The sequence below is a fragment of the Lactuca sativa genome, chromosome 4 (assembly GCF_002870075.4).
Source record: "Lactuca sativa cultivar Salinas chromosome 4, Lsat_Salinas_v11, whole genome shotgun sequence".
Taxonomy (NCBI): domain Eukaryota; kingdom Viridiplantae; phylum Streptophyta; class Magnoliopsida; order Asterales; family Asteraceae; genus Lactuca; species Lactuca sativa.
In genome coordinates, this window is record NC_056626.2 from 277,277,634 (window position 1) to 277,349,722 (window position 72,089).

At 37.8% G+C, this 72,089-nt stretch overlaps 1 protein-coding gene across 1 annotated transcript; it reads left to right on the forward strand.

Annotated features, from left to right (window-relative positions):
• Positions 1 to 37,608: 37,608 nt before the first annotated feature.
• Positions 37,609 to 39,195, forward strand: LOC128133630 (uncharacterized). The gene has a single exon (XM_052771142.1). The coding sequence runs from the start codon at positions 37,609 to 37,611 to the stop codon at positions 39,193 to 39,195; it is 1,587 nt and encodes a 528-aa protein (XP_052627102.1).
• The last annotated feature ends 32,894 nt before the right edge of the window (positions 39,196 to 72,089 follow it).

Sequence of the window (72,089 nt, forward strand, 5' to 3'; positions counted from 1 at the left end):
TGTTCCATTAAGGAGAAAAAAGAAGCAATAAAGTGTAACCCAAATCCACTAAAGAGTATCAATAAGGGATACAAGGCTTGATGAAGAAAAAAGTAACGTTTTTGAGCACTTATGAAGCCTTTAAAATGTTGCCCTAGCGTTCACGCGACCTTAATTCAATACGTAGGTTACCATGCACAACCCAACCATTAAGTACAAACCACCTTCTAGCCTACTGGTAATCACTAATCCATCACCTTTTTCGGCTTTTCATGATCCATCCATGGATCCTCCCCCCCCCCCCCCCTTTGAAAGGAAATGACCTTAAATCATCAAGTCCATACTCAACAAGATACGGTGAAAGGTCTCCCACATTAAAGGTAGCATGCACTCCATGGTCTCCTCCCAGATCCACCTTATAAGCATTATCATTGACATGTGTCACCACTTTGTGAGGACCTTCAGCTCTTGGCATCAACTTTTGTTCTTCCTTTTGTTAGGAAAACGTTCTTTCCTCATATGCACCTAAACCAGGTCGCTATCTTGAAAGACATGTGGTGTCCTATGCATGTTGGAATTCTGTTAGTACACGTCATTCACGGCTCCAATCTTCACAAACTTGTTGGCGTAGTTTCACCATTGCCTTCAACTTGTCATTAGCATCCTTGTGAACCAATTTATTGTTTTGAAATGGAATCAAATACAAAGGCTTGTAAGGATTCACACCATACACCACTTACAAAGGCTTGTAAGGACCTTCAGCTCTTGGCATCAACTTTTGTTCTTCCTTTTGTTAGGAAAACGTTATTTCCTCATGTGCACCTAAACCAAGTCACCATTTTGAAAGACACGTGGCTTCCTATGTATGTTGGAATTCTATTTGTACACGTCATTCACGGCTTCAATCTTCAGACGAACTTGTTGGTGTAGTTTCAACATGGCCTTCAATTTGTCATTAGCATCCTTGTGAACCAATTCATCGTTTGGAAATGGAATCAAATACAATGGATTGTAAGGATTCACACCATACACCACTTATAAAGGAGTGACCTATAGCATAAGTAGGAGAATGATTACTCGTAAACTCAGCATGTGTAAGTTTGATGTCCAATTGTTTTTGAGTTTTGCTAACCAACCCCCTCAACAACGTACCCAAAGTTCTATTAGTCACCTTCGTTTGCCCATCAGTTTGTGGTTGATGGGACGTACTAAAAAGTAACTTAGTACCAACTTTCCTCCACAAAGTGTTCCAAATTTAACTCAAAAACAAGGAATCCCTATCAGAAACAATAGTTTTAGGAATAATATGCAAGCGAACCACTTCTTTAAAGTACAAATCAGACACATTAGATAAATCATTGGTTTTATGACATGGCATAAAGTGAGCCATTTTTAAAAACCTATCCACCACCACTATAATGGATTCCTTTCCCCCTTTGAATTCTAGGCAAAGCCATACTGAATTCCATTGACACATCATGCCAAGGACGAATAGGAACCGACAAAGGAGTGTAAACACCATGCATGATGGTTTTTTTCGTCATCCGACATGTAACACATTGCCCACTATGTTGGTTACATCCCTAACATCTTTAGGCCAGAAGAAATGTTCTTAAAGCACCTTCAAAGTTTTGGTAATGGAAAAATGACCCGACAAACCACCACCATGAGCTTCACGAATCAGCAACTCCCGTATTGCATGTTTAGGGACAGAAATGTGATTGCCTTTTGATGCCTTTATGGGCTTGATTAAGTGAGTATGGCCGTGTTTAGGTAAATTAAGCTACAATAACAACCACAAATGATAGGTGTATGGGAAGAAATGGATCGATTAGTAACAAATCAAGACCTACTATGTTGTATACTTGTGAAAACTATCCAAGACATAATATTTCTCTGAATGTGTATCAAGTCAAGAACATGTCTCGACTATGACAAATAATGAACTATAACTATAATTCAAACTGAACAAAGGTTCTTTTGATTAAAATTTCGTCTATCTCTTTTTTCCATGCATAATTTGGCTTATATGAAGCCTTTATTACAAAGTTGGTGGTTACAAGCCACCCAACCAACTACTCAGTTAAACTAATAATGAAAATTAAAGAAACTCATGAAACCACACAAAAAACGTCTGAAACACTAATGAATGAAAAAAGCATCCATGTTCCATTAAGGAGAAAAAAGAGGCAATAAAGTGTAACCCAAATCCACTAAAGAGTATCAATAAGGGATACAAGGCTTGATGAAGAAAAAAGTAACGGTTTTGAGCACTTATGAAGCCTTTAAAATGTTGCCCTAGCGTTCACGCGACCTTAATTCAATACGTAGGTTACCATGTACAACCCAACCATTAAGTACAAACCATCTTCTAGCCTACTAGTAATCACTAATCCATCACCTTTTTCGGCTTTTCATGATCCATCCATGGATCCTCCCCTCCCCCTTTGAAAGGAAATGACCTTAATTCATCAAGTCCATACTCAACAAGATACGGTGAAAGGTCTCCCACATTAAAGGTAGCATGCACTCCATGGTCTCCTCCTAGATCCACCTTATAAGCATTATCATTGACATGTGTCACCACTTTTTAAGTACCTTCAGCTCTTGGCATCACCTTTTGTTCTTCCTTTTGTTAGGAAAACGTTCTTTCCTCATATGCACCTAAACCAGGTCACTATCTTGAAAGACATGTGGTGTCCTATGCATGTTGGAATTCTGTTAGTACACGTCATTCACGGCTTCAATCTTCACAAACTTGTTGGCGTAGTTTCACCATTGCCTTCAACTTGTCATTAGCATCCTTGTGAACCAATTTATTGTTTTGAAATGGAATCAAATACAAAGGCTTGTAAGGATTCACACCATACACCACTTACAAAGGCTTGTAAGGACCTTCAGCTCTTGGCATCAACTTTTGTTCTTCCTTTTGTTAGGAAGACGTTATTTCCTCATGTGCACCTAAACCAAGTCACCATTTTGAAAGACACGTGGCTTCCTATGTATGTTGGAATTCTATTTGTACACGTCATTCACGGCTTCAATCTTCAGACGAACTTGTTGGTGTAGTTTCAACATGGCCTTCAACTTGTCATTAGCATCCTTGTGAACCAATTCATCGTTTGGAAATGGAATCAAATACAATGGATTGTAAGGATTCACACCATACACCACTTATAAAGGAGTGAACTATAGCATAAGTAGGAGAATGATTACTCGTAAACTCAGCATGTGTAAGTTTGATGTCCAACTGTTTTTGAGTTTTGCTAACCAACCCCCTCAACAACGTACCCAAAGTTCTATTAGTCACCTTCGTTTGCCCATCAGTTTGTGGTTGATGGGACGTACTAAAAAGTAACTTAGTACCAACTTTCCTCCACAAAGTGTTCCAAATTTAACTCAAAAACAAGGAATCCCTATCAGAAACAATAGTTTTAGGAATAATATGCAAGCGAACCACTTCTTTATAGTACAAATCAGACACATTAGATAAATCATTGGTTTTATGACATGGCATAAAGTGAGCCATTTTTAAAAACCTATCCACCACCACTATAATGGATTCCTTTCCCCCTTTGAATTCTAGGCAAAGCCATACTGAATTCCATTGACACATCATGCCAAGGACGAATAGGAACCGACAAAGGAGTGTAAACACCATGCATGATGGTTTTTTTCGTCATCCGACATGTAACACACTTGCCCACTATGTTGGTTACATCCCTAACATCTTTAGGCCAGAAGAAATGTTCTTAAAGCACCTTCAAAGTTTTGGTAATGGAAAAATGACCCGCCAAACCACCACCATGAGCTTCACGAATCAGCAACTCCCGTATTGCATGTTTAGGGACACAAATGTGATTGCCTTTTGATGCCTTTATGGGCTTGATTAAGTGAGTAGGGCCGTGTTTAGGTAAATTAAGCTACAATAACAACCACAAATGATAGGTGTATGGGAAGAAATGGATCGATTAGTAACAAATCAAGACCTACTATGTTGTATACTTGTGAAAACTATCCAAGACATAATATTTCTCTGAATGCGTATCAAGTCAAGAACATGTCTCGACTATGACAAATAATGAACTATAACTATAATTCAAACTGAACAAAGGTTCTTTTGATTAAAATTTCGTCTATCTCTTTTTTCCATGCATAATTTGGCTTATATGAAGCCTTTATTACAAAGTTGGTGGTTACAAGCCACCCAACCAACTACTCAGTTAAACTAATAATGAAAATTAAAGAAACTCATGAAACCACACAAAAAAACGTATGAAACACTAATGAATGAAAAAAGCATCCATGTTCCATTAAGGAGAAAAAAGAAGCAATAAAGTGTAACCCAAATCCACTAAAGAGTATCAATAAGGGATACAAGGCTTGATGAAGAAAAAAGTAACAGTTTTGAGCACTTATGAAGCCTTTAAAATGTTGCCCTAGCGTTCACGCGACCTTAATTCAATACGTAGGTTACCATGCACAACCCAACCATTAAGTACAAACCACCTTCTAGCCTACTGGTAATCACTAATCCATCACCTTTTTCGGCTTTTCATGATCCATCCATGGATCCTCCCCCCCCCCCCCCTTTGAAAGGAAATGACCTTAAATCATCAAGTCCATACTCAACAAGATACGGTGAAAGGTCTCCCACATTAAAGGTAGCATGCACTCCATGGTCTCCTCCCAGATCCACCTTATAAGCATTATCATTGACATGTGTCACCACTTTGTGAGGACCTTCAGCTCTTGGCATCAACTTTTGTTCTTCCTTTTGTTAGGAAAACGTTCTTTCCTCATATGCACCTAAACCAGGTCACTATCTTGAAAGACATGTGGTGTCCTATGCATGTTGGAATTCTGTTAGTACACGTCATTCACGGCTTCAATCTTCACAAACTTGTTGGCGTAGTTTCACCATTGCCTTCAACTTGTCATTAGCATCCTTGTGAACCAATTTTTCGTTTTGAAATGGAATCAAATACAAAGGCTTGTAAGGATTCACACCATACACCACTTACAAAGGCTTGTAAGGACCTTCAGCTCTTGGCATCAACTTTTGTTCTTCCTTTTGTTAGGAAAACGTTATTTCCTCATGTGCACCTAAACCAAGTCACCATTTTAAAAGACACGTGGTTTCCTATGTATGTTGGAATTCTATTTGTACACGTCATTCACGGCTTCAATCTTCAGACGAACTTGTTGGTGTAGTTTCAACATGGCCTTCAACTTGTCATTAGCATCCTTGTGAACCAAGTCATCGTTTGGAAATGGAATCAAATACAATGGATTGTAAGGATTCACACCATACACCACTTATAAAGGAGTGACCTATAGCATAAGTAGGAGAATGATTACTCGTAAACTCAGCATGTGTAAGTTTGATGTCCAATTGTTTTTGAGTTTTGCTAACCAACCCCCTCAACAACGTACCCAAAGTTCTGTTAGTCACCTTCGTTTGCCCATCAGTTTGTGGTTGATGGGACGTACTAAAAAGTAACTTAGTACCAACTTTCCTCCACAAAGTGTTCCAAATTTAACTCAAAAACAAGGAATCCCTATCAGAAACAATAGTTTTAGGAATAATATGCAAGCGAACCACTTCTTTAAAGTACAAATCAGACACATTAGATAAATCATTGGTTTTATGACATGGCATAAAGTGAGCCATTTTTAAAAACCTATCCACCACCACTATAATGGATTCCTTTCCCCCTTTGAATTCTAGGCAAAGCCATACTGAATTCCATTGACACATCATGCCAAGGACGAATAGGAACCGACAAAGGAGTGTAAACACCATGCATGATGGTTTTTTTCGTCATCCGACATGTAACACATTGCCCACTATGTTGGTTACATCCCTAACATCTTTAGGCCAGAAGAAATGTTCTTAAAGCACCTTCAAAGTTTTGGTTATGGAAAAATGACCCGACAAACCACCACCATGAGCTTCACGAATCAGCAACTCCCGTATTGCATGTTTAGGGACACAAATGTGATTGCCTTTTGATGCCTTTATGGGCTTGATTAAGTGAGTAGGGCTGTGTTTAGGTAAATTAAGCTACAATAACAACCACAAATGATAGGTGTATGGGAAGAAATGGATCGATTAGTAACAAATCAAGACCTACTATGTTGTATACTTGTGAAAACTATCCAAGACATAATATTTCTCTGAATGTGTATCAAGTCAAGAACATGTCTCGACTATGACAAATAATGAACTATAACTATAATTCAAACTGAACAAAGGTTCTTTTGATTAAAATTTCGTCTATCTCTTTTTTCCATGCATAATTTGGCTTATATGAAGCCTTTATTACAAAGTTGGTGGTTACAAGCCACCCAACCAACTACTCAGTTAAACTAATAATGAAAATTAAAGAAACTCATGAAACCACACAAAAAAACGTCTGAAACACTAATGAATGAAAAAAGCATCCATGTTCCATTAAGGAGAAAAAAGAGGCAATAAAGTGTAACCCAAATCCACTAAAGAGTATCAATAAGGGATACAAGGCTTGATGAAGAAAAAAGTAACGGTTTTGAGCACTTATGAAGCCTTTAAAATGTTGCCCTAGCGTTCACGCGACCTTAATTTAATATGTTGGTTACCATGCACAACCCAACCATTAAGTACAAACCATCTTCTAGCCTACTAGTAATCACTAATCCATCACCTTTTTCGGCTTTTCATGATCCATCCATGGATCCTCCCCTCCCCCTTTGAAAGGAAATGACCTTAATTCATCAAGTCCATACTCAACAAGATACGGTGAAAGGTCTCCCACATTAAAGGTAGCATGCACTCCATGGTCTCCTCCTAGATCCACCTTATAAGCATTATCATTGACATGTGTCACCACTTTTTAAGTACCTTCAGCTCTTGGCATCAACTTTTGTTCTTCCTTTTGTTAGGAAAACGTTCTTTCCTCATATGCACCTAAACCAGGTCACTATCTTGAAAGACATGTGGTGTCCTATGCATGTTGGAATTCTGTTAGTACACGTCATTCACGGCTTCAATCTTCACAAACTTGTTGGTGTAGTTTCACCATTGCCTTCAACTTGTCATTAGCATCCTTGTAAACCAATTTATTGTTTTGAAATGGAATCAAATACAAAGGCTTGTAAGGATTCACACCATACACCACTTACAAAGGCTTGTAAGGACCTTCAGCTCTTGGCATCAACTTTTGTTCTTCCTTTTGTTAGGAAAACGTTATTTCCTCATGTGCACCTAAACCAAGTCACCATTTTGAAAGACACGTGGTTTCCTATGTATGTTGGAATTCTATTTGTACACGTCATTCACGGCTTCAATCTTCAGACGAACTTGTTGGTGTAGTTTCAACATGGCCTTCAACTTGTCATTAGCATCCTTGTGAACCAAGTCATCGTTTGGAAATGGAATCAAATACAATGGATTGTAAGGATTCACACCATACACCACTTATAAAGGAGTGACCTATAGCATAAGTAGGAGAATGATTACTCGTAAACTCACCATGTGTAAGTTTGATGTCCAACTGTTTTTGAGATTTGCTAACCAACCCCCTCAACAACGTACCCAAAGTTCTATTAGTCACCTTCGTTTGCCCATCAGTTTGTGGTTGATGGGACGTACTAAAAAGTAACTTAGTACCAACTTTCCTCCACAAAGTGTTCCAAATTTAACTCAAAAACAAGGAATCCCTATCAGAAACAATAGTTTTAGGAATAATATGCAAGCGAACCACTTCTTTAAAGTACAAATCAGACACATTAGATAAATCATTGGTTTTATGACATGGCATAAAGTGAGCCATTTTAAAAAACCTATCCACCACCACTATAATGGATTCCTTTCCCCCTTTGAATTCTAGGCAAAGCCATACTGAATTCCATTGACACATCATGCCAAGGACGAATAGGAACCGACAAAGGAGTGTAAACACCATGCATGATGGTTTTTTTCGTCATCCGACATGTAACACACTTGCCCACTATGTTGGTTACATCCCTAACATCTTTAGGCCAGAAGAAATGTTCTTAAAGCACCTTCAAAGTTTTGGTAATGGAAAAATGACCCGCCAAACCACCACCATGAGCTTCACGAATCAGCAACTCCCGTATTGCATGTTTAGGGACGCAAATGTGATTGCCTTTTGATGCCTTTATGGGCTTGATTAAGTGAGTAGGGCCATGTTTAGGTAAATTAAGCTACAATAACAACCACAAATGATAGGTGTATGGGAAGAAATGGATCGATTAGTAACAAATCAAGACCTACTATGTTGTATACTTGTGAAAACTATCCAAGACATAATATTTCTCTGAATGCGTATCAAGTCAAGAACATGTCTCGACTATGACAAATAATGAACTATAACTATAATTCAAACTGAGCAAAGGTTCTTTTGATTAAAATTTCGTCTATCTCTTTTTTCCATGCATAATTTGGCTTATATGAAGCCTTTATTACAAAGTTGGTGGTTACAAGCCACCCAACCAACTACTCAGTTAAACTAATAATGAAAATTAAAGAAACTCATGAAACCACACAAAAAACGTCTGAAACACTAATTAATGAAAAAAGCATCCATGTTCCATTAAGGAGAAAAAAGAGGCAATAAAGTGTAACCCAAATCCACTAAAGAGTATCAATAAGGGATACAAGGCTTGATGAAGAAAAAAGTAACGGTTTTGAGCACTTATGAAGCCTTTAAAATGTTGCCCTAGCGTTCACGCGACCTTAATTCAATACGTAGGTTACCATGCACAACCCAACCATTAAGTACAAACCATCTTCTAGCCTACTAGTAATCACTAATCCATCACCTTTTTCGGCTTTTCATGATCCATCCATGGATCCTCCCCCCCCCCCCCCCCTTTGAAAGGAAATGACCTTAATTCATCAAGTCCATACTCAACAAGATACGGTGAAAGGTCTCCCACATTAAAGGTAGCATGCACTCCATGGTCTCCTCCCAGATCCACCTTATAAGCATTATCATTGACATGTGTCACCACTTTTTAAGGACCTTCAGCTCTTGGCATCAACTTTTGTTCTTCCTTTTGTTAGGAAAACGTTCTTTCCTCATATGCACCTAAACCAGGTCACTATCTTGAAAGACATGTGGTGTCCTATGCATGTTGGAATTCTGTTAGTACACGTCATTCACGGCTTCAATCTTCACAAACTTGTTGGCGTAGTTTCACCATTGCCTTCAACTTGTCATTAGCATCCTTGTGAACCAATTTATCGTTTTGAAATGGAATCAAATACAAAGGCTTGTAAGGATTCACACCATACACCACTTACAAAGGCTTGTAAGGACCTTCAGCTCTTGGCATCAACTTTTGTTCTTCCTTTTGTTAGGAAAACGTTATTTCCTCATGTGCACCTAAACCAAGTCACCATTTTGAAAGACACGTGGTTTCCTATGTATGCTGGAATTCTTTTTGTACACGTCATTCACAGCTTCAATCTTCAGACGAACTTGTTGGTGTAGTTTCAACATGGCCTTCAACTTGTCATTAGCATCCTTTTGAACCAATTCATCGTTTGGAAATGGAATCAAATACAATGGATTGTAAGGATTCACACCATACACCAACTATAAAGGAGTGACCTATAGCATAAGTAGGAGAATGATTACTCGTAAACTCAGCATGTGTAAGTTTGATGTCCAACTGTTTTTGAGTTTTGCTAACCAACCCCCTCAACAACGTACCCAAAGTTCTATTAGTCACCTTCGTTTGCCCATCAGTTTGTGGTTGATGGGACGTACTAAAAAGTAACTTAGTACCAACTTTCCTCCACAAAGTGTTCCAAATTTAACTCAAAAACAAGGAATCCCTATCAGAAACAATAGTTTTAGGAATAATATGCAAGCGAACCACTTCTTTAAAGTACAAATCAGACACATTAGATAAATCATTGGTTTTATGACATGGCATAAAGTGAGCCATTTTTAAAAACCTATCCACCACCACTATAATGGATTCCTTTCCCCCTTTGAATTCTAGGCAAAGCCATACTGAATTCCATTGACACATCATGCCAAGGACGAATAGGAACCGACAAAGGAGTGTAAACACCATGCATGATGGTTTTTTTCGTCATCCGACATGTAACACGCTTGCCCACTATGTTGGTTACATCCCTAACATCTTTAGGCCAGAAGAAATGTTCTTAAAGCACCTTCAAAGTTTTGGTAATGGAAAAATGACCCGCCAAACCACCACCATGAGCTTCACGAATCAGCAACTCCCGTATTGCATGTTTAGGGACACAAATGTGATTGCCTTTTGATGCCTTTATGGGCTTGATTAAGTGAGTAGGGCCGTGTTTAGGTAAATTAAGCTACAATAACAACCACAAATGATAGGTGTACGGGAAGAAATGGATCGATTAGTAACAAATCAAGACCTACTATGTTGTATACTTGTGAAAACTATCCAAGACATAATATTTCTCTGAATGCGTATCAAGTCAAGAACATGTCTCGACTATGACAAATAATGAACTATAACTACAATTCAAACTGAACAAAGGTTCTTTTGATTAAAATTTCGTCTATCTCTTTTTTCCATGCATAATTTGGCTTATATGAAGCCTTTATTACAAAGATGGTGGTTACAAGCCACCCAACCAACTACTCAGTTAAACTAATAATGAAAATTAAAGAAACTCATGAAACCACACAAAAAAACGTCTGAAACACTAATGAATGAAAAAAGCATCCATGTTCCATTAAGGAGAAAAAAGAGGCAATAAAGTGTAACCCAAATCCACTAAAGAGTATCAATAAGGGATACAAGGCTTGATGAAGAAAAAAGTAACGGTTTTGAGCACTTATGAAGCCTTTAAAATGTTGCCCTAGCGTTCACGCGACCTTAATTCAATACGTAGGTTACCATGCACAACCCAACCATTAAGTACAAACCACCTTCTAGCCTACTAGTAATCACTAATCCATCACCTTTTTCGGCTTTTCATGATCCATCCATGGATCCTCCCCTCCCCCTTTGAAAGGAAATGACCTTAATTCATCAAGTCCATACTCAACAAGATACGGTGAAAGGTCTCCCACATTAAAGGTAGCATGCACTCCATGGTCTCCTCCCAGATCCACCTTATAAGCATTATCATTGACATGTGTCACCACTTTGTAAGGACCTTCAGCTCTTGGCTTCAACTTTTGTTCTTCCTTTTGTTAGGAAAACGTTCTTTCCTCATATGCACCTAAACCAGGTCACTATCTTGAAAGACATGTGGTGTCCTATGCATGTTGGAATTCTGTTAGTACACGTCATTCACGGCTTCAATCTTCACAAACTTGTTGGCGTAGTTTCACCATTGCCTTCAACTTGTCATTAGCATCCTTGTGAACCAATTTATCGTTTTGAAATGGAATCAAATACAAAGGCTTGTAAGGATTCACACCATACACCACTTACAAAGGCTTGTAAGGACCTTCAGCTCTTGGCATCAACTTTTGTTCTTCCTTTTGTTAGGAAAACGTTATTTCCTCATGTGCACCTAAACCAAGTCACCATTTTGAAAGACACGTGGTTTCCTATGTATGCTGGAATTCTATTTGTACACGTCATTCACGGCTTCAATCTTCAGACGAACTTGTTGGTGTAGTTTCAACATGGCCTTCAATTTGTCATTAGCATCCTTGTGAACCAATTCATCGTTTGGAAATGGAATCAAATACAATGGATTGTAAGGATTCACACCATACACCACTTATAAAGGAGTGACCTATAGCATAAGTAGGAGAATGATTACTCATAAACTCAGCATGAGTAAGTTTGATGTCCAACTGTTTTTGAGTTTTGCTAACCAACCCCCTCAACAACGTACCCAAAGTTCTATTAGTCACCTTCGTTTGCCCATCAGTTTGTGGTTGATGGGACGTACTAAAAAGTAACTTAGTACCAACTTTCCTCCACAAAGTGTTCCAAATTTAACTCAAAAACAAGGAATCCCTATAAGAAACAATAGTTTTAGGAATAATATGCAAGCGAACCACTTCTTTAAAGTACAAATCAGACACATTAGATAAATCATTGGTTTTATGACATGGCATAAAGTGAGCCATTTTTAAAAACCTATCCACCACCACTATAATGGATTCCTTTCCCCCTTTGAATTCTAGGCAAAGCCATACTGAATTCCATTGACACATCATGCCAAGGACGAATAGGAACCGACAAAGGAGTGTAAACACCATGCATGATGGTTTTTTTCGTCATCCGACATGTAACACACTTGCCCACTGTGTTGGTTACATCCCTAACATCTTTAGGCCAGAAGAAATGTTCTTAAAGCACCTTCAAAGTTTTGGTAATGGAAAAATGACCCGCCAAACCACCACCATGAGCTTCACGAATCAGCAACTCCCGTATTGCATGTTTAGGGACACAAATGTGATTGCCTTTTGATGCCTTTATGGGCTTGATTAAGTGAGTAGGGCCGTGTTTAGGTAAATTAAGCTACAATAACAACCAAAAATGATAGGTGTATGGGAAGAAATGGATCGATTAGTAACAAATCAAGACCTACTATGTTGTATACTTGTGAAAACTATCCAAGACATAATATTTCTCTGAATGCGTATCAAGTCAAGAACATGTCTCGACTATGACAAATAATGAACTATAACTATAATTCAAACTGAACAAAGGTTCTTTTGATTAAAATTTTGTCTATCTCTTTTTTCCATGCATAATTTGGCTTATATGAAGCCTTTATTACAAAGTTGGTGGTTACAAGCCACCCAACCAACTACTCAGTTAAACTAATAATGAAAATTAAAGAAACTCATGAAACCACACAAAAAAACGTCTGAAACACTAATGAATGAAAAAAGCATCCATGTTCCATTAAGGAGAAAAAAGAAGCAATAAAGTGTAACCCAAATCCACTAAAGAGTATCAATAAGGGATACAAGGCTTGATGAAGAAAAAAGTAACGGTTTTGAGCACTTATGAAGCCTTTAAAATGTTGCCCTAGCGTTCACGCGACCTTAATTCAATACGTAGGTTACCATGCACAACCCAACCATTAAGTACAAACCACCTTCTAGCCTACTAGTAATCACTAATCCATCACCTTTTTCGGCTTTTCATGAGCCATCCATGGATCCTCCCCTCCCCCTTTGAAAGGAAATGACCTTAATTCATCAAGTCCATACTCAAGAAGATACGGTGAAAGGTCTCCCACATTAAAGGTAGCATGCACTCCATGGTCTCCTCCCAGATCCACCTTATAAGCATTATCATTGACATGTGTCACCACTTTGTTAGGACCTTCAGCTCTTGGCATCAACTTTTGTTCTTCCTTTTGTTAGGAAAACGTTCTTTCCTCATATGCACCTAAACCAGGTCACTATCTTGAAAGACATGTGGTGTCCTATGCATGTTGGAATTCTGTTAGTACACGTCATTCACGGCTTCAATCTTCACAAACTTGTTGGCGTAGTTTCACCATTGCCTTCAACTTGTCATTAGCATCCTTGTGAACCAATTTATTGTTTTGAAATGGAATCAAATACAAAGGCTTGTAAGGATTCACACCATACACCACTTACAAAGGCTTGTAAGGACCTTCAGCTCTTGGCATCAACTTTTGTTCTTCCTTTTGTTAGGAAAACGTTATTTCCTCATGTGCACCTAAACCAAGTCACCATTTTGAAAGACACATGGTTTCCTATGTATGTTGGAATTCTATTTGTACACGTCCTTCACGGCTTCAATCTTCAGACGAACTTGTTGGTGTAGTTTCAACATGGCCTTCAACTTGTCATTAGCATCCTTGTGAACCAATTCATCGTTTGGAAATGGAATCAAATACAATGGATTGTAAGGATTCACACCATACACCACTTATAAAGGAGTGACCTATAGCATAAGTAGGAGAATGATTACTCGTAAACTCAGCATGTGTAAGTTTGATGTCCAACTGTTTTTGAGTTTTGCTAACCAACCCCCTCAACAACGTACCCAAAGTTCTATTAGTCACCTTCGTTTGCCCATCAGTTTGTGGTTGATGGGACGTACTAAAAAGTAACTTAGTACCAACTTTCCTCCACAAAGTGTTCCAAATTTAACTCAAAAACAAGGAATCCCTATCAGAAACAATAGTTTTAGGAATAATATGCAAGCGAACCACTTCTTTAAAGTACAAATCAGACACATTAGATAAATCATTGGTTTTATGACATGGCATAAAGTGAGCCATTTTTAAAAACCTATCCACCACCACTATAATGGATTCCTTTCCCCCTTTGAATTCTAGGCAAAGCCATACTGAATTCCATTGACACATCATGCCAAGGACGAATAGGAACCGACAAAGGAGTGTAAACACCATGCATGATGGTTTTTTTTGTCATTCGACATGTAACACACTTGCCCACTATGTTGGTTACATCCCTAACATCTTTAGGCCAGAAGAAATGTTCTTAAAGCACCTTCAAAGTTTTGGTAATGCAAAAATGACCCGCCAAACCACCACCATGAGCTTCACGAATCAGCAACTCCCGTATTGCATGTTTAGGGACACAAATGTGATTGCCTTTTGATGCCTTTATAGGCTTGATTAAGTGAGTAGGGCCGTGTTTAGGTAAATTAAGCTACAATAACAACCACAAATGATAGGTGTATGGGAAGAAATGGATCGATTAGTAACAAATCAAGACCTACTATGTTGTATACTTGTGAAAACTATCCAAGACATAATATTTCTCTGAATGCGTATCAAGTCAAGAACATGTCTCGACTATTACAAATAATGAACTATAAGTATAATTCAAACTGAACAAAGGTTCTTTTGATTAAAATTTCGTCTATCTCTTTTTTCCATGCATAATTTGGCTTATATGAAGCCTTTATTACAAAGTTGGTGGTTACAAGCCACCCAACCAACTACTCAGTTAAACTAATAATGAAAATTAAAGAAACTCATTAAACCACACAAAAAAACGTCTGAAACACTAATGAATGAAAAAAGCATCCATGTTCCATTAAGGAGAAAAAAGAAGCAAAAAAGTGTAACCCAAATCCACTAAAGAGTATCAATAAGGGATACAAGGCTTGATGAAGAAAAAAGTAACGGTTTTGAGCACTTATGAAGCCTTTAAAATGTTGCCCTAGCGTTCACGCGACCTTAATTCAATACGTAGGTTACCATGCACAACCCAACCATTAAGTACAAACCACCTTCTAGCCTACTAGTAATCACTAATCCATCACCTTTTTCGGCTTTTCATGATCCATCCATGGATCCTCCCCTCCCCCTTTGAAAGGAAATGACCTTAAATCATGAAGTCTATACTCAACAAGATACGGTGAAAGGTCTCCCACATTAAAGGTAGCATGCACTCCATGGTCTCCTCCCAGATCCACCTTATAAGCATTATCATTGACATGTGTCACCAATTTGTAAGGACCTTCAGCTCTTGGCATCAACTTTTGATCTTCCTTTTGTTAGGAAAACGTTCTTTCCTCATATGCACCTAAACCAGGTCACTATCTTGAAAGACATGTGGTGTCCTATGCATGTTGGAATTCTGTTAGTACACGTCATTCACGGCTTCAATCTTCACAAACTTGTTGGCGTAGTTTCACCATTGCCTTCAACTTGTCATTAGCATCCTTGTGAACCAATTTATCGTTTTGAAATGGAATCAAATACAAAGGCTTGTAAGGATTCACACCATACACCACTTACAAAGGCTTGTAAGGACCTTCAGCTCTTGGCATCAACTTTTGTTCTTCCTTTTGTTAGGAAAACGTTATTTCCTCATGTGCACCTAAACCAAGTCACCATTTTGAAAGACACGTGGTTTCCTATGTATGCTGGAATTCTTTTTGTACACGTCATTCACAGCTTCAATCTTCAGACGAACTTGTTGGTGTAGTTTCAACATGGCCTTCAACTTGTCATTAGCATCCTTGTGAACCAATTCATCGTTTGGAAATGGAATCAAATACAATGGATTGTAAGGATTCACACCATACACCACCTATAAAGGAGTGACCTATAGCATAAGTAGGAGAATGATTACTCGTAAACTCAGCATGTGTAAGTTTGATGTCCAACTGTTTTTGAGTTTTGCTAACCAACCCCCTCAACAACGTACCCAAAGTTCTATTAGTCACCTTCGTTTGCCCATCAGTTTGTGGTTGATGGGACGTACTAAAAAGTAACTTAGTACCAACTTTCCTCCACAAAGTGTTCCAAATTTAACTCAAAAACAAGGAATCCCTATCAGAAACAATAGTTTTAGGAATAATATGCAAGCGAACCACTTCTTTAAAGTACAAATCAGACACATTAGATAAATCATTGGTTTTATGACATGGCATAAAGTGAGCCATTTTTAAAAACCTATCCACCACCACTATAATGGATTCCTTTCCCCCTTTGAATTCTAGGCAAAGCCATACTGAATTCCATTGACACATCATGCCAAGGACGAATAGGAACCGACAAAGGAGTGTAAACACCATGCATGATGGTTTTTTTCGTCATCCGACATGTAACACGCTTGCCCACTATGTTGGTTACATCCCTAACATCTTTAGGCCAGAAGAAATGTTCGTAAAGCACCTTCAAAGTTTTGGTAATGGAAAAATGACCCGCCAAACCACCACCATGAGCTTCACGAATCAGCAACTCCCGTATTGCATGTTTAGGGACACAAATGTGATTGCCTTTTGATGCCATTATGGGCTTGATTAAGTGAGTAGGGCCGTGTTTAGGTAAATTAAGCTACAATAACAACCACAAATGATAGGTGTATGGGAAGACATGGATCGATTAGTAACAAATCAAGACCTACTATGTTGTATACTTGTGAAAACTATCCAAGACATAATATTTCTCTGAATGCGTATCAAGTCAAGAACATGTCTCGACTATGACAAATAATGAACTATAACTATAATTCAAACTGAACAAAGGTTCTTTTGATTAAAATTTCGTCTATCTCTTTTTTCCATGCATAATTTGGCTTATATGAAGCCCTTATTACAAAGTTGGTGGTTACAAGCCACCCAACCAACTACTCAGTTAAACTAATAATGAAAATTAAAGAAACTCATTAAACCACACAAAAAAACGTCTGAAACACTAATGAATGAAAAAAGCATCCATGTTCCATTAAGGAGAAAAAAGAAGCAAAAAAGTGTAACCCAAATCCACTAAAGAGTATCAATAAGGGATACAAGGCTTGATGAAGAAAAAAGTAACGGTTTTGAGCACTTATGAAGCCTTTAAAATGTTGCCCTAGCGTTCACGCGACCTTAATTCAATACGTAGGTTACCATGCACAACCCAACCATTAAGTACAAACCACCTTCTAGCCTACTAGTAATCACTAATCCATCACCTTTTTCGTCTTTTCATGATCCATCCATGGATCCTCCCCTCCCCCTTTGAAAGGAAATGACCTTAAATCATCAAGTCCATACTCAACAAGATACGGTGAAAGGTCTCCCACAATAAAGGTAGCATGCACTCCATGGTCTCCTCCCAGATCCACCTTATAAGCATTATCATTGACATGTGTCACCAATTTGTAAGGACCTTCAGCTCTTGGCATCAACTTTTGTTCTTCCTTTTGTTAGGAAAACGTTCTTTCCTCATATGCACCTAAACCAGGTCACTATCTTGAAAGACATGTGGTGTCCTATGCATGTTGGAATTCTGTTAGTACACGTCATTCACGGCTTCAATCTTCACAAACTTGTTGGCGTAGTTTCACCATTGCCTTCAACTTGTCATTAGCATCCTTGTGAACCAATTTATCGTTTTGAAATGGAATCAAATACAAAGGCTTGTAAGGATTCACACCATACACCACTTACAAAGGCTTGTAAGGACCTTCAGCTCTTGGCATCAACTTTTGTTCTTCCTTTTGTTAGGAAAACGTTATTTCCTCATGTGCACCTAAACCAAGTCACCATTTTGAAAGACACATGGTTTCCTATGTATGTTGGAATTCTATTTGTACACGTCCTTCACGGCTTCAATCTTCAGACGAACTTGTTGGTGTAGTTTCAACATGGCCTTCAACTTGTCATTAGCATCCTTGTGAACCAATTCATCGTTTGGAAATGGAATCAAATACAATGGATTGTAAGGATTCACACCATACACCACTTATAAAGGAGTGACCTATAGCATAAGTAGGAGAATGATTACTCGTAAACTCAGCATGTGTAAGTTTGATGTCCAACTGTTTTTGAGTTTTGCTAACCAACCCCCTCAACAACGTACCCAAAGTTCTATTAGTCACCTTCGTTTGCCCATCAGTTTGTGGTTGATGGGACGTACTAAAAAGTAACTTAGTACCAACTTTCCTCCACAAAGTGTTCCAAATTTAACTCAAAAACAAGGAATCCCTATCAGAAACAATAGTTTTAGGAATAATATGCAAGCGAACCACTTCTTTAAAGTACAAATCAGACACATTAGATAAATCATTGGTTTTATGACATGGCATAAAGTGAGCCATTTTTAAAAACCTATCCACCACCACTATAATGGATTCCTTTCCCCCTTTGAATTCTAGGCAAAGCCATACTGAATTCCATTGACACATCATGCCAAGGACGAATAGGAACCGACAAAGGAGTGTAAACACCATGCATGATGGTTTTTTTGTCATTCGACATGTAACACACTTGCCCACTATGTTGGTTACATCCCTAACATCTTTAGGCCAGAAGAAATGTTCTTAAAGCACCTTCAAAGTTTTGGTAATGCAAAAATGACCCGCCAAACCACCACCATGAGCTTCACGAATCAGCAACTCCCGTATTGCATGTTTAGGGACACAAATGTGATTGCCTTTTGATGCCTTTATGGGCTTGATTAAGTGAGTAGGGCCATGTTTAGATAAATTAAGCTATAATAACAACCACAAATGATAGGTGTATGGGAAGAAATGGATCGATTAGTAACAAATCAAGACCTACTATGTTGTATACTTGTGAAAACTATCCAAGACATAATATTTCTCTGAATGCGTATCAAGTCAAGAACATGTCTCGACTATGACAAATAATGAACTATAACTATAATTCAAACTGAACAAAGGTTCTTTTGATTAAACTTTCGTCTATCTCTTTTTTCCATGCATAATTTGGCTTATATGAAGCCTTTATTACAAAGTTGGTGGTTACAAGCCACCCAACCAACTACTCAGTTAAACTAATAATGAAAATTAAAGAAACTCATGAAACCACACAAAAAAACATCTGAAACACTAATGAATGAAAAAAGCATCCATGTTCCATTAAGGAGAAAAAAGAAGCAATAAAGTGTAACCCAAATCCACTAAAGAGTATCAATAAGGGATACAAGGCTTGATGAAGAAAAAAGTAACGATTTTGAGCACTTATGAAGCCTTTAAAATGTTGCCCTAGCGTTAACGCGACCTTAATTCAATACGTAGGTTACCATGCACAACCCAACCATTAAGTACAAACCACCTTCTAGCCTACTAGTAATCACTAATCCATCACCTTTTTCGGCTTTTCATGATCCATCCATGGATCCTCCCCTCCCCCTTTGAAAGGAAATGACCATAATTCATCAAGTCCAGACTCAAAAAGATACGGTGAAAGGTCTCCCACATTAAAGGTAGCATGCACTCCATGGTCTCCTCCCAGATCCACCTTATAAGCATTATCATTGACATGTGTCACCAATTTGTAAGGACCTTCAGCTCTTGGCATCAACTTTTGTTCTTCCTTTTGTTAGGAAAACGTTCTTTCCTCATATGCACCTAAACCAGGTCACTATCTTGAAAGACATGTGGTGTCCTATGCATGTTGGAATTCTGTTAGTACACGTCATTCACGGCTTCAATCTTCACAAACTTGTTGGCGTAGTTTCACCATTGCCTTCAACTTGTCATTAGCATCCTTGTGAACCAATTTATCGTTTTGAAATGGAATCAAATACAAAGGCTTGTAAGGATTCACACCATACACCACTTACAAAGGCTTGTAAGGACCTTCAGCTCTTGGCATCAACTTTTGTTCTTCCTTTTGTTAGGAAAACGTTATTTCCTCATGTGCACCTAAACCAAGTCACCATTTTGAAAGACACGTGGTTTCCTATGTATGCTGGAATTCTATTTGTACACGTCATTCACAGCTTCAATCTTCAGACGAACTTGTTGGTGTAGTTTCAACATGGCCTTCAACTTGTCATTAGCATCCTTGTGAACCAATTCATCGTTTGGAAATGGAATCAAATACAATGGATTGTAAGGATTCACACCATACACCACTTATAAAGGAGTGACCTATAGCATAAGTAGGAGAATGATTACTCGTAAACTCAGCATGTGTAAGTTTGATGTCCAACTGTTTTTGAGTTTTGCTAACCAACCCCCTCAACAACGTACCCAAAGTTCTATTAGTCACCTTCGTTTGCCCATCAGTTTGTGGTTGATGGGACGTACTAAAAAGTAACTTAGTACCAACTTTCCTCCACAAAGTGTTTCAAATTTAACTCAAAAACAAGGAATCCCTATCAGAAACAATAGTTTTAGGAATAATATGCAAGCAAACCACTTCTTTAAAGTACAAATCAGACACATTAGATAAATCATTGGTTTTATGACATGGCATAAAGTGAGCCATTTTTAAAAACCTATCCACCACCACTATAATGGATTCCTTTCCCCCTTTGAATTCTAGGCAAAGCCATACTGAATTCCATTAACACATCATGCCAAGGACGAATAGGAACCGACAAAGGAGTGTATACACCATGCATGATGGTTTTTTTCGTCATCCGACATGTAACACACTTGCCCACTATGTTGGTTACATCCCTAACATCTTTAGGCCAGAAGAAATGTTCTTAAAGCACCTTCAAAGTTTTGGTAATGGAAAAATGACCCGCCAAACCACCACCATGAGCTTCACGAATCAGCAACTCCCGTATTGCATGTTTAGGGACACAAATGTGATTGCCTTTTGATGCCTTTATGGGCTTGATTAAGTGAGTAGGGCCGTGTTTAGGTAAATTAAGCTACAATAACAACCACAAATGATAGGTGTATGGGAAGAAATGGATCGATTAGTAACAAATCAAGACCTACTATGTTGTATACTTGTGAAAACTATCCAAGACATAATATTTCTCTGAATGCGTATCAAGTCAAGAACATGTCTCGAGTATGAAAAATAATGAACTATAACTATAATTCAAACTGAACAAAGGTTCTTTTGATTAAACTTTCGTCTATCTCTTTTTTCCATGCATAATTTGGCTTATATGAAGCCTTTATTACAAAGTTGGTGGTTACAAGCCACCCAACCAACTACTCAGTTAAACTAATAATGAAAATTAAAGAAACTCATGAAACCACACAAAAAAACATCTGAAACACTAATGAATGAAAAAAGCATCCATGTTCCATTAAGGAGAAAAAAGAAGCAATAAAGTGTAACCCAAATCCACTAAAGAGTATCAATAAGGGATACAAGGCTTGATGAAGAAAAAAGTAACGATTTTGAGCACTTATGAAGCCTTTAAAATGTTGCCCTAGCGTTAACGCGACCTTAATTCAATACGTAGGTTACCATGCACAACCCAACCATTAAGTACAAACCACCTTCTAGCCTACTAGTAATCACTAATCCATCACCTTTTTTGGCTTTTCATGATCCATCCATGGATCCTCCCCTCCCCCTTTGAAAGGAAATGACCATAATTCATCAAGTCCAGACTCAAAAAGATACGGTGAAAGGTCTCCCACATTAAAGGTAGCATGCACTCCATGGTCTCCTCCCAGATCCACCTTATAAGCATTATCATTGACATGTGTCACCAATTTGTAAGGACCTTCAGCTCTTGGCATCAACTTTTGTTCTTCCTTTTGTTAGGAAAACGTTATTTCCTCAGGTGCACCTAAACCAAGTCACCATTTTGAAAGACACGTGGTTTCCTATGTAAGCTGGAATTCTATTTTTACACGTCATTCACAGCTTCAATCTTCAGACGAACTTGTTGGTGTAGTTTCAACATGGCCTTCAACTTGTCATTAGCATCCTTGTGAACCAATTCATCGTTTGGAAATGGAATCAAATACAATGGATTGTAAGAATTCACACCATACACCACTTATAAAGGAGTGACCTATAGCATAAGTAGGAGAATGATTACTCGTAAACTCAACATGTGTAAGTTTGATGTCCAACTGTTTTTGAGTTTTGCTAACCAACCCCCTCAACAACGTACCCAAAGTTCTATTAGTCACCTTCGTTTGCCCATCAGTTTGTGGTTGATGGGACGTACTAAAAAGTAACTTAGTACCAACTTTCCTCCACAAAGTGTTCCAAATTTAACTCAAAAACAAGGAATCCCTATCATAAACAATAGTTTTAGGAATAATATGCAAGCGAACCACTTCTTTAAAGTACAAATCAGACACATTAGATAAATCATTGGTTTTATGACATGGCATAAAGTGAGCTATTTTTAAAAACCTATCCACCACCACTATAATGGATTCCTTTGCCCCTTTGAATTCTAGGCAAAGCCATACTGAATTCCATTGACACATCATGCCAAGGACGAATAGGAACCGACAAAGGAGTGTAAACACCAAGCATGATGGTTTTTTTCGTCATCCGACATGTAACACACTTGCCCACTATGTTGGTTACATCCCTAACATCTTTAGGCCAGAAGAAATGTTCTTAAAGCACCTTCAAAGTTTTGGTAATGGAAAAATGACCCGCCAAACCACCACCATGAGCTTCACGAATCAGCAACTCCCGTATTGCATGTTTAGGGACACAAATGTGATTGCCTTTTGATGCCTTTATGGGCTTGATTAAGTGAGTAGGGCCGTGTTTAGGTAAATTAAGCTACAATAACAACCACAAATGATAGGTGTATGGGAAGAAATGGATCGATTAGTAACAAATCAAGACCTACTATGTTGTATACTTGTGAAAACTATCCAAGACATAATATTTCTCTGAATGCGTATCAAGTCAAGAACATGTCTCGAGTATGACAAATAATGAACTATAACTATAATTCAAACTGAACAAAGGTTCTTTTGAATAAACTTTCGTCTATCTCTTTTTTCCATGCATAATTTGGCTTATATAAAGCCTTTATTACCAAGTTGGTGGTTACAAGCCACCCAACCAACTACTCAGTTAAACTAATAATGAAAATTAAAGAAACTCATGAAACCACACAAAAAAACATCTGAAACACTAATGAATGAAAAAAGCATCCATGTTCCATTAAGGAGAAAAAAGAAGCAATAAAGTGTAACCCAAATCCACTAAAGAGTATCAATAAGGGATACAAGGCTTGATGAAGAAAAAAGTAACGATTTTGAGCACTTATGAAGCCTTTAAAATGTTGCCCTAGCGTTAACGCGACCTTAATTCAATACGTAGGTTACCATGCACAACCCAACCATTAAGTACAAACCACCTTCTAGCCTACTAGTAATCACTAATCCATCACCTTTTTCGGCTTTTCATGATCCATCCATGGATCCTCCCCTCCCCCTTTGAAAGGAAATGACTTTAATTCATCAAGTCCATACTCAACAAGATACGGTGAAAGGTCTCCCACATTAAATTAAGGAGCAAAAAGAAGCATTAAAGTGTAACCCAAATCAACCAAAGAGTATCAACAATGGCTTCATGCGACCCTAATTCAATACGTAGGTTACCATGCACAACCCAACCATTGAGTACAAACCACCTTCTAGCCTACTAGTAATCACTAATCCATCACCTTTTTCGGGTTTTCATGAGCCATTCATGGATCCTCCCCTCCCTCTTTGAAAGGAAATGACCTAAATTAATCTAGGCCATCCTCAACAAGATACGGTGAAAGGTCCCCCACATTAAAGGTAGCGTTCACTCCATGGTCTCGTCCCAGATCAACCTTATAAGTATTATGATTGACGTTTGTCACCACTTTGTAAGGACCTTCAGTTCTTGGCATCAACTTTTGTTCTTCCTTTTGTTAAGAAAACGTTCTTTCCTCATATGCACCTAAACCAAGTCTCCATCTTGTAAGACACGTGGTTTCCTATTCATCTAGGAATTCTGTTTGTACACGTCATTCACAACTTCAATCTTCACACAAACTTGTTGGTGTAGTTACATCATGGCCTTCAAATTGTTATTTGCATCCTTGTGAACCAATTCATCATTTGGAAATGGAATCAAATACAAAGGCTTGTAAGGATTCACACCATACACCACTTACGAAGGCTTATAAGATCCTTCAGCTTTTGGCATCAACTTTTGTTCTTCCTTTTGTTTGGAAAACGTTCTTTCCTCATATGCACCTAAACCAAGTCACCATCTTGAAAGACACGAGGTTTCCTATACATGTTGGAATTCTGTTTGTACACGTTATTCACGGCTTCAATCTTCACACGAGGTTGTTGGTGTAGTCTCGTCATGGCCTTCAACTTGTCATTAGCATCCTTGTGAACCAATTCATCGTATAAAAATGGAATCTGATATAAAGGCTTGTAAGGATTCACACCATACACCACTTATAAAGGAGAGTGACCTGTAGCATAAGTAGGAGAACGATTACAGGCAAACTCAGCATGTGCAAGTTTGATGTCCAACTATTTTTGAGTTTTGCTAACCAACCCCCTCAACAACGTACCCAAAGTTCTATTAGTCACCTTCATTTGCCCATAAGTTTGTGGATGATCGGATGTACTAAAAAGTAACTTAGTACCAAATGTAACTCAAAAACAAGGATTCCCTATCGAAAAAATAGTTGTCCGAATAATATGCAAGCGAACCACTTCTTTAAAGTACAAATCAGACACATTAGATGAATCGTTGGTTTTATGACATGGCATAAAGTGATCCATTTTTGAAAACCTATCCACCACCACTATAATGGATTCCTTCCCCCTTTGAGTTCTAGGCAAAGCCATAATGAATTCCATTGACAACTCTTGCCAAGGACGAATAGGAAAGGAGGAGTGTAATCACCATGCTTGAAAGTTTTTTTCATCATCCGACATGTAACACACTTGCCCACTATCTTGGTTACATCCCTAACATCTTTAGGCCAGAAGAAATGTTCTTAAAGCACCTTCAAAGTTTTGGTAATGGAAAAATGACCCGCCAAACCACCACCATGAGCTTCACGAATCAGCAACTCCCATATTGCATGTTTAGGGACACAAAGGTCATTGCCTTTTGATGCATTTATGGGCTTGATTTAGTGAGTGGGGATGTTTGTAGGTAAATTAAGCTAGAATAACAACCACAAATGATAGGTGTATGGGAAGAAATGGATAGATTAGTAACAAATGAAGACCTACTAAGTTGTATACTCGTGAAAATTATCCAAGACATAATATTTGTTTGAATGCGTATCAAGTCAAGAACACATCTCGACTATCACAAGTAGTGAACTATAACTATAGTTCAAAGTGAACAAAGGTTATTTTGATTAAAATTTCATCTATCTCTTTTTTCCATGCAAAATTGGCTTATATGAAGCCTTTATAACAAAGTTGGTGGTTACTAGCCACCCAACCAACTACTTAGTAAAACTAATAATGGAAATTAAAGAAACTCATGAAACCACACAAAAAAACGTCTAACACACTAATGAATGAGAAAAGTGTCCATGCTCCATTAAGGAGCAAAAAGAAGCATTAAAGTGTAACCCAAATCCACCAAAGAGTATCAACAATGGCAAGAAGGCTTGATGAAGCAAAAAGTAACGGTTTTGAGCACTTATTAAGCCTTTAAAATGTTGCCCTAGCGTTCATGTGACCCTAATTCAATACGTAGGTTACCATGCACAACCCAACCATTGAGTACAAACCACCTTCTAGCCTACTAGTAATCACTAATCCATCACGTTTTTCGGCTTTTCATGAGCCATGCATGGATCCTCCCCTCCCTCTTTGAAAGGAAACGACCTTAATTCATCATGGCCATCCTCAACAAGATACGGTGAAAGGTCTCCCACATTAAAGGTAGCATGCACTCCATGGTCTCATCCCAGATCAACCTTGTAAGTATTATCATTGACATGTGTCACCACTTTGTAAGGACCTTCAGCTCTTGGCATCAACTTTTGTTCTTCCTTTTGTTAGGAAAATGTTCTTTCCTCATACGCACCTAAACCAAGTCACCATCTTCTAAGACACGTGGTTTCCTAATCATGTTGGAATTCTGTTTGTACACGTCATTCACAGCTTCAATCTTCACACAAACTTGTTGGTGTAGTTACATCATGGCCTTCAAATTTTCATTTGCATCCCTTGTGAACCAATTAATCATTTGGAAATGGAATCAAATACAAAGGCTTGTAAGGGTTCACACCATACACCACTTACGAAGGCTTATAAGGTTCTTCAGCTTTTGGCATCAACTTTTGTTCTTCCTTTTGTTTGGAAAACGTTCTTTCCTCATATGCACCTAAACCAAGTCACCATCTTGAAAGACACAAGGTTTCCTATACATGTTGGAATTCTGTTTGTACTCGTCATTCACGGCTTCAATCTTCACACGAGCTTGTTGGTGTACTTTCGTCATGGCCTTCAACTTGTCATTAGCCTCCTTGTGATCCAATTCATCGTTTGGAAATTGAATAATATACAAAGGCTTGTAAGGATTCACACCATAGACCACTTACAAAGGTTTGTAAGGACCTTCAGCTCTTGGCATCAACTTTTGTTCTTCCTTTTGTTACGAAAACGTTCTTTCCTCATATGCACCTAAACCAAGTCACCATCTTGAAAGACATGTGGTTTCCTATGCATGGTTGAATTCTATTTATACACGTCATTCATGGCTTCAATCTTCACAAGAACTTGTTGGTGTAGTTTCATCATGGCCTTCAACTTGTCATTAGTATCCCTGTGAACCAATTCATCATTTGGAAATGGAATCAAATATAAAGGCTTGTAAGGATTCACACCATACATCACTTATAAAGGACAGTGTCCTGTAGCATAAGTAGGAGAACTGTTACATGCAAACTCAGCATGTGCAAGTTTGATGTCCAACTGTTTTTGAGTTTTGCTAACCAACCCCCTCAATAGCATACCCAAAGTTCTATTAGTCACCTTCGTTTGCCCATCAGTTTGTGGATGATGGGACGTACTAAAAAGTTACTTAGTACCAACTTTCCTCAACAAAGTGTTCCAAATGTTACTCAAAAACAAGGAATCCCTATCAGAAACAATAGTTTTAAGAATAATATGCAAGCGAACCACTTCTTTAAAGTACAAATCAGACACATTAGAGGAATCATTGGTGTTATGACTTGGCATAAATTGAGCCATTTTTGAAAACCTATCCACCACCATTATAATTGATTCCTTCCACCTTTGAGTTCTAGGAAAAGCCATACTGAATTCCATTGACACCTCTTGCCAAGGACGAATAGGAACCGACAAAGGAGTGTAAACACCATGCTTGAAAGTTTTTTTCGTCATCCGACATGTAACACACTTGCCCACTATGTTGGTTACATCCCTAACATCTTTAGGGCAGAAGAAATGTTCTTAAAGCACCTTCAAAGTTTTGGTATTGGAAAAATGACCCGCCAAACCACCACCATGAGCTTCACGAATCAGCAACTCCTGTATTTCATGTTTAGGGACACAAAGGTCATTGCCTTTTCATGCCTTTATGGGCTTGATTAAGTGAGTGGGGCTGTGTTTAGGTAAATTAAGCTAGAATAACAACCATAAATGATAGGTGTATGGGAAGAAATAGATAGATTAGTAACAAATCAAGACCTACTAAGTTGTATACTCATGAAAACTATCCAAGACATAATATTTTTTTGAATGCGTATCAAGTCAAGAACACATCTCGACTATGACAAGTAGTGAACTATAACTATAGTTCAAAGTGAACAAAGGTTATTTTGATTAAAATTTCATCTATTTCTTTTTTCCATGCATAATTGACTTATATGAAGCCATTATAACAAAGTTGGTGGTTACTAGCCACCCAACCAACTACTCAGTAAAACTAATAATGGAAATTAAAGAAACTCATGAAACCACACAAAAAACGTAAGACACACTAATGAATGAAAAAAGTGTCCACGCTCCATTAAGGAGCAAAAAGAAGCATTAAAGTGTAACCCAAATCAACCAAAGAGTATCAACAATGGCTTCATGCGACCCTAATTCAATACGTAGGTTACCATGCACAACCCAACCATTGAGTACAAACCACCTTCTAGCCTACTAGTAATCACTAATCCATCACCCTTTTCAGCTTTTCAGGAGCCATTCATGGATCCTCCCCTCCCTCATTGAAAGGAAATGACCTAAATTCATCAAGGCCATCCTCAACAAGATACGGTGAAAGGTCTCCCACATTAAAGGTAGAATGCACTCCATGGTCTCGTCCCAGATCAACCTTATAAGTATTATCATTGACGTGTGTCACCACTTTGTAAGGACCTTCAGCTCTTGGCATCAACTTTTATTCTTCCTTTTGTTAAGAAAACGTTCTTTCCTCATATGCACCTAAACCAAGTCACCATCTTGTAAGACACGTGGTTTCCTATTCATTTTAGAATTCTGTTTGTACACGTCATTCACAGCTTTAATCTTCACACAAACTTGTTGGTGTAGTTACATCATGGCCTTCAAATTGTTATTTGCATCCTTGTGAACCAATTCATCATTTGGAAATGGAATCAAATACAAAGGCTTGTAAGGATTCACACCATACACCACTTATGAAGGCTTATAAGGACCTTCAGCTTTTGGCATCAACTTTTGTTCTTCCTTTTGTTTGGAAAACGTTCTTTCCTCATATGCACCTGAACCAAGTCACCATCTTGAAAGACATGTGGTTTCCTATGCATGTTGGAATTCTGTTTGTACACGTCATGAATGGCTTCAATCTTCACAAGAACTTGTTGGTGTAGTTTCATCATGGCCTTCAACTTGTCATTAACATCCTTGTGAACCAATTCATCGTTTGGAAATGGAATCAAATATAAAGGACAGTGACGTGTAGCATAAGTAGGAGAACGATTACAGGCAAACTCAGCATGTGCAAGTTTGATGTCCAACTGGTTTTGAGTTTTGCTAACAAACCCCCTCAACAACATACCCAAAGTTCTATTAGTCACCTTCGTTTGCCCATCAGTTTGTGGATGATGGGACGTACTAAAAAGTAACTTAGTACCAACTTTCCTCCACAAAGTGTTCCAAATGTAACTCAAAAACAAGGAATCCCTATCAGAAACAATAGTTTTACGAATAATATGCAAGCGGACCACTTCTTTACAGTACAAATCAGACACATTAGATGAATCATTGGTTTTATTACATGGCATAAAGTGAGCCATTTTTGAAAACCTATCCACCACCACTATAATGGATTCCTTCCCCCTTTGAGTTCTAGGAAAAACCATACTTAATTCCATTGACACCTCTTGCCAAGGACGAATAGGAATCGACAAAGGAGTGTAAACACCATGCTTGAAAGTTTTTTTCATCATCCGACATGTAACACACTTTCCCACTATGTTGGTTACATCCCTAACATCTTTAGGCTAGAAGAAATGTTCTTAAAGCACCTTCAAAGTTTTGGTAATGGAAAAATGACCCGCCAAACCACCACCATGAGCTTCACGAATCAGCAACTCCCGTATTGCATGTTTAGGGACACAAAGGTGATTGCCTTTTGATGCCTTTATGGGCTTGATTAAGTGAGTGGGGCTGTGTTTAGGTAAATTAAGCTAGAATACCAACCACAAATGATAGGTGTATGGGAAGAAATGGATAGATTAGTAACAAATCAAGACCTACTAAGTTGTATACTCGTGAAAACTATCCAAGACATAATATTTGTTTGAATGCGTATCAAGTCAAGAACACATCTCGACAATGACAAGTAGTGAACTATAACTATAGTTCAAAGTGAACAAAGGTTATTTTGATTAAAATTTCATCTATCTCTTTTTTCCATGCATAATTGGCTTATATTAAGCCTTTATAACAAAGTTGGTGGTTACTAGCCACCCAACCAACTACTCAGTAAAACTAATAATGGAAATTAATGAAACTCATGAAACCACACAAAAAAACGTCTAACACAATAAAGAGTGAAAAAAGTGTCCACGCTCCATTAAGGAGCAAAAAGAAGCATTAAAGTGTAACCCAAAAGAAGCACTTATTAAGCCTTTAAAATGTTGTCGTAGCCTTCATGCAACCCTAATTCAATATGTAGGTTAGCATGCACAACCCAACCAATGAGTACAAACCACCTTCTAGCCTACTAGTAATCACTAATCCATCACCTTTTTCGGCTTTTCATGAGCCATGCATGGATCCTCCCCTCCCTCTTTGAAAGGAAATGACCTTAATTCATCAAGGCCATCCTCAACAAGATACGGTGAAAGGTCTCCCACATTAAAGGTAGCATGCACTCAATGGTCTCGTCTCAGATCAACCTTATAAGTATTATCATTGACATGTGTCACCACTTTGTAAGGACCTTCAGCTCTTGGCATGAATTTTTGCTCTTCCTTTTGTTAAGAAAACGTTCTTTCCTCATATGCACCTAAACCAAGTCACCATCTTGTAAGACACGTGATTTCCTATTCATGTTGGAATTCTGTTTGTACACGTCATTCACAGCTTCAATTTTCACAAAAACGTGTTGCTGTAGTTACATCATGGCCTTCAAATTGTCATTTGCATCCTTGTGAACCAATTCATCATTTGGAAATGGAATCAAATACAAAGGCTTATAAGGATTCACACCATACACCACTTACGAAGGCTTATAAGGACCTTCAGCTTTTGGCATCACCTTTTGTTCTTCCTTTTGTTTGGAAAACGTTCTTTCCTCATATGCACCTAAACCAAGTCACCATCTTGAAAGACACGAGGTTTCCTATACATGTTGGAATACTTTTTGTACACATCATTAACGGCTTCAATCTTCACACGAGCTTGTTGGTGTAGTTTCGTCAGGGCCTTCAACTTGTCATTAGCATCCTTGTGAACCAATTCATCTTTTGGAAATTGAATAATACACAAAGGCTTGTAATGATTCACACCATAGACCACTTACAAAGGCTTGTAAGGACCTTTAGCTCTTGGCATCAACTTTTGTTCTTCCTTTTGTTACGAAAACGTTCTTTCCTCATATGCACCTAAACCAAGTCACCATCTTGAAAGGCATGTGGTTTCCTATGCATGGTTGAATTCTATTTGTACACGTCATTCATGGCTTCAATCTTCACAAGAACTTGTTGGTGTAGTTTCATCATGGCCTTCAACTTGTCATTAGTATCCCTGTGAACCAATTCATCGTTTGGAAATGGAATCAAATATAAAGGCTTGTAAGGATTCACACCATACATCACTTATAAAGGACAGTGTCCTGTAGCATAAGTAGGAGAACTATTACAGGCAAACTCAGCATGTGCAAGTTTGATGTCCAACTGTTTTTGAGTTTTGCCAACCAACCCCCTCAATAGCATACCCAAAGTTCTATTAGTCACCTTCGTTTGCCAATCAGTTTGTGGATGATGGGACGTACTAAAAAGTTACTTAGTACCAACTTTCCTCCACAAAGTGTTCCAAATGTAACTCAAAAACATGGAATCCCTATCAGAAACAATAGTTTTAAGAATAATATGCAAGCGAACCACTTCTTTAAAGTACAAATCAGACACATTAGATGAATCATTGGTGTTATGACTTGGCATAAAGTGAGCCATTTTTGAAAACCTATCCACCACCATTATAATGGATTCCTTCCCCCTTTGAGTTCTAGGAAAAGCCATACTGAATTCCATTGACACCTCTTGCTAAGGACGAATAGGAACCGACAAAGGAGTGTAAACACCATGCTTGAAAGTTTTTTTCGGCATCCGACATGTAAGAAACTTGCCCACTATGTTGGTTACATCCCTAACATCTTTAGGCCAGAAGAAATGTTCTTAAAGCACCTTCAAAGTTTTGGTAATGGAAAAATGACCCGCCAAACCACCACCATGAGCTTCACGAATCAGCAACTCCTGTATTTCATGTTTAGGGACACAAAGGTCATTGCCTTTTGATGCCTTTATGGGCTTGATTAAGTGAGTGGGGTTGTGTTTAGGTAAATTAAGCTAAAATAACTTCCACAAATGCTTAGTAAGAAATCAAGACCTACTAAGTTGTATACTCGTGAAAACTATCCAAGAAATAATATTTGTTTGAATGCGTATCAAGTCAAGAACACATCTCGACTATCACAAGTAGTGAACTATAACTATAGCTCAAAGTGAACAAAGGTTATTTTGATTAGAATTTCATCTATCTCTTTTTTCCATGCATAATTGGCTTATATGAAGCCTTTATAACAAAGTTGGTGGTTACTAGCCACCCAACCAACTACTCAGTAAAACTAATAATGGAAATTAAAGAAACTCATGAAACCACACAAAAAAACGTATGACACACTAATGAATGAAAAAAGTGTCCACACTCCATTAAGGAGCAAAAAGAAGCATTAAAGTGTAACCCAAATCCACTAAAGAGTATCAATAATGGCTAGAAGGCTTGATGAAGCAAAAAGTAACAGTTTTGAGCACTTATTAAGCCTTTAAAATGTTGCCCTAGCCTTCATGTGACACTAATTCAATACGTAGGTTACCATGCACAACCCAACCATTGAGTATAAACCACCTTCTAGCCTACTAGTAATCACTAATCCATCACCTTTTTCGGCTTTTCATGAGCCATGCATGGATCCTCCCCTCCCTCTTTTAAAGGAAATAACCTTAATTCATCAAGGACATCCTCAACAAGATACGGTGAAAGGTCTCCCACATTTAAGGTAGCATGCACTCCACGGTCTCATCCCAGATTAACCTTATATGTATTACCATTGACATGTGTCACCACTTTGTAAGGACCTTCAGCTCTTGGCATCAACTTTTGCTCTTCCTTTTGTTAAGAAAACGTTCTTTCCTCATATGCACCTAAACCAAGTCAACATCTTGTAAGACACGTGGTTTCCTATTCATGTTGGAATTCTGTTTGTGCACGTCATTCACAGCTTCAATCTTCACACAAACTTGTTGGTGTAGTTACATCATGGCCTTTAAATTATCATTTGCATCCATGTGAACCAATTCATCATTTGGAAATGGAATCAAATACAAAGGCTTGTAAAGATTCACACCATACACCACTTACGAAGGTTTATAAGGACCTTCAGCTTTTGGCATTAACTTTTGTTCTTCCATTTGTTTGGAAAATGTTCTTTCCTCATATGCACCTAAACCAAGTCACCATCTTGAAAGATACGAGGTTTCCTATACATGTTGGAATTCTGTTGTTACACGTCATTCACGGCTTCAATCTTCACACGAGCTTGTTAGTGTAGTTTCGTCATGGCCTTCAACTTGTCATTAGCATCCTTGAGAACCAATTCATCGTTTGGAAATGGAATAATATATAAAGGCTTGTAAGGATTCACACCATACACCACTTACAAAGGCTTGTAAGGACCTTCAGCTCGTCGCATCAACATTTGTTCTTCCTTTTGTTAGGAAAACGTTCTTTCCACATATGCACCTAAACAAAGTCACCATCTTGAAAGACATGTGGTTTCCTATGCATGTTGCAATTCTGTTTGTACACGTCATTCATGGCTTCAATCTTCACAAGAACTTGTTGGTGTAGTTTCATCATGGCCTTCAACTTGTCATTAGCATCCTTGTGAATTTATTCATCGTTTGGAAATGGAATCAAATATAAAGGCTTGTAAGGATTCACACCATACATCACTTATAAAGGACAATGACCTGTAGCATAAGTAGGAGAACGATTACAGGCAAACTCAGCATGTGCAAGTTTGATGTCCAACTGTTTTTGAGTTTTGCTAACCAACCCCCTCAACAACATACCCAAAGTTCTATTAGTCACCTTCGTTTGCCCATCAGTTTGTGGATGATGGGACGTACTAAAAAGTAACTTAGTACCAACTTTCCTCCACAAAGTGTTCCAAATGTAACTCAAAAACAAGGAATCCCTATCAGAAACAATAGTTTTACAAATAATATGCAAGCGGACCACTTCTTTACAGTACAAATCAGACACATTAGATGAATCATTGGTTTTATTACATGGCATAAAGTGAGCCATTTTTGAAAACCTATCCACCACCACTATAACGGATTCCTTCCCCCTTTGAGTTCTAGGAAAAACCATACTTAATTCCATTGACACCTCTTGCCAAGGACGAATAGGAATCGACAAAGGAGTGTAAACACCATGCTTGAAAGTTTTTTTCATCATCCGACATGTAACACACTTTCCCACTATGTTGGTTACATCCCTAACATCTTTAGGCCAGAAGAAATGTTCTTAAAGCACCTTCAAAGTTTTGGTAATGGAAAAATGACCCGCCAAACCACCACCATGAGCTTCACGAATCAGCAACTCCCGTATTGCATGTTTAGGGACACAAAGGTGATTACCTTTTGATGCCTTTATGGGCTTGATTAAGTGAGTGGGGCTGTGTTTAGGTAAATTAAGCTAGAATACCAACCACAAATGATAGGTGTATGGGAAGAAATGGATAGATTAGTAACAAATCAAGACCTACTAAGTTGTATACTCGTGAAAACTATCCAAGACATAATATTTGTTTGAATGCGTATCAAGTCAAGAACACATCTCGACAATGACAAGTAGTGAACTATAACTATAGTTCAAAGTGAACAAAGGTTATTTTGATTAAAATTTCATCTATCTCTTTTTTCCATGCATAATTGGCTTATATTAAGCCTTTATAACAAAGTTGGTGGTTACTAGCCACCCAACCAACTACTCAGTAAAACTAATAATGGAAATTAATGAAACTCATGAAACCACACAAAAAACGTCTAACACAATAAAGAGTGAAAAAAGTGTCCACGCTCCATTAAGGAGCAAAAAGAAGCATTAAAGTGTAACCCAAATCCACCAAAGAGTATCAACAATGGCTAGAAGGCTTGATGAAGCAAAAAGTAACTGTTTTGAGCACTTATTAAGCCTTTAAAATGTTGCCCTAGCGTTCATGCGACCCTAATTTAATACGTAAGTTACCATGCACAACCCAACCATTGAGTACAAACCACCTTCTAGCCTACTAGTAATCACTAATCCATCACCTTTTTCGGCTTTTCATGAGCCATGCATGGATCCTCCCCTCCCTCTTTGAAAGGAAATGACCTTAATTCATCAAGGCCATCCTCAACAAGATACGGTGAAAGGTCTCCCACATTAATGGTAGCATGCACTCCATGGTCTCGTCCCAGATCAACCTTGTAAGTATTATCATTGACATGTGTCACCACTTTGTAAGGACCTTCAGCTCCTGGCTTCAACTTTTGTTCTTCCTTTTGTTAGGAAAACGTTCTTTCCTCATACGCACCTAAACCAAGTCACCATCTTCTAAGACACGTGGTTTCCTAATCATGTTGGAATTTTGTTTGTAAATGTCATTCACAGCTTCAAACTTCACACAAACTTGTTGGTGTAGTTACATCACGACCTTCAATTTTTCATTTGCATCCCTTGTGAACCAGTTAATCATTTGGAAATGGAATCAAATACAAAGGCTTGTAAGGATTCACACCATACACCACTTATGAAGGCTTATAAGGTCCTTCAGCTTTTGGCATCAACTTTTGTTCTTCCTTTTGTTTGGAAAACGTTCTTTCCTCATATGCACCTAAACCAAGTCACCATCTTGAAAGACACGAGGTTTCCTATACATGTTGGAATTCTGTTTGTACACGTCATTCACGGCTTCAATCTTCACACGAGCTTGTTGGTGTAGTTTCGTCATGGCCTTCAACTTGTCATTAGCATCCTTGTGATCCAATTCATCGTTTGGAAATTGAATAATATACAAAGGCTTGTAAGGATTCACACCATAGACCACTTACAAAGGTTTTTAAGGACCTTCAGCTCTTGGCATCAACTTTTGTTCTTCCTTTTGTTACGAAAACGTTCTTTCCTCATATGCACCTAAACCAAGTCACCATGTTGAAAGACATGTGGTTTCCTGATGCAAACCCACAACTGTCAACAAAGGATCCAAATCAAATGCCAATGGACCAGTTACGAGGGCACGAGCTAAAACATTCAAAGAGGCTTTAAATGGATTGGTTAGAGAAGTTTGTACTCAAGAAAGTGTATGGAGACCCATTGGACCCAATCAAAGTTGGATTACCATAATTCAAGTCCAAGAGTGAGTTACAAGATACAATAAGAAACTTTATAAGCCCATTTCGTTTTTTGTCTATATTTTTATGTAATTTTCGTTTTTTATATATCCTAAATAAGTGTTGGGGAGATAAAAGGGTCTTAGGTTACATGAACCTTGTGATAAACCATGTCTAGGTTCATAGTTTTAAACTTGGGGGTTAAATGCCTTAAATTAAAGACACTTCTTTTATTCATGGCTCTTTAGGTGCTCTTCCCACACTATAAAAACGTGGTATTTGTATCCATTTGAAATCAATCAAGTTTTGAATACAATTTGTGAGTTTTTAACTCTTTTTTTCGTTCTTTGTGAACTTTAGAACTTATCAGATTTTCATAGCTTGTGGCGTTCAAACTTATCAATCAATTTGGTGGGTTGATTGTGGCGTTTTATACCAAGGTTCTTGTCTCTTTATAGACAACGAGTCGCGGTTTCCACCTTTGTTTTACAATTCTGTAACCAAAAGAACGATCGGGCGAAACGTATTCAAACCTCCATTTTGGGTGAGATCACATCATTTGGTATCAGAGCCAGTTCTTTGTGTTGCATATCTATTTTGTTTTCTTCCTTGATTACTTGAGTTCTAAGACGCATATTGGTAGTGGGTCTTGTCACAAGTTGTCAAGGTTCTTACTAGCGACTTTTGAATTTCTAAGTTGTCAAACTTCTATATTCTACATTTCTTTTATTTCCTTTATGTTTTCATTTGGCTATTAGTTTCCTCAAAAAAAATCAAAGGTAAAAAAAAACGAAAAGAAGCAAAAAAAAAATAGAAAGAAAAAAAAAATATTTACAAAAAAAAAATATTTACAAAGAAAAAAAAAGCAAAAAAAACAAAAAAAAAAGGAAAAAAAAAAGAAAGAAAGAAGATGAGGAATAAGTAAAGCCTTTTTTTTTCTATAAAGTCAATTTGAATTGCAAGTGTAGTCTTTTTTTTCAAAAAATAAAAAATAAAAAAAAATAACCCATTGTTTGCTTCATCATTAGCAAAGCCAAGTTTGTTTGGCTTTCTTTTCGTGTATTGAGGTTACTTTAATTTGGATACAATTTCTTTTGATTTGTTTGGTAAGTTTGAATTCCTCAAGGCCACAAGTTCAAATTTGATAACTGCTTCTTTAGTTTGTTTAGAACTTTAAGAGTTAAAAGGGAGTGGTAAAAGGCTGTGTGGTGAGACTAAAAGAGGGTAAAAGCCATTCGAGGGATACACGAGGGTTGAGTGAACTATTTTTGAGAGAAACACGTGAGTGAGTGTTGGGAGGAAGTAAATTATTATTATTATTATTATTATTATTATTATTATTATTATTTTATTTTTTATTTTTTTGGCAGAAATATAAGATGGGTGATCAAAACCCCCCACCAAACCTTCAAGTTCAAGCTATGATGGATGAGATGCGACGTTTGATGACAAATGAATTTAACCAAGTACATGAAAGAATGGACCGAATGGAGGCACAAGTACAAAGAACTCGATCTCGAGCATCATCACAGGTTTCTAACGGGGAAGAGGAGGATGATGGTTGGGAACCTGAAAGGCGACCAAATAGAAGGAGGTCACGAAGAGATGACAATTTAAGTTCTATTAAAATGAAAGTTCCTTTTTTCAAAGGCAAATCAGACCCGGACGCGTACATTGAATGGGAGACAAAAATGGAGTTCATATTTGATTGTCATGAATATTCCAACCGTAAGAAGGTAAAACTAGCCGTAGTTGAGTTTTCTGATTATGCACTAACATGGTGGGATCAACTTCTAATCACTAGACGGAGAAATGGAGAAAGGCCTATTGAGACATGGGATGAAATGAAGAGTGTCATGCGAAGACGGTTTGTGCCAAGTCATTACTTTCGTGATCTCCACAATAAACTTCAAAGCTTAAAACAAGGCAGCAAGTGTGTTGATGATTACTTCAAAGAAATGGAGGTTATGATGGTTCATGCCAATATTGAGGAGGATCCTGAGGCAACCATGGCCAGATTCTTAAATGGCTTAAATCTTGAAATTCGTGATCGCGTTGAGATGCAACATTATGTTGAAATTGAAGACATGGTCCATATGGCTGTTAAAATTGAAAAACAATTAAAAAGAGGTGGCGGGTCTCGAAATAACACTTGGAAGGCTAGTACTTCAAAAAAATCAGAAAATACACCTACTTCTTCTTCTAATTCCAAATCTGATCTTAAAACAACAAACTCTTCAAAAGGAAAAACTGATTCTTCTACTTTTAGGAATCGTGACATAAAGTGTTTCAAGTGTCAAGGAAGGGGTCATATTGCAAGTCAATGTCCAAATAAGCTTACCATGGTGGTTAGAGAAAATGGCGAGATCGAAACGGATGAATCAGATTCTATAGTTTCACCGGAAGATTGTAGTGATGATGAAGAGGTGGCTGTTCAAGGTGATTTATTGGTTGCAAGACGAGCTCTAAACATTCAATCCAAGGAGGGAGACGATGCCCAAAGGGAGAATATATTCAATACTCGTTGCTATGTTCAAGGCAAGGTATGTAGTGTTATAATTGATGGTGGGAGTTGTACTAACGTTGCAAGTACTTCCATGGTTGAAAAGTTAGGTATACCCACGATGAAGCATCAAAAACCATACAAACTTCAATGGCTCAATGATAGTGGTGAGGTGCGAGTTACAAAACAGGTGATGGTTTCATTTCGGATTGGAAGATATGAAGACGAGGTGTTGTGTGATGTTGTTCCTATGCAAGCCACTCACTTGCTGCTAAGTAGACCATGGCAATATGATAGACACGTAAGTCACGACGGTTTCACTAACAAATACACTTTTGTATACAAAACAAAACCGGTAACTCTTGTACCAATGTCACCAATTCAAGTTTACCAAGATCAAGTAAAACTTCAACAAGATGCGAAAAAAGAGAGCGAAGGAAAAAAAGAGAGAAAAAAAAGATGATGAACAAAAAAAATGAGTGAGAAAACAGAAGAAAATGAACAAAAAAAAAGAAAGTGAACAAAAAAAAGAGAGTGAAAAAAAAAAAGAAAACATGAAAAAAAGAGGGAAAGAAAAAAAGGAAAATAAATATATTGCACTGGCAAAACAAAGTGAGATAAAAGAAGCTTTTAAATCAGAAATGCATTTTGTGGTTCTTTTGTTCAAAGAAGCTCCAATAGCCACTAACATTTCGGCCGGAACTCTTCCGAGTGATGTTACCTCTCTCTTGCAGGAATTTGGAGACTTGTTTGCTGAAGATGTTTCCAAATGGATTGCCACCAATTCGTGGGATTGAACACCAAATTGACTTTATGCCTGGGGCGTCTATTCCCAACAAACCAGCCTATAGAACAAGCCCTGAAGAAACCAAGGAGCTACAAAGGCAAGTTGAAGAGTTACTTGCAAAGGGATTGGTTCAAGAAAGTATGAGCCCTTGTGTCGTTCCAGTCTTGTTGGTGCCAAAGAAGGGTGGTTCTTGGAGAATGTGCGTAGATTGTCGTGCCATCAACAATATTATGGTAAAGTATCGTCATCCCATTCCCCGACTCGATGATATGCTTGATGAGTTGTATGGAGCAAAACTTTTTTCAAAAATTGATTTAAAAAGTGGGTATCACCAAATTCGCATGAAAGAAGGTGATGAGTGGAAAACAACTTTTAAAACAAAACATGGTTTATATGAATGGTTAGTAATGCCTTTTGGCCTAACTAATGCTCCTAGTACCTTCATGAGATTAATGAACCATGTTTTGCGTGAATATATTGGCAAATTTGTGGTTGTTTACTTCGATGATATTTTGATTTATTCAAAGTGTCCAAAAGATTACCTTGAGCATCTGACATGTGTTTTGAGTGTGCTTAGGAAAGAAAGGCTATATGCTAACTTGAAGAAGTGTACCTTTTGTACTGACCAAGTTGTTTTCCTTGGGTATGTGGTGAGCTGCCAAGGAGTGGCTGTTGATGAAGAAAAGGTAAAAGCCATCCAAGATTGGCCAACTCCAAAGACTATAAGTGAAGTTCGAAGTTTTCATGGCCTGGCAAGTTTTTATCGCCGGTTTGTCAAACATTTTAGCACTTTAGCATCACCACTTATAGAAATCATCAAAAAGAATGTTGGGTTTAAATGGGGCAAAGAACAAGAGCATGCTTTTCAACAACTCAAGTTTCACTTAACTCATGCTCCTTTGTTGTCTTTGCCTAATTTTGACAAAACATTTGAAATTGAATGTGATGCATCAGGAATTGGAATTGGTGCTGTTTTGATGCAAGAGGGTAAACCTTTGGCATATTTCAGTGAAAAATTAAGTGGGGCAACTTTAAATTACCCAACTTATGATAAAGAGCTTTATTCTTTGGTCCGAGCATTGAAAACATGGCAACATTATCTGTGGGCTAAAGAATTTGTAATTCATTCAGATCATGAGTCCTTAAAGTTTCTAAAAGGACAACACAAATTAAACAAAAGACATGCTAGGTGGATGGAGTTCATTGAGACATTTCCTTATGTCATCCGATACAAGAAAGGTAAGGAAAATGTTGTGGCTGATGCTTTGTCACGTAGACACTCTCTACTTTCTTCTCTAGATTTCAAAATTCTAGGATTTGAACAAATCAAGGAATTATACCACAATGACGTTGATTTTGGTCAAATTTACCAAGCTTGTGAACAATGCTCTTTTGAAAAGTTTTTCTTACATAATGGTTTTTTGTTCAAAGAATCAAGACTTTGCATTCCTAAATCTTCCTTGCGTGAGCTTTTGGTTAGAGAAGCACATAGTGGAGGCCTTATGGGACATTTTGGGATCGCAAAAACATTATCTACTTTGCAGGAACATTTCTTTTGGCCAAAAATGAAGGTGGATGTTGGAAGAATTTGCAATAATTGTATTGTGTGCAAGCAAGCCAAATCCAAGGTTCAACATCATGCTTTATATACTCCACTTCCAATACCATGTGAACCATGGGTTGATATTTCAATGGACTTCGTGTTGGGTCTACCAAGATCCAACAGTGGAAAGGACTCTATTTTTGTGATTGTTGATAGGTTTTCTAAAATGGCTCATTTTATTGCGTGCAATAAAACTAATGATGCATCTCACCTTGCTGATTTGTTTTTTAGAGAAATTGTCAGGTTGCATGGAATGCCAAAAACCATTGTCTCAGATCGGGATTCTAAGTTTTTGAGTTATTTTTGGAAAACTTTGTGGGCAAAATTAGGGACAAAACTCTTGTTTTCAACAACTTGCCACCCACAAACGGATGGTCAAACAGAAGTGGTGAATAGGACCTTGTCCACCTTGTTGAGGGCTTTAATAAAGAAGAACATCAAAACATGGGAGGACTGTTTGCCACATGTTGAGTTTGCATACAATCGTGCCACTCATTCTGCTACAAAAATGTCACCATTTGAAATTGTATACGGTTTTAATCCTTTGACTCCTTTGGATTTATCACCTTTGCCTTTTTCTGAGCAGGTTAACTTAGATGGAAACAAAAAGGCTGAATTTGTGAAACAGATACATGAGAAAGCAACACTAAATATAGAAAGAAGAACGGAGCAATATTCAAAACAAGCGAATAAAGGGCGACGCAAGATGATTTTTGAACCGGGTGATTGGGTTTGGTTACATATGAGAAAAGAACGATTTCCAGCCCAACGACGTTCAAAATTGCTTCCAAGAGGGGACGGTCCTTTCCAAGTTTTAGAGCGTATCAATGACAATGCATACAAATTGGACCTGCCGGGTGAGTATAATGTTAGTGCAACTTTCAATGTAACTGATCTAGCTCCTTTTGATGTAGGTTCTGATTTGAGGACAAATCCTTTTCAAGAGGAGGGGAATGATGCAAACCCACAGCTGTCAACAAAGGATCCAAATCAAATGCCAGATGACCAGTTACGAGGGCACGAGCTAAAACATTCAAAGAGGCTTTAAATGGATTGGTTAGAGAAGTTTGTACTCAAGAAAGTGTATGGAGACCCATTGGACCCAATCAAAGTTGGATTACCATAATTCAAGTCCAAGAGTGATTTACAAGATACAATAAGAGCCTTTATAAGCCCATTTCGTTTTTTTCTATATTTTTATGTAATTTTCGTTTTTTATATATCCTAAATAAGTGTTGGGGAGATAAAAGGGTCTTAGGTTACATGAACCTTGTGATAAACCATGTCTAGGTTCATAGTTTTAAACTTGGGGGTTAAATGCCTTAAATTAAAGACACTTCTTTAATTCACGGCTCTTTAGGTGCTCTTCCCACACTATAAAAACGTGGTATTTGTATCCATTTGAAATCAATCAAGTTTTGAATACAATTTGTGAGTTTTTAACTCTTTTTTTCGTTCTTTGTGAACTTTAGAACTTATCAGGTTTTCATAGCTTGTGGCGTTCAAACTTATCAATCAATTTGGTGGGTTGATTGTGGCGTTTTATACCAAGGTTCTTGTCTCTTTATAGATAACGGGTCGCGGTTTCCACCTTTGTTTTACAATTCTGTAACCAAAAGAACGATCGGGCGAAACGTGTTCAAACCTCCATTTTGGGTGAGATCACATCATTTCCTATGCATGGTTGAATTCTATTTGTACACGTCATTCATGGCTTCAATCTTCACAAGAACTTCTTGGTGTAGTTTCATCATGGCCTTCAAATTGTCATTAGTATCCCTGTGAACCAATTCATCGTTTGGAAATGATATCAAATATAAAGGCTTGTAAAGATTCACACCATACATCACTTATAAAGGACAATGTCATGTAGCATAAGTAGGAGAACTGTTACAGGCAAACTCAGCATGTGCAAGTTTGATGTCCAACTGTTTTTGAGTTTTGCTAACCAACCCCCTCAACAGCATACCCAAAGTTCTATTAGTCACCTTTGTTTGCCAATCAGTTTGTGGATGATGGGACGTACTAAAAAGTTACTTAGTACCAACTTTCCTCCACAAAGTGTTCCAAATGTAACTCAAAAACAAGGAATCCCTATCAGAAACAATAGTTTTAAGAATAATATGCAAGTGAACCACTTCTTTAAAGTACAAATCAGACACATTAGATGAATCATTGGTGTTATGACATGGCATAAAGTGAGCCATTTTTGAAAACCTATCTACCACCAATATAATGGATTCCTTCCCCCTTTGAGTTCTAGGAAAAGCCATACTGAATTCCATTGACACCTCTTGCCAAGGACGAATAGGAACCGACAAAGGAGTATAAACACCATGCTTGAAAGTTTTTTCGTCATCCGACATGTAACACACTTGCCCACTATGTTGGTTACATCCCTAACATCTTTAGGCCAGAAGAAATGTTCTTAAAGCACCTTCAAAGTTTTGGTAATGGAAAAATGACCCGCCAAACCACCACCATGAGCTTCACGAATCAGCAACTCCCGTATTGCATGTTTAGGGACACAAAGGTCATTGCCTTTTCATGCCTTTATGGGCTTGATTAAGTGAGTGGGGCTGTGTTTAGGTAAATTAAGCTACAATAACAACCATAAATGATAGGTGTATGGGAAGAAATGGATAGATTAGTAACAAATCAAGACCTACTAAGTTGTATACTCGTGAAAACTATCCAAGAAATAATATTTGTTTGAATGCGTATCAAGTCAAGAACACATCTCGACTATGACAAGTAGTGAACTATAACTATAGTTTAAAGTGAACAAAGGTTATTTTGATTAAAATTTCATCTATTTCTTTTTTCCATGCATAATTGGCTTATATGAAGCCTTTATAACAAAGTTGGTGGTTACTAGCCACCCAACCAACTACTCAGTAAAACTAATAATGGAAATTAAAGAAACTCATGAAACCACACAAAAAAACGTAAGACACATTAATGAATGAAAAAAGTGTCCACGCTCCATTAAGGAGCAAAAAGAAGCGTTAAAGTGTAACCCAAATCAACCAAAGAGTATCAACAATGGCTTCATGCGACCCTAATTCAATACGTAGGTTACCATGCACAACCCAACCATTTAGTACAAACCACCTTCTAGCCTACTAGTAATCACTAATCCATCACCTTTTTCGGCTTTTCATGAGCCATTCATGGATCCTCCCCTCCCTCTTTGAAAGGAAATGACCTAAATTCATCAAGGCCATCCTCAACAAGATACGGTGAAAGGTCTCCCACATTAAATGTAGCATGCACTCCATGGTCTCGTCCCAGATCAACCTTATAAGTATTATCATTGACGTGTGTCACCACTTTGTAAGGACCTTCAGCTCTTGGCATCAACTTTTGTTCTTCCTTTTGTTAAGTAGGAGAACGATTACAGGCAAACTCAGCATGTGCAAGTTTGATGTCCAACTGCTTTTGAGTTTTGCTAACAAACCCCCTCAACAACATACCCAAAGTTCTATTAGTCACCATCGTTTGCCCATCAGTTTGTGGATGATGGGACGTACTAAAAAGTAACTTAGTACCAACTTTCCTCCACAAAGTGTTCCAAATGTAACTCAAAAACAAGGAATCCCTATCAGAAACAATAGTTTTACGAATAATATGCAAGCGGACCACTTCTTTAAAGTACAAATCAGACACATTAGATGAATCATTGGTTTTATGACATGGCATAAAGTGAGCCATTTTTGAAAACCAATCCACCACCACTATAATGGATTCCTTCCGCCTTTGAGTTCTAGGAGAAACCATATTTAATTCCATTGACACCTCTTGCCAAGGATGAATAGGAACCGACAAAGGAGTGTAAACACCATGCTTGAAAGTTTTTTTCATCATCCGACATGTAACACACTTGCCCACTATGTTGGTTGCATCCCTAACATCTTTAGGCCAGAAGAAATGTTCTTAAAGCACCTTCAAAGTTTTGGTAATGGAAAAATGACCCGCCAAACCACCACCATGAGCTTCACGAATCAGCAACTCCCGTATTACATGTTTAGGGACACAAAGGTGATTGCCTTTTGATGCCTTTATGGGCTTGATTAAGTGAGTGGGGCTGTGTTTAGGTAAATTAAGCTAGAATAACAACCACAAATGATAGGTGTATGGGAAGAAATGGATAGATTAGTAACAAATCAAGACCTACTAAGTTCTATACTCGTGAAAACTATCCAAGACATAATATTTGTTTGAATGCGTATCAAGTCAAGAACACATCTCGACTATGACAAGTAGTGAACTATAACTATAGTTCAAAGTGAACAAAGGTTATTTTGATTAAAATTTCATCTATCTCTTTTTTCCATGCATAATTGGCTTATATGAAGCCTTTATAACAAAGTTGGTGGTTACTAGCCACCCAACCAACTACTCAGTAAAACTAATAATGGAAATTAATGAAACTCATGAAACCACACAAAAAAACGTCTGACACACTAAAGAGTGAAAAAAGTGTCCACGCTCCATTAAGGAGCAAAAAGAAGCATCAAAATGTAACCCAAATCCACCAAAGAGTATCAATAAAGGCTAGAAGGCTTGATGAAGCAAAAAGTAACAGTTTTGAGCACTTATTAAGCCTTTAAAATGTTGCCCTGGCCTTCATGCGACCCTAAGTCAATACGTAGGTTAGCATGCACAACCCAACCATTGAGTACAAACCACCTTCTAACCTACAAGTAATCACTAATCCATCACCTTTTTCGGCTTTTCATGAGCCAAGCATGGATCCTCCCCTCCCTCTTTGAAAGAAAATGACCTTAATTCATCAAGGCCATCCTCAACAAGATACGGTGAAAGGTCTCCCATATTAAAGGTAGCATGCACTCAATGGTCTCGTCTCAGATCAACCTTATAAGTATTATCATTGACATGTGTCACCACTTTGTAAGGACCTTCAGCTCTTGGCATCAACTTTTGCTCTTCCTTTTGTTAAGAAAACGTTCTTTCCTCATATGCACCTAAACCAAGTCACCATCTTGAAAGACACGAGGTTTCCGATACATGTTGGAATTCTATTTGTACACGTCATTAACGGCTTCAATCTTCACACGAGCTTGTTGGTGTAGTTTCGTCATGGCCTTCAACTTGTCATTAGCATCCTTGTGAACCAATTCATCGTTTGGAAATTGAATAATATACAAAGGATTGTAATGATTCACACCATAGACCACTTACAAAGGCTTGTATGGACCTTCAGCTCTTGGCATCAACTTTTGTTCTTCCTTTTGTTACGAAAATGTTCTTTCCTCATATGCACCTAAACCAAGTCACCATCTTGAAAGGCATGTGGTTTCCTATGCATGGTTGAATTCTATTTGTACACGTCATTCATGGCTTCAATCTTCACAAGAACTTGTTGGTGTAGTTTCATCATGGCCTTAAACTTGTCATTAGTATCCCTGTGAACCAATTCATCGTTTGGAAATGGAATCAAATATAAAGGCTTTTAAGGATTCACACCATACATCACTTATAAAGGACAATGTCCTGTAGCATAAGTAGGAGAACTATTACAAGCAAACTCAGCATGTGCAAGTTTGATGTCCAACTGTTTTTGAGTTTTGCTAACCAACCCCCTCAACAGCATACCCAAAGTTCTATTAGTCACCTTCGTTTGCCAATTAGTTTGTGGATGATGGGACGTACTAAAAAGTTACTTAGTACCAACTTTCCTCCACAAAGTGTTCCAAATTTAACTCAAAAACAAGGAATCCCTATCAGAAACAATAGTTTTACGAATAATATGCAAGCGCACCACTTCTTTAAAGTACAAATCAGAGACATTAGATGAATCATTGGTTTGATGACATGGCATAAAGTGAGCCATTTTTGAAAACCTATCCACCACCACTATAATGGATTCCTTCCCCCTTTGAGTTCTAGGAAAAGCCATACTGAATTCCATTGACACCTCTTGCCAAGGACGAATAGGAACCGACAAAGGAGTATAAACACCATGCTTGAAAGTTTTTTTCGGCATCCGACATGTAAGAAACTTGCCCACTATGTTGGTTACATCCCTAACATCTTGAGGCCAGAAGAAATGTTCTTAAAGCACCTTCAAAGTTTTGGTAATGGAAAAATGACCCGCCCAACCACCACCATGAGCTTCACGAAACAGCAACTCCTGTATTTCATGTTTAGGGACACAAAGGTCATTGCATTTTGATGCCTTTATGGGCTTGATTAAGTGAGTGGGACTGTGTTTAGGTAAATTAAGCTAGAATAACAACCAAAAATGATAGGTGTATGGGAAGAAATGGATAGATTAGTAACAAATCAAGACCTACTAAGTTGTATACTCGTGAAAACTATCCAAGAAATAATATTTGTTTGAATGCGTATCAAGTCAAGAACACATCTCGACTATGACAAGTAGTGAACTATAACTATAGTTCAAAGTGAACAAAGGTTATTTTGATTAGAATTTCATCTATCTCATTTTTCCATGCATAATTGGCTTATATGAAGCCTTTATAACAAAGTTGGTGGTTACTAGCCACCTAACCAACTACTCAGTAAAACTAATAATGGAAATTAAAGAAACTCATGAAACCACACAAAAAAAACGTCTGACACACTAATGAATGAAAAAAAGCGTCCATGCTCCATTATATAGCAAAAAGAAGCAATAAAGTGTAACCTAAATCCACCAAAGAGTATCAACAATGGCTAGAAGGCTTGATGAACCAAAAAGTAACGGTTTTGAACACTTATTAAGCCTTTAAAATGTTGCCCTAGCCTTCATGCGACCCTAATTATATACGTAGGTTAGCATGCACAACCCAACCATTGAGTACAAACCACCTTCTAACCTACAAGTAATCACTAATCCATCACCTTTTTCGGCTTTTCATGAGCCATGCATGGATCCTCCCCTCCCTCTTTGAAAGGAAATAACCTTATTTCATGAAGGACATCCTCAACAAGATACGGTGAAAGGTCTCCCACATTAAAGGTAGCATGCACTCCACGGTCTCATCCCAGATTAACCTTATATGTATTATCATTGACATGTGTCACCGCTTTGTAAGGACCTTCAGCTCTTGGCATCAACTTTTGCTCTTCCTTTTTTAAGTAAACGTTCTTTCCTCATATGCACCTAAACCAGGTCAACATCTTGTAAGACACGTGGTTTCCTATTCATGTTGGAATTCTGTTTGTGCACGTCATTCACAGCTTCAATCTTCACACAAACTTGTTGGTGTAGTTACATCATGGCCTTCAAATTGTCATTTGCATCCTTGTGAACCAATTCATCATTTGGAAATGGAATCAAATACAAAGGCTTGTAAAGATTCACACCATACACCACCTACGCAGGTTTATAAGGACCTTCAGCTTTTGGCATCAACTTTTGTTCTTCCATTTGTTTGGAAAATGTTCTTTCCTCATATGCACCTAAACCAAGTCACCATCTTGAAAGATACGAGGTTTCCTATACATGTTGGAATTCTGTTTGTACACGTCATTCACGGCTTCAATCTTCACACGAGCTTGTTGGTGTAGTTTCGTCATGGCCTTCAACTTGTCATTAGCATCCTTGTGAACCAATTCATTGTTTGGAAATGGAATAATATATAAAGGCTTGTAAGGATCTTCAGCTCTTCGCATCAACATTTGTTCTTCCTTTTGTTAGGAAAACGTTCTTTCCACATATGCACCTAAACAAAGTCACCATCTTGAAAGACATGTGGTTTCCTATGCATGTTGGAATTCTGTTTGTACACGTCATTCATGGCTTCAATCTTCACAAGAACTTGTTGGTGTAGTTTCATCATGGCCTTCAACTTGTCATTACCATCCTTGTGAATCGATTCATCGTTTGGAAATGGAATCAAATATAAAGGCTTGTAAGGATTCACACCATACATCACTTATAAAGGACAGTGACCTGTAGCATAAGTAGGAGAACGATTACAGGCAAACTCAGCATGTGCAAGTTTGATGTCCAACTATTTTTGAGTTTTGCTAACCAACCCCCTCAACAACATACCCAAAGTTCTATTATTCACCTTCGTTTTCCCATCAGTTTGTGGATCATGGGATGTACTAAAAAGTAACTTAGTACCAACTTTCCTCCACAAAGTGTTCCAAATGTAACTCAAAAACAAGGAATCCCTATCAGAAACAATAGTTTTACGAATAATATGCAAGCGGACCACTTCTTTAAAGTACAAATCAGAAAGATTAGATGAATCATTGGTTTTATGACATGGCAAAAAGTGAGCCATTTTTGAAAACCTATCCACCACCAATATAATGGATTCCTTCCTCCTTTGAGTTCTAGGCAAAGCCATACTGAATTCCATCGACACATCTTGCCAAGGACGAATACGAACCGTCAAAGGAGTGTAAACACCATGCTTGAAAGTTTTTTCGTCATCCGACATGTAACACACTTCCCCACTATGTTGGTTACATCCCTAACATCTTTAGGCCAGAAGAAATGTTCTTAAAGCACCTTCAAAGTTTTGGTAATGGAAAAATGACCCGCCAAACCACCACCATGAGCTTCACGAATCAGCAACTCCCGTATTGCATGTTTAGGGACACAAAGGTCATTGCCTTTTGATGCCTTTATGGGCTTGATTAAGTGAGTGGGGTTGTGTTTAGGTAAATTAAGCTAGAATAACAACCACAAATGGTAGGTGTATAGGAAAAAATGGATAGATTAGTAAAAAATCAAGACCTACTAAGTTGTATACTCGTGAAAACTATCCAAGAAATAATATTTGTTTGAATGCGTATCAATTCAAGAACACATCTCGACTATGACAAGTAGTGAACTATAACTATAGTTCAAAGTGAACAAAGGTTATTTTGATTAAAATTTCATCTATCTCTTTTTTCCATGCATAATTGGCTTATATGAAGCCTTTATAACAAAGTTGGTGGTTACTTGCCACCCAACCAACTACTCAATAAAACTAATAATGGAAATTAAAGAAACTCATGAAACCACACAAAAAAACGTCTGACACACTAATGAATGAAAAAAGCATCCACGCTCCACTAAGGAGCAAAAAGAAGCATTAAAGTGTAACCCAAATCCACCAAAGAGTGTCAACAATGGCTAGAAGGCTTGATGAAGCAAAAAGTAACATTTTGAGAACTTATTAAGCCTTTACAATGTTGCCCTAGCCTTCATGCGACCCCAATTCTATACGTAGGTTACCATGCACAACCGAACCATTGAGTACAAACCACCCTCTAGCCTACTAGCAATCACTAACCCATCAACTTTTTCGGCTTTCCATGAGCCATGCATGGATCCTCCCCTCCCTCTTTGAAAGGAAATGACCTTAATTCATAAAGGCCATCCTCAACAAGATACGGTGAAAGGTCTCCCACATTAAAGGTAGCATGCACTCCATGCTCTCGTCCCAAATCAACCTTATAAGTATTATCATTGACATGTGTCACCACATTGTAAGGACCTCAGGGCTTGGCATCAACTTTTGTTCTTCCCTTTGTTAGCAAAACGTTCTTTCCTCATATGCACCTAAACCAAGTCACCATCTTGTAAGACACGTGGTTTCCTATGCATGTTGGAATTTTGTTTGTACACGTCATTCACAGCTTCAATCTTCACACAAACTTGTGGGTGTAGGTACATCATGGCCTTCAAATTGTCATTTGCATCCTTGTGAACCAATTCATCATTTGGAAATGGAATCAAACACAAAGGCTTGTAAGGATTCACACCATACACCACTTACGAAGGCTTACGGACCTTCAGCTTTTGGCGTCAACTTTTGTTCTTCCTTTTGTTTGGAAAACGTTCTTTCCTCATATGCACCTAAACCAAGTCACCGTCTTGAAAGACACGAGGTTTCCTATACATGTTGGAATTCTATTTGTACACGTCATTCACGGCTTCAATCTTCACACGAGCTTGTTTGTGTAGTTTCGTCATGGCCTTCAACTTGTCCTTAGCATCCTTGTGAACCAATTAATCTTTTGGAAATGGAATAATATACAAAGGCTTGTAAGGATTCACACCATACACCCCTTACAAAGGCTTGTAAGGACCTTCAGCTCTTGGCATCAACTTTTGTTCTTGCTTTTGTTAGGAAAACATTCTTTCCTCATATGCACCTAAACCAAGTCACCAGCTTGAAAGACATGTGGTGTCCTATGCATGTTGGAATTCAATTTGTACACGTCATTCATGGCTTCAATCTTCACAAGAACTTGTTGGTGTAGTTTCATCTTGGCCTTCAACTTGTCATTAGCATCCTTGTGAACCAATTCAACGTTTAGAAATGGAATCAAATATAAAGGCTTGTAAGGATTCACACCATACATCACTTATAAAGGACAGTAACCTGTAGCATAAGTAGGAGAACGATTACAGGCAAACTCAGCATGTGCAAGTTTGATGTCCAACTGTTTAGTAGTTTTGCTAACCAACCCCCTCAACAACATACCCAAAGTACAAACTTTGGGTATGTGGATGATGGGACGCACTAAAAAATAACTTAGTACCAACTTTCCTCCACAAAGTGTTCCAAATGTAACTCAAAAACAAGGAATCCCTATTAAAAACAATAGTTTTAGGAATAATATGCAAGCGAACCACTTCTTTAAAGTACAAATTAGACACATTAGATGAATCATTGGTTTTATGACATGGCATAAAGTGAGCCGTTTTTGAAAACCTATCCACCACCACTATAATGGATTCCTTCCCCCTAAGAGTTCTAGGCAAAGCCATACTGAATTCTATTGACACATCTTGCCAAGGATGAATAGGAAACGACAAAGGAGTGTAAACACCATGCTTGAAAGTTTTTTTCGTCATCCAACATGTAACACACTTGCCCACTATGTTGGTTACATCCCTAACATCTTTAGGCCAGAAGAAATGTTCTTAAAGCACCTTCAAAGTTTTGGTAATGGAAAAATGACCCGCCAAACCACCACCATGAGCTTCACGAATCAACAACTCCCGTATTGCATGTTTAGGGACACAAAGGTGATTGCCTTTTGATGCCTTTATGGGCTTGATTAAGTGAGTGGGGCTGTGTTTAGGTAAATTAAGCTAGAATAACAACCACAATTGATAGGTGTATTGGAAGAAATGGATCGATTAGTAACAAATCAAGACCTACTAAGTTGTATACCCGTGAAAACTATCCAAGACATAATATTTGTTTGAATGCGTATCAAGTCAAGAACACATCTCGACTATGACAAGTAGTGAACTATAACTATAATTCAAAGTGAACAAAGGTTCTTTTGATTAAAGTTTCATCTATCTCTTTTTTCCATGGATAATTGGCTTATATGAAGCCTTTATTACAAAGTTGGTGGTTACAAACCACCCAACCAACTACTTAGTAAAACTAATAATGGAAATTAAAGAAACTCATGAAACCACACAAAAAAACGTCTGACACACTAATGAATGATAAAAGCGTCCATGCTCCATTAAGGAGCAAAAAGAAGCATTAAAATGTAACCCAAATCCACCGAAGAGTATCAGTGATGGCTAAAAGGCTTGATGAAGCCAAAAGTAACGGTTTTGAGTACTTATTAAGCCTTTAAAATGTTGCCCTATCCTTCATGCGACCCTAATTCAATACGTAGGTTACCATGCACAACCCAACCATTGAGTACAAACCACCTTCTAGCCTACTAGTAATCACCTTTTTCGGCTTTTCATGAGCCATGCATGGATCCTCCCCTCCCTCTTTGAAAGGAAATGACCTTAATTCATCAAGGACATCCTCAACAAGATATGGTGAAACGTCTCCTACATTAAAGGTAGCATGCACTCCATGGTCTTGTCCTAGATCAACCTTATAAGTATTATCATTGACATGTGTCACCACTTTGTAAGGACCTTCAGCTGATGGCATCAACTTTTGTTCTTCCTTTTGTTAGCAATACGTTCTTTCCTCATATGCACCTAAACCAAGTCACCATCTTGTAAGACACGTGGTTTCCTATGCATGTTGGAATTCTATTTGTACACGCCATTCACAGCTTCAATCTTCACACAAACTTGTTGGTGTAGTTACATCATGGCCTTCAAATTGTCATTTGCATCGTTGTGAACCAATACATCATTTGGAAATGGAATCAAATACAAAGGCTTGTATGGATTCACTCCATACACCACTTACGAAGGCTTATAAGGACCTTCAACTTTTGGCATCAACTTTTGTTCTTCCTTTTGTTTGGAAAACGTTCTTTCCTCATATGCACCTAAACCAAGTCACCATCTTGAAAGACACGAGGTTTCCTATACATGTTGGAATTTTATTTATACACGTCATTCACGGCTTCAATCTTCACACGAGCTTGTTGGTGTAGTTTCTTCCGGGCCTTCAACTTGTCATTCGCATCCTTGTGAGCCAATTCATCATTTGGAAATTGAATAATATACAAAGGCTTGTAAGGATTCACACCATAGACCACTTACAAAGGCTTGTAAGGACCTTCAGCTCTTGGCATCAACTTTTGTTCTTCCTTTTGTTACGAAAACGTTCTTTCCTCATATGCACCTAAACCAAGTCACCATCTTGAAAGACATGTGGTTTCCTATGCATGGTTGAATTCTATTTGTACACGTCATTCATGGCTTCAATCTTCACAAGAACTTGTTGGTGTAGTTTCATCATGGCCTTCAACTTGTCATTAGTATCCCTGTGAACCAATTCATCGTTTGAAAATGGAATCAAATATAAAGACTTGTAAGGATTCACACTATACCCCACTTATAAAGGGAGTGACCTGTAGCATAAATAGGAGAACGATTACAGGCAAACTCAGCCTGTGCAAGTTTGATGTCCAACTGTTTTTGAGTTTTGCTAACCAACCCCCTCAATAAACGTACCCAAAGTTCTATTAGTCACCTTCGTTTGCCCATCAGTTTGTGGATGATGGGACGTACTAAAAAGTAACTTTGTACCAACTTTCCTCCACAATGTGTTCCAAATGTAACTCAAAAACAAGGAATCCCTATCAGAAACAATAGTTTTACGAATAATATGCAAGCGAACCACTTCTTTAAAGTACAAATCAGAGACATTAGATGAATCATTGGTTTTATGACATGGCATAAAGTGAGCCATTTTTGAAAACCTATCCACCACCACTATAATGGATTCCTTCCCCCTTTGAGTTCTAGCAAAATCCATACTAAATTCCATTGACACCTCTTGCCAAGGACGAATAGGAACCGACAAAGGAGTGTAAACACCATGCTTGAAAGTTTTTTTCGTCATCCGACATGTAACAAAGTTGCCCACTATGTTGGTTACATCCCTAACATATTTAGGCCAGAAGAAATGTTCTTAAAGCACCTTCAAAGTTTTGGTAATGGAAAAAACCACCACCATGAGCTTCACGAATCAGCAACTCCTGTATTGCATGTTTAGGGACACAAAGGTCATTGCCTTTTGATGCCTTTATGGGCTTGATTAAGTGAGTGGGGCTGTGTTTAGGTAAATTAAGCTACAATAACAACCACAATTGATAGGTGTATAGGAAGAAATGGATAGATTAGTAACAAATCAAGACCTACTAAGTTGTATACCCGTGAAAACTATCCAAGACATAATATTTGTTTGAATGCGTATCAAGTCAAGAACACATCTCGACTATGACAAGTAGTGAACTATAACTATAATTCAAAGTGAACAAAGGTTCTTTTGATTAAAGTTTCATCTATCTCTTTTTTCAATGGATAATTGGCTTATATGAAGCCTTTATTACAAAGTTGGTGGTTACAAACCACCCAACCAACTACTTAGTAAAACTAATAATGGAAATTAAAGAAACTCATGAAACCACACAAAAAAACGTCTGACACACTAATGAATGATAAAAGCATCCATGCTCCATTAAGGAGCAAAAAGAAGCATTAAAATGTAACCCAAATCCACCGAAGAGTATCTACAATGGCTAAAAGGCTTGATGAAGCCAAAAGTAACGGTTTTGAGAACTTATTAAGCCTTTAAAATGTTGCCCTATCCTTCATGCGACCCTAATTCAATACGTAGGTTACCATGCACAACCCAACCATTGAGTACAAACCACCTTCTAGCCTACTAGTAATCACTAACCCATCACTTTTTTCGGTTTTTCATGATCCATGCATGGATCCTCCCCTCCCTCTTTGAAAGGAAATGACCTTAATTCAACAAGGCCATCCTCAACAACATACTGTGAAAGGTCTCCCACATTAAAGGTAGCATGCACTCCATGCTTTCGTCCCACATCAACCTTATAAGTATTGTCATCGACATGTGTCACCACTTTTTAAGGACCTTCAGCGCTTGGCATCAACTTTTGTTCTTCCCTTTGTTAGCAAAACGTTCTTTCCTCATATGCACCTAAACCAAGTCACCATCTTGTAAGACACATGGTTTCCTATGCATGTTGAAATTTTGTTTGTACACGTCATTCACAGCTTCAATCTTCACACAAACTTGTTGGTGTAGTTACATCATGGCCTTCAAATTGTCATTTGCATCCTTGTGAAAAAATTCATCATTTGGAAATGGAATCAAATACAAAGGCTTGTAAGGATTCACACCATACACCACTTACGAAGGCTTAAGGACCTTCAACATTTGGCATCAACTTTAGTGATTCCTTTTGTTTGGAAAACGTTCTTTCCTCATATGCACCTAAACCAAGTCACCATCTTGAAAGACACGAGGTTTCCTATACATGTTGGAATTCTGATTGTACACGTCATTCACGGCTTCAATCTTCACACGAGCTTGTTGGTGTAGTTTCGTCATGGCCTTCAACTTGTCATTAGCATCCTTGTGAACCAATTCATCATTTGGAAATGGAATAATATACAAAGGCTTGTAAGGATTAACACCATACACCACTTACAAAGGCTTGTAAGGACCTTCAGCTCTTTGCATCAACTTTTGTTCTTCCTTTTGTTAGGAAAACGTTCTTTCCTCATATGCACCTAAACCAAGTCACCAGCTTGAAAGACATGTGGTTTCCTACGCATGTTGGAATTCTGTTTGTACACATCATTCATGGCTTGAATCTTCACAAGAACTTGTTGGTGTAGTTTCATCATGGCCTTCAACTTGTCATTAGCATCCTTGTGAACCAATTCAACGTTTGGAAATGGAATCAAATATAAAGGCTGGTAAGGATTCACACAATACATCACTTATAAAGGACAGTGACCTGTAGGATAAGTAGGAGAACGATTACAGGCAAACTCAGCATGTGCAAGTTTGATGTCCAACTATTTTTGAGTTTTGCTAACCAACCCCCTCAACAACATACCCAAAGTTCTATTATTCACCTTCGTTTTCCCATCAGTTTGTGGATGATGGGATGTACTAAAAAGTAACTTAGTACCAACTTTCCTCCACAAAGTGTTCCAAATGTAACTCAAAAACAAGGAATCCCTATCAGAAACAATAGTTTTACGAATAATATGCAAGCGGACCACTTCTTTAAAGTACAAATCAGAAAGATTAGATGAATCATTGGTTTTATGACATGGCAAAAAGTGAGCCATTTTTGAAAACCTATCCACCACCAATATAATGGATTCCTTCCTCCTTTGAGTTCTAGGCAAAGCCATACTGAATTCCATCGACACATCTTGCCAAGGACGAATACGAACCGTCAAAGGAGTGTAAACACCATGCTTGAAAGTTTTTTCGTCATCCGACATGTAACACACTTGCCCACTATGTTGGTTACATCCCTAACATCTTTAGGCCAGAAGAAATGTTCTTAAAGCACCTTCAAAGTTTTGGTAATGGAAAAATGACCCGCCAAACCACCACCATGAGCTTCACGAATCAGCAACTCCCGTATTGCATGTTTAGGGACACAAAGGTCATTGCCTTTTGATGCCTTTATGGGCTTGATTAAGAGAGTGGGGTTGTGTTTAGGTAAATTAAGCTAGAATAACAACCACAAATGATAGGTGTATGGGAAGAAATGGATACATTAGTAACAAATCAAGACCTACTAAGTTGTATACTCGTGAAAACTGTCCAAGACATAATATTTGTTTGAATGCGTATCAAGTCAAGAACACGTCTCAACTATAACAAGTAGTGAAATATAACTATAATTAAAAGTGAACAAAGGTTCTTTTGATTAAAATTTCATCTATCTCTTTTTCCATGCATAATTGGCTTATATGAAGCCTTTATATCAAAGTTGGTGGTTACAAACCAACCACCCAACTACTCAGTAAAACTAATAATGGAAATTAAAGAAACTCATGAAACCACACAAAAAAAAACGTCTGACACACTAATTAATGAAAAAACGTCCATGCTCCATTAAGTAGCAAAAAGAAGCATTAAAGTGTAACCCAAATCCACCAAAGAGTATCAACAATGGCTAGAAGGTTTGATGAACCAAAAAGTAACGGTTTTGAGCACTTAATAAGCCTTTAAAATATTGCCCTGACCTTCACGCGACCCTAATTCAATACGTAGGTTGCCATGCACAACCCAACCATTAAGTACAAACCACCTTCTAGCCTACTAGTAATGACTAATCCATCACCTTTTTCGGCTTTTCATGACCCTTGCATGGATCCTCCCCTCCCTCTTTGGAAGGAAATGACCTTAATTCATCAAGGCCATCCTCAACAAGATACGGTGAAAGCTCTCCCACATTAAAGGTAGCATGCACTCCATGGTCTCCTCCCAGATCCACCTTATAAGCATTATCATTGACATGTGTCATCACTTTGTAAGGACCTTCAGCTCTTGGCATCAACTTTTGTTCTTCCTTTTGTTAGGAAAACGTTCTTTCCTCATATGCTCCTAAACCAAGTCACCATCTTGTAAGACACGTGGTTTCCTATGCATATTGGAATTCTGTTTGTACATGTCATTCACAGCTTCCTTCTTCACACAAACTTGTTGGTGTAGTTACATCATGGCCTTCAAATTGTCATTTGCATCCTTGTGAACTAATTCATCATTTGGAAATGGAATCAAATACAAAGGCTTGTAAGGATTCACACCATACACCACTTACGAAGGCTTATAAGGACCTTCAGCTCTTGGCATCAACTTTTGTTCTTCCTTTTGTTTGGTCAACGTTCTTTCCTTATATGCACCTAAATTAAGTCACCATCTTGAAAGACACGTGCTTTCCTATACATGTTGGAATTGTACTCGTCATTCACGGCTTCAGTCTTCTCACGAGCTTGTTGGTGTAGTTTCACCATGGCCTTCAACTTGTCATTAGCATACTTGTGAACCAATTCATCGTTTGGAAATGGAATCAAATACAAACGCTTTTAAGGATTCACACGATACACCACTTACAAAAGCTTGTAAGGACAGCTCTCGACATCAACTTTTGTTCTTCCTTTTGTTAGGAAAACATTATTTCCTCATATACACCTAAACTATGTCACCAGCTTGAAAGACATGTGGTTTCCTATGCATGTTGGAATTTTGTTTATACACGTCATTCATGTCTTCAATCTTCAAAAGAACTTGTATGTGTAGTTTCATCATGGCCTTCAACTTGTCATTAGCATCCTTGTGAACCAATTCATCGTTTGGAAATGGAATCAAATATAAAGGCTTGTAAGGATTCACACCATACATCAGTTATAAAGGACAGTGACCTGTAGCATAAGTAGGAAAACGATTACAGGGAAACACAGCATGTGCAAGTTTGATGTCCAACTATTTTTGAGTTTTGCTAACCAACCCCCTCAACAACATACCCAAAGTTCTATTAGTCATCTTCGTTTGCCCGTCAGTTTGTGGATGATGGGACGTACTAAAAAATAACTTAGTACCAACTTTCCTCCACAAAGTGTTCCAAATGTAAGTCAAAAACAAGGAATCCCTATCAGAAACAATAGTTTTAGGAATAATATACAAGCGAACCACTTCTTTAAAGTACAAATCAAACACATTAGATGAATGGGTTTTATGACATGGCATAAAGTGAGCCATTTTTGAAAACCTATCCACCACCACTATAATGGATCCATTCCTCCTTTGAGTTCTAGGCAAAGCCATACTGAATTCCATCGACACATCTTGCCAAGGACGAATACGAACCGTCAAAGGAGTGTAAACACCATGCTTGAAAGTTTTTTTCGTCATCCGACATGTAACACACTTTCCCACTATGTTGGTTACATCCCTAACATCTTTAGGATAGAAGAAATGTTCTTAAAGCACCTTCAAAGTTTTGGTAATGGAAAAATGACCCGCCAAACCACCACCATGAGCTTCACGAATCAGCAACTCCCGTATTGCATGTTTAGGGACACAAAGGTCATTGCCTTTTGATGCCTTTATGGGCTTGATTAAGAGAGTGGGGTTGTGTTTAGGGAAATTAAGCTAGAATAACAACCACAAATGATAGGTGTATGGGAAGAAATGGATAGATTAGTAACAAATCAAAACCTACTAAGTTGTATACTCGTGAAAACTGTCCAAGACATAATATTTGTTTGAATGCGTATCAAGTCTAGAACACGTCTCAATTATGACAAGTAGTGAAATATAACTATAATTCAAAGTGAACAAAGGTTCTTTTGATTAAAATTCCATCTATCTCTTTTTTCCATGCATAATTGGCTTATATGAAGCCTTTATAACAAATTTGATGGTTACAAACCACCCACCCAACTACTCAGTAAAACTAATAATGGAAATTAAAGAAACTCATGAAACCACACAAAAAAAACGTCTGACACACTAATGAATGAAAAAAGTGTCCATGCTCCATTAAGTAGCAAAAAGAAGCAATAAAGTGTAACCCAAATCCACCAAAGAGTATCAACAATGACTAGAAGGCTTGATGAAGCAAAAAGTAACGATTTTGAGCACTTATTAAGCCTTTAAAATGTTGCCCTAGCCTTCATGCGACCCTAATTCAATACGTAGATTACCATACACAACCCAACCGTTGAGTATAAACCTCCTTCTAGCCTACTATTAATCAATCACTAATCCATCACCTTTTTCGGCTTTTAATGAGCCATGCATGGATCCTCCCCTCCCTCTTTGAAAGTAAATGACCTTAATTCAAAAAGGCCATCCTCAACTAGATACGGTGAAAGCTCTCCCACATTAAAGGTAGCATGCACTCCATGGTCTCCTCCCAGATCCACCTTATAAGCATTATCATTGACATGTGTCGTCACTTTGTAAGGACCTTCCGCTCTTGGCATCAACTTTTGTTCTTCCTTTTGTTAGGAAAACGTTCTTTCTTCATATGCACCTAAACCAAGTCACCATCTTGTAAGACATGTGGTTTCCTATACATGTTGGAATTCTGTTTGTACATGTCATTCACAGCTTCCATCTTCACACAAAGTTGTTGGTGTAGTTACATCATGGCCTTCAAATAGTCATTTGCATCCTTGTGAACCAATTCATCATTTGGAAATGGAATCAAATACAAAGGCTTGTAAGGATTCACACCATACACCACTTACAAAAGCTTGTAAGCACAGCTCTCGGCATCAACTTTTGTTCATCCTTTTGTTAGGAAAACATTATTTCCTCATATACACCTAAACCATGTCACCATCTTGAAAGACACGTGGTTTCCTATGCAAGTTGGAATTCTATTTGTACACGTCATTCACGGCTTCAATCTTCACAAGAACTTGTTAGAGTAGTTTTATCATGGCCTTCAACTTGTCATGAGCATCCTTGTGAACCAATTCATCGTATGGAAATGGAATCAAATATAAAGGCTTGTAAGGATTCACACCATACACCACTCATAAAGGAGAGTGACATGTAGCATAAGTAGGAGAACGATTACAGGCAAACTCAGCATGTGCAAGTTTGATGTCCAACTGTTTTTGAATTTTGCTAACCAACCCCCTCAACAACGTACCCAAAGTTCTATTAGTCACCTTCGTTTGCCCATCAGTTTGTGGATGATGGGACGTACTAAAAAGTAACTTAGTACCAACTTTCCTCCACAAAGTGTTCCAAATGTAACTCAAAAACAAGGAATCCCTATCAGAAACAATAGTTTTAGGAATAATATGCAAGCGAACCACTTCTTTAAAGTACAAGTCAGACACAATAGATGAATCATTGGTTTTATGACATGGCATAAAGTGAGCCATTTTTAAAAACCTATCCACCACCACTATAATGGATTCCTTCCCCCCTTTGAGTTCTAGGCAAAGCCATACTAAATACCATTGACACATCTTGCCTAGGACGAATAGGAACCGACAAAGGAGTGTAAACACCATGCTTGAAAGTTTTTTTCATCATCTGACATGTAACACACTTTCCCGTTATGTTGGTTACATCCCTAACATCTTTAGGCCAGAAGAAATGTTCTTAAAGCACCTTCAAAGTTTTGGTAATGGAAAAATGACCCGCCAAACCACCACCATGAGCTTCACGAATCAGCAACTCCCATATTGCATGTTTAGGGACACAGAGGTCATTGCCTGTTGATGCCTTTATGGGCTTGATTAAGTGAGGGGGGCTGTGTTTAGGTAAATTAAGCTAGAATAACAACCACAAATGATAGGTGTATGGGAAGAAATGGATAGATTAGTAACAAATCAAGACCTACTAAGTTGTATACTCTTGAAAACTATCCATGACATAATATTTGTTTGAGTTCGTATCAAGTAAAGAACACGTCTCGACTATGACAAGTAGTGAACTATAACTATAATTCAAAGTGAACAAAGGTTATTTTGATTAAAATTCCATCTGTCTCTTTTTTCCATTTATAATTGGTTTATATGAAGCCTTTATAAAAAAGTTGGTGGTTACTAGCCACCCAACCAACTACTCAGTAAAACTAATAATGGAAATTAAAGAAACTCATTAAACCACACAAAAAAACGTCTGACACACTAAAGAATGAAAAAAAGTGTCCACGCTCCATTAAGGAGCAAAAAGAAGCATTAAAGTGTAACCCAAATCCACCAAAGAGTATCAACAATGGCTAGAAGGCTTGATGAAGCAAAAAGAAACATTTTTGAGCACTTATTAAGCCTTTAAAATGTTGCCCTAGCCTTCATGCGACCCTAATTCAATATGTAGGTTACCATGCACAACCTAACCATTGAGTAGCAACCACCTTCTAGCCTACTAGTAATCACTAATCTATCACCTTTTTCGGCTTTTCATGACCCATGCATGGATCCTCCCCTCCCTCTTTGAAAGGAAATGACCTTAATTCATCAAGGCCATCCTCAACAAGATACGGTGAAAGGTCTCCCACATTAAAGGTAGCATGCACTCCATGCTCTCGTCCCAGATGAACCTTATAAGTATTACCATTGACATGTGTCACCACTTTGTAAGGACCTTCAGCTCTTGGCATCAACTTTTGTTCTTCCCTTTGTTAGCAAAACGTTCTTTTCTTATATGCACCTAAACCAAGTCACCATCTTGTAAGACACATGGTTTCCTATGCATGTTGGAATTTTGTTTGTACACGTCATTCACAGCTTCAATCTTCACACAAACTTGTTGGTGTAGTTACATCATGGCCTTCAAATTGTCATTTGCATCCTTGAAAACCAATTCATCATTTGGAAATGGAATGAAATACAAAGGTTTGTAAGGATTCACACCATACACCACTTACGAAGGCTTATAAGGACCTTCAACTCTTGGCATCAACTTTTGTTCTTCCTTTTGTTTAGAAAACATTGTTTCCTCATATGCACCTAAACCAAGTCCCCATCTTGAAAGACACGTGGTTTCCTATACATGTTGGAATTTTGTTTGTACACGTCATTCATGGCTTCAATCTTCACACGAGCTTGTTCGTATAGTTTCGTCATGGCCTTCTACTTATCATTAGAATCCTTGTGAACCAATTCATTGTTTGGAAATGGAATCAAATATAAAGGCATGTAAGGATTCACACCATACACTACTTATAAAGGAGAGTGACCTGTAGCATAAGTAGGAGAACGATTACAGGCAAACTCAGCATGTGCAAGTTTAATGTCCAACTGTGTTTAAGTTTTGCTAACCAACCCCGTCAACTACGTACCCAAAGTTCTATTAGTCACCTTTGTTTGCCCATGAGTTTGTGGATGATGGGACGTACTAAAAAGTAACTTAGTACCAATTTCCCTCCGCAAAGTGTTCCAAATGTAACTCAAAAATAAGGAATCCCTATCAAAAACAATAGTTTTAGAATAATATGCAAGCAAACCACTTCATTAAAGTACAAATCAGACCCAATAGATGAATCATTGGTTTCATGACATGGCATAAAGAGAGCCATTTTTGAAAACCTATCCACTACCACTATAATGGATTCCTTCCCCCTTTGAGTTCTAGGCAAAGCCATACTGAATTCCATTGACACATCTTGCCACGGACGAATAGGAACTGTCAAAGGAGTGTAAACACCATGCTTAAAAGTTTTTTTCGTCATCCGACATGAGACACACTTGCCCACTATGTTGGTTACATCCCTAACATCTTTAGGCCAGAAGAAATGTTCTTAAAGCACCTTCAAAGTTTTGGTAATGGTAAAATGACCCACCAAACCACCACTATGTGCTTCACGAATCAGAAACTCCCGTATTGCATGTTTAGGGACACAATGGTGATTGCCTTTTGATGCCTTTATGTGATTGATTAAGTGAGTGGAGCTGTGTTTAGGTAAATTAAGCTAGAATAACAGCCACAAATGATAGGTGTATGGGAAGAAATGGATCGATTAGTAAAAAATCAAGACCTACTAAGTTATATACTCGTGAAAACTATGCAAGACATAATATTTGTTTGAATGCGTATCAAGTCAAGAACACGTTTCGACTATGACAAGACCTACTCTCTCTCCTCCAATCGAAGCTCTAGGTCCAAAATCATCAAATTAAAGCTCGAAATCATCAAGGTAACTATCCTAGCTCATAGTATAACATCTTTAGTCTTCAAATTCATGTTTAATCTATGAAATAGGACCATTAACATGAGTTTACGGCCCTAGAACAGGCCTAGGCCGTGAACTCACATAAAATGGGTTTTGGAGCCCAAAAACCCTCCCAAATCACTTATGGAGCTTGGATATGGCTTAAGGACTTATTTGAATGGACTAGGAACACCTTAAACATGAGTTTACGGCCCAAGCACATGCTTGGACCGTAAACACCCTTTCTTGGGTAGTAAACTCCTTTTAAGGTGTTAAGAAGCCCCTTAAACACCTCATAAGACTTGGAATAAAGTCTAAAAGCAACCACAAATGAGTTAGGGGCCTTAAACTTGATGAAAACCACCCCCATAGGAGCTTACGGCCGTAACACCCCCAAGGATAGGTTCCTGGGTGGTAAACTCCTATATTTTAGTCAAATGATGCCATAAATTCATCCTAAGGCTTGTTTAGTGACTTAGAATCACAGTGATTGACCTAGGACCACCAAAACACCAAAGGAGTGGGTATGAGGGAGCTTACGGCCGTAAACTCATAGTTTACTGCCGTAAACTCCTTGTAATGGTCCATATGTTGGTTTAATCACTTCCATAGCCTTAGAACTAAGCCTAGCATCATCCCCCAAATGTTGTAAGACCATTTAGCACCCAAGAACCCACAACCCATGCGTTTACGGCCGTAAACTCATGGGGATATGGTCGTTAGGGCTGTAAACTCCCCTAGAAGTTTACTCTTGAAGAGCAAACTCCAAATCTATGCCCTATACATCCATAGATGTCACCCAGGTCACTCCAAACATTTGTAATGAAGTGTTTTCGCGTCTCGAAGTGAATATTCATATTTGATTAGTAGTCCAAAGCCTAATTAGATACTAATGTGTATCTCTTCATATTACGTAGGAACCTCGTGCGTTTTAAAGTCCTGAGCTGACGTTTAGCATCCAAACCAACACGTTCCTCGACCGGTGAGTTCATACCCCTACTCTTTTTCCGTGTTTTTCAAATGTTTTCAGGGGGGAATACAAGCAAAAGTACAAGGAAATCTTGTACTCAAACTTTTTATTTCAGTTCAAATGTTTATATTTTTTATGCTTTTAATATCGAAAACCGTAATAACCAATAGTTCGAATTGCAGAGTTAGCTTTCAGACTAATCATATATTTCTTGATAAAGTGTTATAAACTATGTTATATTTCATAATTTGCAAAGGATTCATACTAATCATAAATTAGGATTAGTACTAATAAGATACGCCTTCGGATAGTAACAGAACGATGAAAGTATAGTTAGGAACAGAAGGACGAAAGTACAGTTAGGAACAGAACGTCGAAAGTACAGCTAGGAACAGAACGAATACGAAAGTACGCCTTTGGATGACACCAAGACTTCGGAAATATAGCTAGTGTACACCTTGAGTGTCACCAGAGTTTCGGAAATAACTCGAAAGTGCACCTTTGGATATCGACAGAGTTTCAAAAACATACGCCTTTGGATGTCGACAGAGCTTCGGAAATACGTCTAAAGTATGCCTTTGGAAGTCACCAGAACATCGAATATACAGTTAGTGTACGTTTCCGAGTGTATCCAAATATTCGAAAATGCCGCTAAGTATAGTAGATATTCGACATTCGCGTGTAGGATAAGTAGGATATCAGAATACCTAACTAATACTACAAGTATGGTAGATACTAGTACATTGCAATCCGAATGAAGAACTAACCACGACTAATAGGAAAATAAGGGTTTTTCCTGGGATAACATAACTGCTCTTAACTAAATTGTGTAACGGATCGATAACTAAACTCTACTTATAAAAAAATATGGGATATTCTTGGATAACGACTTTTTCAGAAAAACCAAAGGAAACTTGTTCTTTTTCAAAAATAAACCGCTTATGAACTCACCAGCTTTATGCTGATTTTCAAACTGCTTGTATTCTCAGGTTCACATTAGACATGTACACCACGATCTTTTGGAGAAGACGGAGCGTATAGAAGACTCGTCTTAGCTTTTGTACATATGATATATATATATATATATATATATATATATATATATATATATATATATATATATATATATATATATATATATATATGTAACAACCCGAAGTTGTTCATCACCGATAACCCGTACTACCCGTAAAGATTCGCCGTTTGTCAATCGTTCCGTTTTCATTTTGGGTTGAATAATTTAAATTTATGTGTTATTATAAATCCAATGAGTGTCCGAATCCTTTAGGAACTCATGAATCTAGCCCAAAAATGTTTATTTCAAAAAGTTAGAAACGTCCCCGCCGGGTGACAGAAATTTAATCGGGTGCGACCTAAAGCCTCGTTTAAAGCCGGTATCGGGTAGAATTCCACCGTGTCCAAGTTTTAGGACCTATATAAACATGTTTAAACATTCATTTGAAGCTTTTTCTTCCTCTCTCTACTCTCTCTCTAACCTCTCTCCTAAAATCCAAGTTTAAGGGTCCAAAACTCAATTTTAAGGCCTCAAATCTCTAAGGTACCTTTCTAAACTCATTTTATAGCATATTTGGCCTTCAAATTCGAGATTAATACATGAATTAAGACCATGTAGATGAGTTTACGGCCCTGGAAGGAGCTTGGGCCGTAAACACATATTTAGTGGGTTTTTATGCCTTTAAACCCCTCCGAAACAATTTTGGGACTTAGATATGGCTAGATGGCTTTATGGAATGGACCTAGATTGCCTTAAACTATCATTTAGAGACTTGTATAGGAGTTTACGGCCAAGGATGGTGTTTAGGCCGTAAACTCATAATAATAGGGTTTTTAAGCCCTTAAACCCTTCCTAAACCTCAACAAGACATGGATATGACTTCTAGAATAATTGCTTTAGCCTTGGAACACTTTAAACATAAATTTTGGGGGATTTATATGAGTTTACGGTCAAGACATGTGCTTGGGCCGTAAACTCCTCCAACTTGGGTATAAATTCATTTTCAAGGTGTTAGAAAGCCATCCAACACCACTAAAAGCCTTGGAATAAATCATAGAACCAACCAAAAATAGTTTAGGGGCTTTAAAAACAACCAAACTCATCATTTGAGAGTTTACGGCCATAGCATGTGTTCCATGGCCGTAAACTCCTAAAAGCATGTCCAAAGTCCCTCAAAAATCCATACAAGGCTAGGAAAAATCATTAGAATCACATGTGATTGATTAAAGGACCAAAACATTAAGGATTCTATGTATGGGGGAGTTTACAGCCGTAAACTCCATGTTTACAGCCGTAAACTCCAAATAAATGGTCCCTATGTGTGTTATAATCTATTCCAAAGTCAAAAACCAAAGTCTAGCATTTATCCCTAAGAGTTTGAAGCCATTTTGCACCATAAACCACCCCACCATGAGTTTACGGTCGTAAAATCATGGGGAATGGGTGTTTTAGATCAAAAACTCTTGTATGAGTTTACTCATGGGGAGTAAACTCAAGTTCCAAGTCCCTAGTGCCATTACACGTCATTAAACGCCACCCGGGTCCCTCCAAACACTCGTAATGGGGTGTTTTCGCGACTATAAGTGTTTGTCCCTAACAAATAATCAATCTAAGTCCTAATTAGATACAAATGTGTATCTTTACATTATACTTAGGAACCTCGTGCGTTTGCAACCCCCGGACCAACGTTTAGCATCCGAAATCGTCACGTTTCTCGTTCGGTGAGTTCATACCCCTACGCTTTTTCCGTGTTTTTCAATGTTTTCAGGGGGGGGGGGGAATACAAGCAAACTATAACTGTTTTCAAAAACATAACGTTGATGTGTTTCAAATAATATCTGGCAAATTTATAAACACTTTTACTCCTTATGTATTATGCTGAGCATAAGGGATGATTTATCAATTACAACTAAATAGATTTTAGTTAAGAAAATAACCAAACTAATCAAATTATTATGGGAATAATTTTGGGGTCTTTAGCATTCATTTTATCATGTACTGATATCTGTATAAAGTTATTAGATAAACTATGTCTAATTCAGTTTATTTCCGTATCATTTGAATGTATTGCCAGATAGTTTCATTGTATGTACCTATATTCAATGTATTATGTATCATAATCTTTTGTATGTTTGATACCGTATGAGAACCCTGTGAATAGTTTAGTACTAGCTTGTGAGTTTGTCACTACCGTTTATGGATGATCAGTAAATCCTCCCCGGAAGTGTAACCAGAGTCTCCTAGAGGGAGAGCGAGGAATTTGTGAATAGATCTATTCAGGACTGACAATCCCACACCTTAACTGCTAGCTACAGTTAGGCGGGCACGCCTGGGGTGACAAATTCTGGATATCGTCCGACGTCTGACAAACGTCAAGGAGGTCTCGTTGTCGTATCAGCATGGTTACCCGACTCACAATATGTATTATTATAAGTTTATTCACAGCTTCGATTTTAGAATTTACATCTAGTCCGGGATGGTAATCCCATGGTTTTTAATCTAAAATTTCAAGTATACCAAACTATCTTGTAACTAGTTCAGGATGATAGTCCCAAGGTTTTCAAACTACTTTCTATCTACAATTCGTATTTATTATAGCATTTCATATCTAACTCGGGATAGAAATCCCATGATTTTCAATATATAGTTTTGTGTATTAAACTATACTCTGTGTTATTCAATCAATCTTGCATTTAGGAAAATATGGGATTTTCCTGGGGTTAACATATATCGCGTAATTGAACTGTAACGAAAGATAACCAAACTAACTTTTCATAAGAAAATATGGGATTTTCTTGGATAACAAACCTTTTCGGAAAAACTAAAGGAAACCGATACATTTTCATAAAACAAAACCGCTTATGAACTCACGAGCTTTATGCTGATTTTTAAACTGCTTGTATTCTCAGGTCCACATTAGACAGGTACCCGGCGATATCTTTTGGTGAAGACGAAGCGTTCAGAAGACTCGTCTCAACTTTTGTTTATATGATATATGTATAACACTTGTACGATTTACTTTTGAAACAAATGTAAACTTTCAAATATATGTAATGTAATGGTTGTTTACTGTGATTACTGTGTACATTGGATTTGATACTCAACGTGGAGTCAACCCCGGAAACGTTTCCGCCTTTGGTTTTCGGGGTGTGACAATATATATATATATATATATATATATATATATATATATATATATATATATATATATATATATATGTATATATATATATATATGTATGTAAAACACTACTAACACTTTGCTTTCAGACAATGTAAATGAATCTATGTAATGTAAAGTTTTGTGTTTACTATGCTTACTATGTACATTGGTTGCGATACTTCATGACGTCCTCCGCCCCGGAACGTTTCCGCCATCGGTTTCGGGGTGTGACACATATGCATGTTGGAATTCTATTTGTACACGTCATTCACAACTTCAATCTTCACAAGAACTTGTTGGTGTAGTTTCATCATGGCCTTCAACTTGTCATTAGCATCCTTGTGAACCAATTCATCGTTTGGAAATGGAATCAAATATAAAGGCTTGTAAGGATTCAGACCATACACCACTTATAAAGGAGAGTGACCTGTAGCAAAAGTAGGAGAACAATTACAAGCAAACTCAACATGTGCAAGTTTGATGTCCAACTGTTTTTTAGTTTTGCTAACCAACCCCCTCAATAACGTACGCAAAGTTCTATTAGTCACCTTCATTTGCCCATCAGTTTATGGATGATGGGACGTACTAAAAAGTAACTTAGTACCAACTTTCCTCCACAAAGTGTTCCAAATGTAACTCAAAAATAAGGAATCCCTATCAGAAACAATAGTTTTAGTAATAATATGCAAGCGAGCCACTTCTTTAAAGTACAAATCAGACACATTAGATGAATCATTGGTTTTATGACATGGCATAAAGTGAGCCATTTTTGAAAACCTATCCACCACCACAATAATGGATTCCTCCCCCCTTTGAGTTCTAGGCAAAGCCATACTGAATTCCATTGACACATCTTGCCAAGGAGGAATAGGAAACGACAAAGGAGTGTAAACACCATGCTTGAAAGTTTTTTTCGTTATCCGACATGTTGCCCACTATGTTGGTTACATCGCTAACATCTTTAGGCCATAAGAAATGTTCTTAAAGCACCTTCAAAGTTTTGGTAATGGAAAAATGACCCGCCAAACCACCACCATGAGCTTCACGAATCAGCAACTCCCGTATTGCATGTTTAGGGACACAAAGGTGATTGCCTTTTGATGCCTTTATGGGCTAGATTAAGTGAGTGGGGCTGTGTTTAGGTAAATGAAGCTAGAATAAAAACCACAAATGACAGGTGTATGGGAAGAAATGGATAAACTAGTAACAAATCAAGACCTACTAAGTTGTATACCCGTGAAAACTATCCAAGACATAATATTTGTTTGAATGCGTATCAAGTCAAGAACACGTCTCGACTATGACAAGTAGTGAAATATAACTATAATTCAATGTGAACAAAGGTTCTTTTGATTAAAATTTCATCTATCTCTTTTTCCATGCATAATTGGCTTATATGAAGCCTTTATTACAAAGTTGTTGGTTACAAACCACCCAACCAACTACTCAGTAAAACTAATAATGGAAATTAAAGAAACTCATTAAACCACACAAAAAAACGTCTGACACACTAAAGAATGAAAAAAGTGTCCACGCTCCATTAAGGAGCAAAAAGAAGCATTAAAGTGTAACCCAAATCCACCAAAGAGTATCAACAATGGCTAGAAGGCTTGATGAAGCAAAAAGAAACATTTTTGAGCACTTATTAAGCCTTTAAAATGTTGCCCTAGCCTTCATGCGACCCTAATTCAATACGTAGGTTACCATGCACAATCCCACCATTGAGTACTAACCACCTTCTAGCCTACTAGTAATCACTAATCCATCACCTTTTTCAGCTTTTCATGAGCCATGCATGGATCCCCCTCCCTCTTTGAAAGGAAATGACCTTAATTCAACAAGGCCATCCTCAACAAGATACGGTGAAAGGTCTCCCACATTAAAGGTAGCATGCACTCCATGGTCTCGTCCCAGATACACCTTATAAGCGTTATCATTGACATGTGTCACCACTTTTTAAGGACCTTCAGCTCTTGGCATCAACTTTTGTTCTTCCTTTTATTAGGAAAAAGTTCTTTCCTCATATGCACCTAAACCAAGTCACCATCTTGTAAGACACGTGGTTACCTATGCATGTTGGAATTCTATTTGTACACGTCATTAACGTCTTCAATCTTCACACAAACTTGTTGGTGTAGTTACATCATGGCCTTCAACTTGTCATTTGCATCCTTGTGAACCAATTCATCATTTGGAAACGGAATAAAATACAAAGGATTTTAAGGATTCACACCATACACCACATACAAAGGCTTGTAAGGACCTTCAGCTCTTGGCATTAACTTTAGTTCTTCCTTTTTTAAGTACACGTTCTTTCCTCATATGCACCTAAACCAAGTCACCATCTTGAAAGACACATGGTTTCCTATGCATGTTGGAATTCTGTTTGTACACGTCATTCACAGCTTCAATCTTCACACGAGCTTGTTGGTGTAGTTTCGTCATGGCCTTCAACTTGTCATTAGCATCCTTGTGAACCAATTCATCTTTCGGAAATGGAATAATATACAAAGGCTTGTAAGGATTCATACCATACACCACTTACAAAGGCTTGTAAGGACCTTCAGCTCTTAGCATCAACTTTTGTTCTTCCTTTTGTTAGGAAAACGTCCTTTCCTCATATGCACCTGAACCAAGTCACCATCTTGAAAGACACGTGGTTTCCTATGCATGTTGGAATTCTGTTTGTACACGTCATTCACGGATTCAATCTTCACATGAACTTGTTAGTGTAGTTTCATCTTGGCCTTCAACATGTCATTAGCATCCTTGAGAACCAATTCATCGTTTGAAAATGGAATCAAATATAAAGGCTTGTAAGGATTCACACCATACACCACTTATAAAGGAGAGTGACCTGTAGCATAAATAGGAGAACGATTACATGCAAACTCAGCCGGTGCAAGTTTGATGTCCAACTATTTTT

Excerpts from the sequence above, each read along its gene's own strand:
- LOC128133630 (XM_052771142.1), top strand. The coding sequence starts at position 37,609 with ATGGGTGATCAAAACCCCCCACCAAACCTTCAAGTTCAAGCTATGATG.